We start from the raw sequence: 72,089 nt of genomic DNA, 5'->3' as shown, positions 1-72,089 counted from the left end.
AAGAATGGAGGAGAATGTGGATGAAAGTGTCGGAAAGAATTGGGGGGTTTTATAGATATTTAAAAAAAGATAATTAAAAGATGAGCCGTTGAGAATGCAACGGTCCTCCGTGGGAAAAAACAAATGACAGCAACGACTATAATCTTCAAAATTTTAGTTGATTTTTTTAACTAACGCGTGATATACACTGGCCACCTTCAATCTCCATTGTGCCCGGCATCAGCCATCATGCTGCCTCCCCGGTACGACAGCGTGACCCGTCTTCCTCGTGCCAGCTCGAGCTGACGCCAACAAAGTGGCGCCTGCGGATGCTCTAGGGAAGGAGTCGACGTTCTTACATTTCATTTTCCTCCACTTTCATTCCGTAAGTACAAGCAATTGCCCTATACTCACCATCACCATCACTCTCCTACACCTAGAGATGGCAACGGGCCGGATCTTGACCGGGTCTAGCCAATACCAGATCCAGATCTGTTTTCATATACTAGATCCAGATCCAGATCCAGATCCGTGGATCTGAAAATTTTAGATCCAGATCCAGATCCGTCAGATCCGCGGGTCCACGGATCCAGATCCATGGATCTACTATTTTAAAATTAAATTAAAAAAAATTCACAAAATCAACAACATCTAATTTCCATCATGAAAAATATAACACAAAATACTTTTATCTAATTACTTTTAGTTTTTATTCTTTTGAATATAATTTATTTATTATTTTTAATTTAGTTAATATTATTAGTAAACTAAATATAAAATATAAAAAATATATATAAAATAAAACGGATCCACGGGTCGGATCTGGGCCGGATCTGGATCTAAAATTTCAAGATCTATATCCAAATTCGTTTTCAAAACTGAGATCCAGATCCAGATCCGTCGGGTCCAAAAAATTGAGATCCAGATCCGTAAAAACGGATCTGGCCTGGATCCACGGATCTGGACCGGGTCCAAGATCCACTGCCATCCCTACCTACACCATTACATGGGAAAGGGCAAATATGCAAAGTATACTACATCAAAGTATATGTGGGCTGGATTGAGAAGTTACAACGTTTTTTCTCCACGCCTCTGGGGTTTGAGAGAACTGACTTCCGCCTTCGAGCGTTCTTTGTTCCCCTCACCAGAAGGGTTTGACTTGTTCTGTTAATTTTTTGGGGTTTCAATATGGATCCAAACGAAATTCAAAAACTGGTGGACCAATTAAAGCTTTCGGAGGAGGCGAATGATACTACGGTGTCTCTTTCACCGCAATTAACTGATACTCTCCGTGATGACTCAAAATTCCTTTTGGTTGGTAAAGTGTTTGCTGGTAGGCAGATCAATAGAGACTTGTTAATTGCTCATTTACCCATTATTCTGCAATCGCAACATCGTGTAGAGGCAGAGATTGTGGGACCAAATATCTTTATTGCCAAATTCCTATCTTTGGCGGATAAGAATTCAAGCACGCCATGGAGGTCCATGGCATCTATTTCAGGATTTAATTCTGTTCTCAGAGATTGAAGGGTTTCAAAATCCTAATGAAGTGAAATTTGATTTTTTCACGGGGTGGATCCAGTGCCATAATCTTCCGATGGCATGTATGCACCCGGATGTGATACGGAAGATCGGAGAAGGGATTGGCCATGTGGAGGAAGTCGATATGAATGCGGGCGGACATTGCATTGGTCGTTTTGCCAGGGTTAGGGTTCGATGGCCCCTATCTAAACCCCTTCAAAGATGTGTTCGTCTCCTTCCGGATGGGGAAATGTCTGGAGCGATTATTATCCTTTTATATGAGAAGCTCCCTAATTTTTGCTTTAAGTGTGGCAGAATTGAACATCTCTTTCGTTTCTGCGATAGTACTAGCTCGTCTCAAGAACCGATGAAATATGGTACATGGTTGATGGCACCCAAAGGAAATGAGTTTCGCAGACGACAACCTGTTTGGGAGAAATCCTTGCAGGGAAATGATGTTCCCACAGGTGCTACCCATTCTAAGGGTGGCCCTGAAAAAGTTATTGTTGCCTCGGTTATGACTTTGGTTGACTGAGAAGTGATAAAACCTCTAGATGGGGCTGTTGATGCTCCTGTGAATCTTATTACTTTTTTTTGATCGGGCAAAGTCATGTTAGATGTTAGTAATTAGTTCTCCATCCACTCCAAGAACCTTATCTCTCCATTCACCAAATCCACCTTATATCTCCAATCTCCAATTCGCTCCCAAGAGGGATCGAACCCGGGTCACTTCACTTAAGTGAGGACCCGGTGGCCAGTGGGCTAAGCCCCTGGTTCCTGTGAATCTTATTGCTGAGAAGAACATTTTGGAGATGGAGGTTTTCATTGATTCTGGAATGGAGTGACAAGGCGAGAAAATAGAGTCAGGGGAAGGGCGAGAGATAGATAGAGGATCTGTTGTTAAAGAGGTGAATGAGGGGTTGGGTCAGCATTTTTCGACCTGGAAACGAAGAGCTAGAGTTCCAAAAAAGGGAGGGGAAGCGAGAGGAGGGAGAGGTGGCAGGGGAGGGAGGGGCTGGAATGGCTCACCGATCATTAGGAAAGGGGGAAAAAAGGGGTTCTCGGGTCTTGAAGGTGATAGCAGGATTGGTGAGGATGGGGTTGGGCAGGAGAGTGTGAGGGAGACAGGAGATGAAAGGGGTTCAGGACCAAAGAAGAGAGTCGGGGGGCCTGTGCTTGAGACGGAATCGGGTACCCCCATGAATAAAATTCCGAGACTTTCAAACAATAACGACTTGGCAACATCGGCGGAGGCTGCGGTGTAGCCCTGCCGAGCCCAATGAATTGCGTAATTTGGAATGCGCGGGGGATGGGGAAACCACGCGCATTCCCGGAACTTCGTCGGATGGTGTCCGGTATTTCCCCGAAGTTACTTTTTGTGTGTGAAACGAAAACTAATGCGAGAAAGTGTGACAGATGGAGATCTATACTGGCTTTTGATGGGCTTTTCGTGGTGGACCCAGTGGGGGCTAGTGGAGGCCTTATGCTTTTCTGGAAGCATCCTTTAACGGTTGACATTAAAAGTTATTCTCAAGGACATATTGATTGCATGATTGCTTGGGGTACGAGGAGGTGGCGATTTACGGGTTTTTATGGAAATCCGGATGTCTCTAAAAGGCATCACTCATGGGAGCTCCTACGACGTTTGGGTGAAGGGATGAGTGATGATATCCCGTGGATCGTGGGTGGAGATTTTAACGAGATTCTTTGTCAGCATGAAAAAAGTGGTGGTTTGAAAAGAGCTTGGCCTCAGATGAAGAATTTTCGATGTGCTATTGATAGATGTGGTCTTAAACCTATTAAAAATGATGCTAATTTTACTTGGAGTAATAATAGAGATGGTGAGGAACGTATGTTTGTTCTTCTTGATAGATACCTTTTCAATCATCAAGGGGTGGCAGCTTTTGGGGATGCTAGAGCTAAGGTGTTGGATCATTATGGCTCAGATCATCGTGCTGTTTTGTTGAGATTGGAAAATAAGGAAGAGGGGTCTACTGTTGGGGGGTATAAAAGGTTCTTCTTTGAGCAGAAGTGGATGCTTGCAGAGTCTTTCTCTGCAGATCTCTTGATGAACTGGCGGATGTCTGGTGGAGCGCCTCTTCATGAAAGATTATTGTCTTGCCAAAGCTTTCTTAAGAAATGGGAGAGATCAGACTACAAGAATCCTACTAAGAGGATTGAAGAACTTAGAAAACAAAGAGTTAGGATTCTTAATAAAATTAATTCTAAGGAAACTCTTGCGGAGCTTAAGGACTTGGATTTGGAGCTAGAGCGGCTTCTTGAGGCAGAGAAAATTCACTGGAAACAACGCTCGAGGGCGAATTGGCTCGGGTTGGGAGACAGAAACACTAAATATTTCCATACTTTTGCTTCGGAAAGAAAAAGGAAAAACAGAATTTCGAATCTTGTGGATTCTTTCGGGGAATTAAAAAAAGATGACAAAGATAAAGCGAAGATTTTTCAAGTTTATTTTGAAGAGCTGTTCCGAAGTGAACAACCGAGGGATGCTGATTTTTCACAGGTTACTAGCTGTATTTCTAAAGCTTTTGATCATGATTCTCGTCAGTTGTTGGCTGCACCCTTTTCTGTGGAGGAGATTCGAAAGGCGGCCTTTCAGATGAACCCTCATAAAGCTCCCGGGCCTGACGGCTTCCTACCTTTGTTTTTTCAGAAATATTGGGGAGAGATTGGAGAGGCCGTTTCCGAAGCGGCCTTGAAAATTCTGAACGAGGGTAAAAGTATTGAGGAATGGAATAAGACTCTAATTGCCCTTATTCCTAAAGTGAAGAAGCCTACTCGGGTTTGTGAATTTCGCCCTATCAGTTTATGTAATACCATTTACAAAATGGTGACAAAGGCGGTGGCTAATAGATTGCGTGATGTTTTGGGGTCGATCATTGATGAGACTCAAAGTGCATTTGTTCCGGGAAGGCTTATTTCTGATAATATTTTGATTGGCTATGAGTGTATGCACTGGTTGAGGAACCAAAAGAACGGGAAAAACGGTTTTGCGGCGGCCAAACTTGACATGAGTAAGGCGTATGATAGGGTTGAATGGGGTTTTCTCAAAGCGATGATGATGAAGATGGGTTTTCCGATGTCCTTGATTAACACTATTATGAATTGCGTCTCTTCGGTGGAGTTTTCTGTTATTGTGAACAGTAAAGTGTTTGGATCTTTTAAGACGTCGAGGGGATTGCGGCAAGGGTGCCCCCTTTCCCCTTTTCTGTTTGTCTTGTGTGCTCAGGGTCTTTCTGCTTTTCTTCATGAGTTTGAAAGCCGAAGATTGTTTAAGGGACTAAAGGTGGCGCGACATTGCCCTACTATTTTTCATCTTTTCTTCGCTGACGATAGTTTGGTCTTTTTTAAAGCGAATGAAGACGGTGCTAATGCTATTAGATCTGCTTTGGACATTTATTCTCAAGCCTCCGGACAGATTGTTAATGTGGATAAATCAGCGGTGAGTTTTAGTCCGTGTACGACTGCAGAAAACAAGGAGGAGGTGGTGTGTTCTTTGGGGATTAAGGAGACTAATGGACATGCAGTTTATCTTGGTTTACCCACGGTTATTATGCGACAGAAACGTTTGCAATTTGACTTTCTTCGGGAACGGGTGTGTAAAAGATTGAGTTCGTGGAAAAATAAACAGTTCTCGGCAGGGGGAAAGGAAGTTTTAATCAAAGCTATTATTAAAGCTATTCCAACTTATACTATGAGTTGTTTCAAAGTTCCAGATGGAGTTAGGAAAGATATGGAGAAGGCGTGTGCGAATTTTTGGTGGGGAGAGTCGAATCAAGGGAAGAATATGCATTGGTCTTCTTGGAAAATCTTATGTACTCAAAAATCCAAAGGCGGCATGGGTTTTAAAAATCTTGAGGCTTTTAACCGTGCGTTGTTGGCTAAGCAGGCTTGGCGGATCATTAAATATCCTAACTCTCTTTTAGCTAGGATCATGAAAGGGAGATATTTTTTGGACCATGATATTATGGAGGTCTCGCCTACTTCTAATGCTTCTTACTCTTGGAGGTCTATTTGTTGGGGTAAAGATCTTCTTGCTGATGGGTTACGCTGGAAGATTGGAGACGAAACTCAAATTCGGGCTTTTGGAGATGCTTGGCTGCCGGGTGGAGTTTCTGGTGTTGCAGCGGGTTTTGGTGTGGTGGATTTAACTCTTCGTGTTGCTAATTTTATTACTGAGCAGAGAAGATGGGATGAGGGAATGGTGAAGGAGAAGTTTCTTCCTTTTGAGACCCAGGCTGTGCTCTCTTTGGATATTTCTCAGGAAGAGGCGATGGATACTAGATTCTGGAAATTCGATGAGAGGGGAAAATTTTCTGTGAAATCCGGGTACCTTGCTGCTGTTGGTTTCTATGAACCTCATCCTACGACTACCTCCATCTCGCAAAAAGATTGGTGGAGTGCTATCTGGTGTGGAATTCTTCCACCAAAGATTAAGATTTTCATCTGGCGAGCGGTTAACAACTGGATTGCGACTGATGAGAATTTGAGACGTCATCACGTACCGTCTCACGGTATTTGCTCTTGGTGCCATAAGGAGCAGGGTTCTTCTGTGCATTGCTTTTTCTTATGTCCCACTGTGAAGCCTTACTGGAAATCCTCTCCCTGGTGGAAGTTCCTCAAGTTTTGTGGTCCTTTCTCGATGGATGAGGTTTGTCGCCGTGTGTTGGAGGTTTGTGGGGATGAGGATTTCGCCCTGTTCTGTGTTTGTTTGTGGTGGGTGTAGAGAAGGTTGTGTGATATTAAGCATGGTAAGGCGGTGGAGATGGGTTGCGATATGATTGGTTTTTGCTCTCTGTTCTTGAATAATTTTTTTGAGGCTAGAGAGAAAGTGAATTCCCAGTTACAGCTCCTGCCAAGAGTGGGTGACTCTCGTTGGATCCCGCCGCGCGATGGCTTTCTTAGGCTGGATGTGGATGTCTCTGTTCAGGACGGTGGGCGCCTTACCGGTGCTGGTTTTCTCGTCCGGGACTGTCGTGGCAGACTGGTCGCTGCTGGAGCTCAACGGATTGGAGGTACACACACAACTCTTTTGGGTGAGCTTCATGCTCTTCTACTTGGGATCGACTTCTGTTTGCACCATGATTTTGGCCCTCTCGTTGTTTTCTCGGATTCCTTGTTGGCCATCCATGTTGTCCATGATGAGAAGATCAGTCAAGAGTCCTTATGTGAAGATTTGCTCTCTGCTTTTAATCATGCCAAAGATGTTATTGTTTCTGAATTTAGACATGTTAGACGTGAGGCTAATCAAGCCGCTCACTGTTTGGCAAATTTCGCCTGTTCGTGTAATGATGTTATGATCTGGAAGTCGACGTTCCCTCGTTGGCTTTTGGATATAACTCATCAAGACTTCTGTTAATATAAGCTACGTTTCAAAAAAAAAAAAAAAAGTATATGTGGGCTGTCATTTCCTATACCAATTCCTTCTCTTCCAAGCTCTCAGGTAGCCAACAATTCTCTTCATTTCTTGATGCAGAGACAGAGTTTAGTTAGCTCCTGCCTGCATTTATTAAATAGAACAACACGATTTTATTTCACTTCTTCCTCACTGATTTCAACCAAAAAGTAGGCGAAAAAAAAGAAATAGAGGGGAAAAAAAGGCAAAAATAGAGGGCAGTCGGATTTGAACCCCTGGCCTTTGAGCGAAACAAGCAAACAGAGGCACGTGTTATGCCATTGCACCACAGCACACATTTGTTCATTTACCAAACTTTATAATATAAAAATTTGATGCGAACGTGGGTTACGGCTAACCCGGCCGCATAGACCCACTCTTGTTTCATGTATATATATCGATATCGATTGTTGATGGGTGATCAAATTCGTTTTAACTAAAATCAATAAGAACATATAATGAGTACAAGCACATAGCTCATGCATTAAAATCAACGTGGCATGAACTGTTGATGCTATGTAAGCAAAGCTACTAAGCCTATTATATGACTCACTAAGCCTATTGGAAGCTAGCTATTATATAGTAGTTATGTTCAGGCATTTTCTTTCGGTCATTTTTAAGTGTTGTAATCAAAATCAAAGCCTAGCTATTAAAACATCAAGTAACCGTGTGACGTGTGGTGATTGAATCGAGTAGAGAGATTGTGAATAATCGTAAGAAAGCGTCATAAAGTTAAGACGGGTGGGTTATATTTTTCAAAATATGTTTTAAGTTATTAAAATCTTGTGATACTATATAAAATATAATATATCCGATTTTTAATGAATTTAACACACCTATTAAAAATTATGTGCACTTGTAAACACAAATTTTTGTATTTCAATTTGATAAAATACAAAACGCGTTACAAAGATAATTTGATAGAATTTGAAGATAGATTTATGCGGGTTGCAATATCTAGTTAATCCTCTGATTCTTCTCTTCCATTTGATTCTTGAACAAGCTCGAAGGTTATTGAAATACTTGATTTGATGACGCCAATCCAAGGGACTTAAGTCGTGATTTTGGATTGAACGTTGAACTTGATTTGATTTGAGAAGAACGTCCTTAGAATTTTGTAAGAACGCCTTGAAGCTTTCGAACTTGATTTGATTTGATTTGAAGAACGTCCTTAGAATTTGTAAGAACGCCTTGAAGCTTTGGGACTTGGTTGATTTGATTTGAGGAAGATCGTTCTTGGAATTTGTAAGAACGCCTTGATCACTTGAAGATTTGAAGGTTTGATCACTTGAAGATACTTGAAGAATACTTGAAGATTTGAATGCTCAAATACTTGAAGATTCGAAGGATACTTGAAGCTTTGAATACTCAAACGATTGAAGATTTGAAGGAGACTTGAACGTTAGATAGAATTCTTCAAGATACTTGAATGCTTGGAAGAATACTTGAACTCTCCAATTCTCCGCCTCTTCTACTTGTGATACTAGAGAGAATTCTTTGTGCTCCTCGATCTTCCACTCCTTCGAGTTGTGATAATGAGCACCCCAACACCTCTATTTATAGATTTTAGAGATGGGCTTCGTGGGCTTTATGGGCTTTGGGCCTTCATGCATGGGCCTTAGGGCCTTAAGTGGCCAATAAGCCCATTAATTCATTTTATTAAATATTAATCATATATATCTATTTAATTAGGAATAAAATCCCATTTAATAAAATAGAAAATATAATTGAATATTTAATTCATGAATTTACACGTGGCACGATTTAATTCGACGACAATTTAATTGTCTACAGCACTATCTTTAAAGTAGTGGATTGATTTCCACGAACTTTATGGACTAAAAGAGAATTCTGAATTCGCTCTTAATACGGCTACATGGTGTAACTGACGTGGATTCGTCTCGAAATTTCATCTAATTAATGAATGAATAAATGATTACTTCTCAGGGGTCGGCTAGGGACTACGAATGAAATGATAAGGGTAAATGGTGCTACAGTATGGCGCGCGCAAAGGAATGAAAATGATTTGTGATTATAAAAGTTAAATGTTTATATTTTAAACCTTCTATAATTCACGTATATGCATGGACTATCATATGGAAATGATGATTTCAAAAACGCATGACCCACTGAGTACACCCACAAATCTTTTCAATCTTTTCAGGTTAGTGATACAGTAGAGATGGGATACAGTGGAGGTGGAAGCAGCTGTGGCGGATTGACTGCAAATTTTGGAATAACAAATATATAAAAAGTCTATTATACAATTTGAGTATGTTAGTTTTTATGATAGCACATCAGTTAAGGATTATATGTGTAATATAATATTATTATAATTTATCTGTGCACATTTAATTTATTTATTTGTTGCTCGATGGAGAGTGCATATGTAGTCAATTCCTTTTGGACGCTTGACCAAAGCCCTCATGAACATGTTGGTATTATGACAACCTCATCAGTGAGTTGGACGGTCAACTCCTTTTGGTGAGCTAGACTCAGTTACCCCATTATTATTATTTAATTAAAATTGTTATTAAATGTCCGACTGTTTAGCTGCTCGCAATTGTAGACTGGTTCTAAATCACCAGTGTACTGACCCAAGGTTTTCAACTTTAATATTAAATATGTTACTACTTAGTTAAGCTATCTAATAGTGTTTATTATTATTATTATTATTGTCCCCCTTTCTTTCCCGCCTCTTAAATCTAACCCCTAGTCATGTCTCGACAGTCGTGCTTTCCTTCGGGAATCAGGGCATGCCAGGCATAAATGAAGCTGATCGATCGAAACACCCTTTGCAGGCCAAAATTCATCTTTATTTCATATAGGTGTAATTAATAAATTATTACGTGAATTTATTTTTAAATCTGACACTTAAAAGGGTGTCTTAATTGAAGCTCACCCTCTATATATATAATTCATTTTTATTTGATATAGGTGTAATTAATAAATAATTAATCAGAATTTATGTGAATAATCAGATTGGAAGCAATCAAAGGCGTAAATTTATTCTTAAATCTTACACTTAAGAGGGTTTCTCAAGTGAAGCTCACCCTATATATTTTTAATTTTCCTACTTCAATTTAGATATTTTTGAAAGAGTGGATTTTGAAAATATCCACTTTAGAATAGTAAATTTAAAAATTGGCTACTAAGATAAAGAATTTAAAAAATGGCCACACTTACCATTTTACCATTGCATATAAAAAATTTAAATATTATCTGCGCATTCACACCCAGTCAAATTCACAACCAACATTCATTTAATTTGTGAATTCAAGTAGTCGTGAATTTGAGTTTTAAAGTTTGAATTCACAACTAAAAATAGAGTTAGCCTTGAATTCAAGTTTTAAAACGTGAATTCACAACTATAAAATATTCTTAGTCGTGAATTCAAGTTTTAAAGCGTGAATTCACAACTAGAAATATTGTTAGTCGTGAATTCAAGCTTTAAAACTCAAATTCACGACTACTTGAATTCACAACTAGCAATAGAGTTGGTTGTGAATTCGAGATTTAAAACTCGAATTCACAACAAACACTAACAATTCAGTTGTGAAGAATTCACAACAAACTGGTTGTGAATTTTAGTTTTAAAACTTAAATTCACAATCGAAACGACTATTTGTGAATTCGAGCTTTTAAACTCGAATTCACAACTAACACTAATGACTCAATTGTGAATTCATCAAGTTAGTTGTGAATCCAAGAATATAATTTGTGAATTCAAAGATCTGAGTGTGAATTCAATAACATTAAAAAGAAATACAAGAAATCCAATCTGTTTCTCATAAAAAAATGAGTGATGCTAATCGGACAAATTTGTCCAGACAAAATGCTTATAGTGGTTGACCAATTTTTCAATTAAATTTGTAACTAAAAGTAATATATATATATATATATATATATATATATAAGAAAAAAAAAAGTTCATCAAGATTATATACAGATTGAGTGGGTAGAGTACACTTCTTTATATCTCAAGACATTCTCAAGCCAAAAAGAAAGAAATGAAAAACCAATATTCTTCCATGGCTATAAAAATTTATAATTGCTATAAAAATTTATAAAATTATATGCACACTTATCAAAAGTGATGCATGTTTATTGGACCGTGTAGAGAATGAATGATTCATTAATATTGTAATTTTTCATTGGACCGTTAAAATAATACTCCCTCCGTCCATGAAATGAGTACCCGTATTTCCTTTTTCGTCCGTCCACGAAATGAGTACCCATTTCCCTTTTTGGCAAGTGTACCCACAAAACTCTTTAATTAATACACTAAAAAATGTGGGACCCTTATTCTATTCACACTACACTCAATACATTTCTTAAAACCCGTGCCGTCCACAAATGAGTACTCATTTCGTGGACGGAGGGAGTATAACTGAAATGTAAAAGTGACGTGTGTGTATTGGACAATGTTAAAGAATGAATGATTCATTAATATTGTAATTTCTCATTGGACCGTTAGAATAATGACTATTTATCTCCAATAACATTCTTAATAATGTGTCTTTTAAGGCATTTACTCCACTAATTAAACACGATTACTTGAGGCATTTCTCATCTGGTAAGTTGAATTATATATTAAATGTAAATCATAATAAAATAAAATGATATATTCAATTTACTAACAAGTAGTAGAATAAAACACATTTCACTTTTTTCAAAAAATTTGACGCAAAACACCAGTTAGTCACTTGAACTCGAAATTATATACTACATAAAAATAAAAATAAAAAAACAAAAGTTGCAACTTAGAAGCCAATATTGTAAATATAATATGTCCAATCGAATTCAACAAATTAAATTCATCAAATTGATTATCAATTTTGAAATCCCCAATTCGAATTGGTCCAATCAAGCATCACAATTCACAAGTGAAGCTCTCAATTCGAATTGCTTAATTCGAGATTCAATTTCAACAAATTGAATCTAAATTATGAAAGCCCCAATTCAAATTCATCAAATTGATTATCAATTTTGAAATCCCCAATTTGAAATGGTCCAATCGAGCATCACAAGCGAAACCCCCAATTCGAATTGGTCCAGTCGAGCATCACAAGTGAAACCCCCAAATCGAATTGAGATTCAATTTCAACAAATTGAATCTCAATTATGAAAGCCCCAATTTGTATTTCTCAAATTGATTATCAATTTTGAAACTCGCAATTCGAATTGGTCCAATCGAGCATCACAAGTGAAACCCTCAATTCGAATTGGTCCAATCGAGCATCACAAGTGAAACCCCCAATTCGAATTGGTTAAATCGAGATTCAATTTCAACACGTTGAATCTCAATTATGAAAGCCCCAATTCAAATTCATCAAATTGATTATCAATTTTGAAATCTCCAATTCGAATTGGTCCAATCGAGCATTACAAGCGAAACCCCTAATTCGAATTGATTCAATCGAGCATTACAAGCGAAACCTCCAATTCGAATTGGTCCAATCGAGCATCATAAGTGAAATCCCCAATTCAAATTGATCAAATTGAGATTAATTCAAATTCATTAAATTGATTATCAATTGTGAACCCCAAATTCATTAACAAGCATAGTGTGGATCAAATTATATATAGTCATGTCTCTCTCATTTACGTATATCTAGTATATTATATAGAGATGCACACAAATTAATTGACTATAATACGATTTGATACTCACAAAATATTCGATAAATTGTCAAATACTTTTAGTGAAATTCATATTATTTTTATGAAATTGTACGAATCTTTTATTTTTATTTTCAATTTCATCAAAAACTATTTTTCTTAGTAATTTCTGAAATGTAAATAATTTTATAATTAATGAGCATACTACTAGTTCGAGTTAACTTATGCTAACATTCGTAAAATTCATTATATTGTTTTCATATATCTACTAGTTCAATGATTTAATGAAATTAATTTTATTGTTTCCATGATATTGAATTTTTTATTATTATTTAAATTTTTTCTCCCTATCTAATACCAACTGTATAAGTAATAAGTGATTAGGCGTGTATAAGTAATACCAACTCTATTTCCAAAGTCTATTTCAAAAAAAAAAAAACTTTATTTCCAAAGTCTGACTTTATTAAATACTCCCTCCGTCCCAGCTTTTAGTATCAAACTTTTCTTTTTTGGTCGTCCCACATTTTGGTATCCATTTCTATTTTTAGTCAAAGTTGGTGGGGCCCCTTACTCCACTTTAATTATTTTAACTCTCACATAAAATGTGGGACCCTTATTTCACTCTCAACACATCAATCACTTTATTAAAACCCGTGTCGTTCTCAACTGGATACCAAAAGCCGGGACGGAGGGAGTAGTATTGTATGTTTCTCTCTCCACAATAATAAATGTAAAGGTTATTTCTGTACATTTAACCAATGCTATAAATATTTAATTATTTTATTTTATTATACATGATATTGGGATGTACCAATTTACCCTTTTTTGTTGGACAAAATTTGTCCAATGTGCATAAAAGAGAGATCTAAGCTACGTAAATTCTACATATCTAAATTATTAGAACCATTCACCCAAAAGCGATTTCAAAATCAATTGCTTCTGGTATCATATTCGGGAGATGCAAGATCTTGTTTGTTTAATTAGAGGAATCGCTTTCTAGAAAGAAATCTTTGCTAATAAAGAAATAATTAATTGACAACACACAAATTTTGTTGTGAGGCTAATGTTGAGAACAACTGATTGTTTGCTTTAGATGTGATTAACTCTTGCAAAAATTAATTAACCAAAAATATTAAATAAGGGACCGATAATCGCATCTCTCAAAGCATTGATAAAGTGGCTCATGCCACTATCTCCAATCCAATATGGGACACTTCAATACACCCCCGCACGCGCAGCGTGGACTATCCCAAAACGCCACAGCGTGGACAATCCCAAAACGCCATCTGTTGACAACGATATTGAGGGCCCATCATTGGATTAGGTTGGCTCTGATACCATGTTAGAAATGGATATTGGGCCCATTTCTCCCTTAAAAGGCCTTATAAGGGAGAGAGTTGACTCACCATATAAAGTGGCTCATGCCACTATCTTCAATCCAATGTGAGACACTTCAATACAGTTGAAGGAGGCAGCCCGACGGCAATTCATAGCCGAAGGAGACGACGCGAGGGAGGAAGAAGAACAAGATGGTGGAGAGAGAGAGAGAATAATTTAATCAGATAATAAAACTTTTAACTAAAATATCGGGCAATGGAGGGCGAATAATTTAATTGCCGATCACGACCTAAGAGCAGCTAAGGCGATAATTTATTATACACAATATTTTTAATTAAATTCGGAAAATGGGGGTTTATAAATCTGCACACACTGCACAAAATGTGTAGTTGAAGATCAATACTATATAAACTGCAAAAAGAAAGAAAAAAGCAAATTAAAAGGAAAAAATAGTAAAAGCATGGAGAAAGCGAAGGCATACATTGCAGTGGTAGTGATACAATGCAGCTTCGCAGGCATGATGGTGTTGTCAAAGGCAGCTATGTCTGCGGGGATGAAGCCTTCCATCTTCGTCGCCTACCGACAGGGATTCGCCTTCTTCTCCTTGCTCCCCTTCGCCTTCTTCTTCACCAGGTTTCATTCTCATTCTCCCCCATTAATATTTTAATCTAAGCTTTTCTGTTATTTTCGCAATAATAATTGATTTGATCTGCAGCAAGGGGTCACCTCCTCTTACATGGAGTGGGTTATGCAAGATTTTCTTTGTTTCTTCATATGGGTAATATATTATGATTGTGATTTTAGTTCATGTCTTTTTTGGATAAAATATTACAAGTGTAGTGACTAGTGTGAGTTTTACGCAGATTGGCGTTGAGTTTCAATCTGAATTTAGCAGGATTGGAGTATATTTCGGCAACATTTGGTACAGCCATTCTCAGCTTTGTTCCTGCTTTGGTCTTTATCATGGCTGTTTGTTTAAGGTAAATCAGTAAACAAAAACGAAACTACATAGAATAAATAAGTGCTATCTCAACTAGTTTTGTTTGGTTTTTTTCTTTTTTGTTTCTTTCTCCGCCACTGTCATTTGATAAAGTTTAAATTCATTAAATTAATTGAAATGATACTTCACGGCTCATAGGCATTCACCCTTTTCTCCGGTCGGATCAAAAGAGGGTGTTTGACTGAGCTTATAAGCTCTTTAAAACAATTTATAAGATCTTTCAAAGTGTTTGGCAAAATAAGCTCCTAAAGAGCTTATAAGCTGTAAAAATAAGTTCTAAGAGCTTATAAACTTCCAAAAAATAAGTTCCTCTACCTCAACTTATTTTCTCATCATCTTATAAACAACTCTCATTTTACAAAAATAACTTAACTATAATTATTTATTTTCATTATATATCATTCCAATTTCATTTTACTTCGATTTTATCTCTTTAACAAAAAATTTCCATTACTAACAAAAAAATTATCTCTTTAGCTTATAAACTCAATTACCCAAACACTTTGACAACTTATAAAATCTTAAAAAATTACATCTTATAAGCTATTGAAACATCTTATAAGCTCCAAGAGCTTATAAGAGGGTGTTTGGCTAAGCTTATTTTAAAGAGCTTATAAATTCTTGAAGCTTATAAAATGTTTTAAGAATTTATAAAATGTAGTTTTTTAAGAGCTTATAAGTTGTCAAAGTGTTTGGATAATTGAGCTTATAAGCTAGAGAGAGAATTTTTTGTTAGAGAGAGAGAATTTTTTGTTAGAGAGAGAAAATCGAAGAAAAATGAACTTGAATGATATATAATGAAAATAATAAATTATAGTTAAAAAATATTTGTAAAATGATTGTTGCATATGAGATTATAAAAAAATAAGTTGGGGTAGATGAACTTATTTTTTGGGGAGCTTATAAGCTCTTGGAGCTTATAAGTTGTTTGAGAACTTATTTTGCCAAACACTTTGGAGGAGCTTATAAGCTCGGCCAAACACTCTCTTAGTCTCACTCTCATGTATTTTTTCTCTTTTTCTTTTATTGATTGAAAAAACGTTATAAAAAAAATAAAAAAATTGAGAAGATAAAGTAGAAAGTGGTGCGTTGTCGCTGACCGAACTAGAAAGTGTAGTCATTAATTCCTAGCCATTCCCTAACTTTCTTCCATACCTCTTGGTCGCACCGCATTATTTAAAGTATATATAGATATTGTCATTATTCACAAATTAATTTAATAATTTTTTTCTGATTTATTTAATTTATTTTTTAAATAAAAATAAAATTTATTATTTTATTGTGTCCTTTATATTGTATTTATTTTTTTATTTTTATTTAATTTTTTAATAAAAATAATAAAATTATAAAAAATAACTATAATATAGATAATACAATAAAATAAATTATTATTATTTTTATTTAAATAATTTATAGGTGATTACAATGTGTCTATTTAGCACCAATATTTTAATCTATCCACCCTCGTGAGTCGCCCTTGTAAGATGTGAATATCATTTCCAATTTGATTTGATTCCTTTCGTCACCCAACTAGCGATGGATGCGTGTTTCTTAATTAATAAATTAATTAAATCGCACCCAACTGTATTAACATAAGTTGATTTTGGTTTTATTTTAGTACTAATATAATTTGATTTGACTAACCAAATCAAACCATGTGATTTGATTTTGGTGACCGCACCAAATAAAATCGCCCACACCCCTATTTTTGGCTAAATATCACTTTAAACTCCAAACTATTTTCGCACTATTAATTATATTCTGAATTATTAAAAATAATTTTTAAAACTTTGAACTATTAATTTTGTATCAATTGTACCATTCATTCATTTTTTTAGCTTCAAAAATTTGACGTGGCTCACCGGATACCACAATGTATTTAGAATTATTCTTTTTTTGACCTATATTATATAAAACGAGTGATTATATGTATTACTCGTTAAAAATTCAAAGGATAAAAAATGGATAAAGGGTACAATTGATACAAAATTGATAGTTCAAAGTTTAAAATATTATTTTAAATAGTTCATGATATAATTGATAGTGCGAAAATAGTTTGGGATTTAAAGTGATATTTACCCCCTATTTTTTCCTAAACATTAAAGCATTAAGAAATTATAATCTACTTATGAGATATCAACCCTAATAATTAAATATAAAAAATAAATAATTACTCTTGTTTCAAGTTAAACGATCTCATCTTCAAATTTGAAATCTAAGATAACATGTTGATCAACAGAGAAACTAATTTTTATAAAATACAGGATTGAAAGTCTAGACATACGCAAATGGCATGGAGTAACAAAGGTATTAGGAAGCATAATTAGCTTGTCCGGAGCGATGGCCTTCACCTTCTACAAAGGCCACGCTCTCTACCACACTTCAACATCCCACCATCCCTTGGAAGATAAGCCTCACTCAAAACATCAGTGGATCATGGGCGCTTTCCTCGCCATCGTCGCCACACTCTTCTACGCTATGTGGATCACTATGCAGGCCCCACTCCTCAAACAATATCCAGGCAAATTTAGGCTCACTATTATGCAATGTGGCTTCAGCAGCCTCTCAGCAACGCTCTACGCTGCCGTGGTGGAGAGGCATTCATCTGCGTGGAAGCTTGGATGGGATATTCATCTCTTATCGGTTGCCTATTGTGTATGTCAACTTAATTTCGAAATCGATCTCTTAATTGTTTACCGCTTCATTAATTAATTGTGAAGAATGAGAATTTGCAGGGTGTGATAGTGGGAGGGATGGGTTATTGGTTGCAAGCTTGGGTTATAGAGAAGAAAGGTCCTGTTTTTACTGCCATTTTCAACCCGCTAGCGCTGGTTATTGCGGCCATCATATCAGCTTTTCTTCTCAACGAAACTCTTCACTGGGGGAGGTTAGTGCATTTCTCTCTTCAATTCTAGATCTTCGTTTTCTAAATACTACTTATTTCTCATTTCGCAAATTTAGGGGACGTTTACTTTGCATGATTGATAAAATATATGAGTATTTTTATAATGATCAAGATTAGAATTTGTCTAATTCCACCCTTTCAATGAAATAATCAAGGGCATTAGGATATTCCATAGTTCCAATTCATCAAAATAAACAAAGGATTAGCCATATTTTTATCTCTCAAGACTAATCCTCAAAAGTAAATGCCCCCTTAATTAATTCTATAAAGGAAAATTATCCTGTAAACTTGTTGTACCATACAACATGATGGTGCAAGGAAGACAAATTTTTCTGTACAACTTATTGTACCATACAATATGATGGTGCAAGTAAACACTCCCTTCAGTTGATTCGAACCTGCGACCTTGTATCTACAAAGTCGTGAGTTCGAATCCCACATGGAACACCTTGAAAATAAATAAGCTTAGATGGTTATCATACCCTGACTTTAATATATATGTCTCGGGTTCGAATTCCACATGCAACACCTTGAAAATAAATAAACTCAATTGGTTATTATACTCAGATATTAATATATGTCTTTCTTGCACGATCTAGTTGTATGGTGCAACTTGTTTTACAGAAGACCATCTCTCCTATAAATATATGTGACCAAAATATATACAATAAGTGTTGGAATATGAGATAGAATATGACTTTACTTAATAGAGGGTCTCCAAACTAGTTTCATTAGGTTATTACTAAGTCGGGTTGGGAAGTAGATCGAAATTTTATAATTAATATTCAAACTGAAAAAGCCTATAAATTTGAAACAAAATTATACTTTTGGTAAACATCAATTTTTGGTACATCGATTAAGCTTTTTTTTTTTGTTTTTTGAAAATGTCTCAACTTTAGCCCATCATTAAAACATTTTTGGCCCATCATTTCGGCAAAAGTCTACCATGTCAATTCAACGTGGACTACGTTCATGGGCTCTTTCCATCAACTCAATAGCGATTTAGGAATCCATCGTCTCTTTTCAGTTCAGTGTGCGTCGATACCGTCATGCCTTCGAGTGGTGTCGCAACACATCAACACTCAAAGATTGTGGTAGTGGCGGTAATGTTTGGGTTCAGCTCAAAACGACGTCGGTAATGACTATGTGAAATTCCTTTTCTTTTTGTTATTTCCAACAAAATTACCACATCATTTAAAATAGTTAACGTCCAATTAAAATGGTGGACGTCATCCGAAACACACCAACCTTCAGGCACCGATTTTTTTTTTGTGGAACATAAACAAGAAAAAAAATAATGATGAGTATTGTTTTGTAATTTCACTAAATTTGGAACATTTTAGAAAAAGCGCTCAAACGATAAACCAAAAAATGATATTATTATTTACCATTTTTAATCATTTTAAATGCCAAACTAAACTTATCCGAATATTGAAAAAAAAATGAATTGAACCAATTTGGAAAAACAATATAACCAAATTCAACATTTTGATTTGATTAGATTCGGTTATTCGAGTTTGAGAATCCTAAGTTGGATGTGTTGCAGTGTTTTGGGTTGTGGGCTGCTTGTGGCTGGGCTCTATTGTTTCTTATGGGGCAGAAATCGAGAAGCCCATCTTAAAGCCCAACAGATTTTGGAGGATGTCCATTCCGAGACGGCCGCACCAATATCACTCGATGGAAAGAGCCCATAAACATATTTATTTGTTTACATTTTCTCTAATATAATTTGTACTAGTACATCCTCTCGTTAGAGATGTAAACAAATCAAATCGAAATGAATATAATTGGATTCAATTCATATTCGTAAAAATAATTGTATATTCGAATTGGAATTCAAATATCTTTTGAATCTTATTTGCTATTTTTATTCGATTCGTAGTTCCGATATTTGTGAGATTGATATTCATCATCTCTTTCTGTCTTCCTCCCCAAGTCGTTGCCCTTACCCTATGGTTTAAGTCGTTGGGCCCGAAATTAATTAAATGGGCTATACGAAATTTGTCCACTACATACACTAGTTCGCGAATATTCGAATCGAATCGAATATTCGTTTCACTTTTTTACAAGTGTATTTTAAGCAATATAAACCGAATAATCGATTCAAATTTTCGTACTATTCGATTCAAATCAAATATATTCAATTCACAATTTTGAAGCACATATTCAATTTGCAAATATTTGCAGCTAGGGTTTGATGTTCGAATTTTATTTTTGAAATATGAATACTTTCGTTTGAACTGAATTTGAAATCAAAGTTTATTTTTAAAGCTTTGGTTAGCGAATCGAATATCACGATTTTTGAAATTTTTTATAACTAATTGAATAAAAAAATTATATGTTCAAATCATAAAATATGTATTCAAATATCAAAAATTTGAATCGAATCAAAATTATTTGATTCGTGTACATCCTTACCTCTTATGCGATGTATGTGCCACAATATATATTTTTTATTTTTAAAATTTTAAATTATGTAAAAATATCAAAATCACATTATTTATTAGTTAAAATAAGGGGTAATGGCCTGTAAATTCTCAAACTTTACCCACTTTCTCATTTTGCACCCATACTTTAATTTCAGCCTATAAATACATAAACTTTGTTAGTTTGCTGATTTTGCACCCGACAATGAATTACCCCAAATTACATTTGACGTGACAATATTATTTTTGGCATGGCACACACACGTGTCTCAAAAATAATTAAACGACCTCGTTTTGTACAGATAATGAGCCACATTAATTATTTAGTATTTTTTTTGTTTCCTCTCTCTCATAAATTAATGAAGTCTCTCTCTCATGCTTGCACAACTTAATATCATTTGTTCCCATGACCATATCGTTACCTAAATTCGTTGAAGAGTGCCATAAATTTGACGAAGAACTTTCCAGATCAGAATATCTCTTCTCCATGTCAAGAGTATTTTGAGAGAGAGAAAATTGAGGTATGGGTGCAAAATTAGAAAACTAACAAAGTTTAGGTATTTATAAGCCGAAATTAAAGTATGAATGCAAAATGAGAAAGTGGGTAAAGTTTGGGAATTTACAGGTCATTACCCCTTAAAATAATTGGTAACAAAAATATGTTAATGTAAATATTAATATTTGATTTAAAATAGTGTATAATAACAATATTATCAAGTAACAACAACTACAACAACAACTGCACATTGAAGAAATTATATTACTCATACTGGTGAGTTCGAGCCCAAAAACAAGAAGGAAATTAGAAAGCTTGAAGAGGAATAAAGAGTTTCTACTTTTGCACTCCCTCTGTCCGTCAAAAGTGGGCCACAATTACTATATCGGGTGTCCGCAAAGAGTGTACCACTTTCCTTTTAAAGAAATGATTACACCATCCACTGTAATCTTTTAACCTTACAAACACTTTTTATTTACAAAAAAAAACTCACCCCAAATTCAATCTCAGCCACACAACTCATAAAGTGGTGGGACCCTTTCTTCACTACATCAAAATCATCACTAATTTTATTAAATCTTGTGGCCAGCTAAAGTGTCCCATTTTTGGCGGACGGATAGAGTATATCTTTTGAATGAATGAATAGTTAGTTTTCATTTGAATATTCGCTCTCTATTTATAGGCTACCTCTTAAACCTAGCTAAACCCTAATATCAAAGGCACATTAACATAGATTACTCGGCCCGAGCCTCGTTAAAAAAGTCAAAATTACATATATTTTATGTCCATCCACTACAAAAAAAAAAGAGCTTTTAGTGGCATAATTACTAATTATTTACATAACTACTTAACCACAAATTTATAAACATACTTAAATAACTAAATAAAATATCCTTAAATCATGTGTCCAAAACGAACGCCTCAACTTCGATGGGATGAAGGGACAAGGGAGCATATTTTATGTAAATATTTGATTTAAAATGTAAAATTTATATTTATTTAAAGAAAATTCTCTCTCCTCTGTCATTTTTTTTAATAAATCTATTCTTTAATTCTTTTTTATTATTTATTTATTTATTTTGTTATTTTTATAATACTAATTTTTATTATTATAAATTCTTTTTTATTTTTTAATATTTAATTAAATTTAATTTTTATTATATTTATGATAATGATAATTGAGTTAGTATTAATTTTATATAAATATAAAAATATTGTTATGGTAAATTGAATCACTTTGTGGTAAATTGGTATTTTGGTAAAAAAGAAAAAAAAGAGGTTACATTCCCTTAAAAAAGATGTAACATGTGGAATTGATTGTACCAAAAAAGAAACATGTGGAAGTGATTAACTCCACTACGCGTCTCATTTATGTTCACAGGGACGATTTATAAATTTGACTTGTATTATCATCGATCACTGTGTAAACATACGAATATGACTTCGATTCAAAAGTTATAGCGTGTGTGCTTTTAATCCCCACGACAATACAATACATTTTATCTCCGCGATAATATAATAAGATATAAATTTATTATTTAAGATGAGATTATTTTTTTTATATCTTATTAAATTGAAATGATACTCTATCGTTCTTATAAAAAATATCTATTTTTAAACGATACGAATTTTAATAAAGTAGTTAAATGTGGTAAGAGTTTCATTTTATTGTGGATAATTTTTTTTATCAAATATAGATGGAATACATTTTATGAGAACGAACGAAAATGATAAATTTAATATATTTTATGAGGACAAAAAATAATATATTTATTTATTTTTTATGATATGGTAGAAATTATACCATTATTCCTTAAGTATAAAATTATTTATTTTTCAAAAAAAAATGTGATGTTCGAATATTTATATCTGCCCGAATTTTTTTATTACGTCAAAACAAATGAGATATAAGGTAATAAACGAAATTTATCCTTTACTTCTACAGTTATACCTCAAAACAAACACATTCCTTAAAGAAAAAGCATACTCTCTCCGTTCACGAAAGAACTTCCTATCTTTTCTTTTTGAAACGTCCACAAAAAAACTTCCTACTTATTTTTGGATTATACCCCACCATTTATAATTACTTACTTTTCACTTTTTTACAATTACCAATATTATAACACATTTTCACCACTTTCAATATATTCAACAACTTTTTCTCTATACTCAATAAATTTTTTTCTTAAAATTCGTGTTACTTCCTCCTAGAAAGTTATTTCATGGACGGAGGAAGTATTAAATTAAGTAGAATATGATTTTGCTTACACGATTAAAGAAAAAACAAACAAAAGAAAATTCAGATAAAACAAAGTAGAATATGATTTCGCCCAACAAATATATTAAGGAAAACCAAATAAAACAAAGTCAACGTCTTGTCGTCTCGTTTTGAAAGCGTCTTAACTACAGAGAGGAAAAAGATGCGCGTTAATAAATTGACTAAATACTGCCAAATTATTGTTTGTTCATGAAATTTTAATGAGGTTAGGCAAGAATACTTTTTTAATTTTCTCTTTTTGTTAGTAAAGCCGCAATTTAATAGTAAAACAGCTACGAGATTACCCTATTTTATCTTCCGAGCTCTTAATTTTATGTGAGCTTCATTGGCAGGGTCTTGGTTAGGGTAAAAAAAATTTAGCCCGAAAAATAAAAAATCGACTAGTCCGAACCGAAAATAACCCGAAACTGAAACTGAAAATAACTTGAAATCGAATGGACTGGCCCGAAACTAAGTGGGCTGGTCCGATTGACATCCCTACATTTAATAATCGGCACGTATTTCTAATTTTATTGTTTTTTTATATTTTATTTCAATAGACAACTATTAATATCACACTTAAGGTGAATGGGAGATGGAATTTTTTTTATGAATTGTATAATTAATTGTAAATTCGATTCCAGGTAATAAAATTTCAAATATATATGCCTTTTTTCTCTAACATCGGTCCCAATGCAGATTGGGTATATTCAATTAATTATTGTTTTGTTTAAATGCTTATCATGTTTTATTTATTAGTTTATTTTAATTAACTCTTTTATTTAATTATGTCTCTTGTTTTAGTTTAAATAACATGATTTCGCTAAGTCAGTTATAGCTTGAATTAATAATTATTGACCGATTCAATAATTCACGTCGCGGTTTTTTTCACGCGAAAATAAATGCATACTGATAAAATAATAACTCTGCCTCCAATAATATAAAATTCAGGATCATAAGTTGAAATTCATATCATACATAATAACTGGCTTTCATTAAATGAAAGGATGCAATAAATTATTATTACATTACTGGATTTAAATATAATAAAAAGAGCGGGTCATTACACTTTTTCTATTAGTATAGATTGATTCCAAAACGAATTAGGATTTTTATTGTGTGCCTCTTTATGCTTGTTTTGTAGGTGCAATACGTTGTTTCGAATGTAAGGGCAGGGCTGGGTCTTGAGAAAAATGAGACCCTGAGCGAAATTATAAAAATATTAACTCATCAATATATTGAAAAATAGTAAAATTTTCCCATTACTTATAAAAAATTACTTCATCTAGCATTTTTACTTTCAAAATCATCTATGACATCGTTCAAATCTATGTTATCTAAAATCTCTTAATCTCTTTTTCTATACATAACTAGTATTACTCTCGTGCGATGCACGGTAAAAAAAATTATATTTTTTAAAATATTATATTTAGAAAATAAAATTCCATAAGTTACTTATATTATTATATAAAATAGCTCTAATAAAGATAATAGCATTAAAATGAAGATAAAACCATCTTATAATTGGAGGCATATAAAATGAATGAACAAGATCTTGACAAAACCTTTTTAACTAACGATTATTATTATCTATTTAAAAAATTTTCACCAAAATATCTAGATATTTTTCTTTCAAATTTTCTATTTGTTTTGAAAGGATTTTTGGAACTTTTAATTACTTTTTACTTAGTTGCATTTCATAATATATTTTTTTGAGGCATTAATTGACTGTAAATCCACAAACTATTAGTGATTTTTTTTCCAACTATATAAAGTTGCAAATTGGGAAGATAGACATCTTCCCATATACAGAGATGGTGGCAGCCAAGAGATCAAGTAAAAATAGGGCAGCAGGTACTCTAGAGCAGAAGTCAATAGAAAGCATCACAAAGGATGTTGTTAGAGAGGGGTTCATCAAGTAGGTAATTGTTTTAGTTTAGTCCAGTTCAGTTTTTTTGCTTTAAAGAGGTTTTGATGCATGTATGACCAATTGTGGCAGCTTGTACCTGCCATGCCATCAAGGCCAAGTGGCCCTCTTTTTACAGCAAGGATGTCTATATACAATAAGATAATGCACGACCACACATCAGAAATGATGACTTAGAGTTTAGAGAGGTTGCATCAAGTGATGGTTTCAATATCAACATTGTTCATCAACGTCCAAACTCACCCGACACCAATATCAATGACCTTGGTTGGTTTAGGGCAATTCAAAGCCTACAACAGGAGACTGCATGCTTCAATGTGGATGATTTAGTAAAAGCAGTGCTATCATCTTCTTTTGAAGACCTATCCCCTATGACTTTGAATTGTGTGTTTTTTAAGCTTACAAGGTTGTATGCTTAACGTATTTAGTTAGTTGAATTTTGATAAGTTAAATAATTAAGGTTTGTGTATTCTTTCGACATTCAATAAAAAATCAACAAAATTACACTATTATTTGCATATGTTCTGGTATTTTGTGAATTTTAATTAATAGACTAAGTTTCTTTCCCTACTTCAGTTGATGACGTTTTCCTATATCAGTTGGTATTCAAAGTCTTGCTACGATCCTCCTACGTGATGTATGTATACTCATGATGATATTCGCGAAAAATCCTTGGCCTTGGTCAATATAACTTGCAATGTTGTCATCTGCCTGATTCTCTTAATGGGATGATTTAGACGAAGATAGATAATTCTTTTGTGATTCGGACAACGATAATGCTCAATTTGATCTGCTTGATAGTTACATGGGTCTTTCAATTAATGATTACAATCCATCTTCTATTTCGCAAGAGAATAACGTTGAAGATTATACGAATCTTTCAATTTAAGATGATTACCCATCTATTATGCTACATTGAGAAATTTTACCAGATCGATGATGTTGAACAAGTTGTAAAGGTGTAATGCGAGTCTGCATACAATAAAAAAAATATTTTAATGTGCAATCAAGTTATTGTGCACTCGTTATTATTGTTGATATTATGGATCAGTTGTCTCTAGTGGCAGAACATCGTCCCCCTTTTACCTAGACTAGTGTGGCTTCCAGTAAGTCCTAATGTGATTGTAGATCTACATTTATAGTTTTTCGTGTTCAAACGAGACGATTTTATTTGTTAAATGGACAATGTTAAAGACAAAGTCACTACCAATGTTGGTCGTCCAGAGGTGCACTTTGAGTTTTTTATGCCTTCTGCGAGTGATAATTCTTTTAGAGATGAAGCTTCATCTGATTCGAAATGACAAATCGGTTCGATGCAGAGTAGAATGATAGAGAATGGTAAGTACATGTTTTATTGATTAGTTTATTTTAATTATTAGATTTTTATTTAGTTATGTCTCATGCTTTAGTTTACGAGCTTGACTTATTTAGTTAGTTCATATATATAGGATTTTTTTTAGCAAAAAACATAATTGAATAAATAAAAGAGATGGAAATAAATCACACATTAAGCCCTAGTGTGTGTCTGCACACACTTTCAATTTGGTTCGGTTTGGCGGTTCTGGTTCATTTTTGCTCAACCCTAGAATCAACGAAATGACAATTTTATATGCGTTCTTTTTCGGTATTTTGTTGATCTTAATCAACGGCCTAGACGTTTTCCCTGCATCAGTTGATGAGAATGACGCTTCCATGCATAATAGATTCTTTATCCAGTGTTTGGAAATGCCAATTTTTTTTTATTAAAATTATGAATTTATACTGATTAATTAAATATTTAACCAACAAATGTAATAACTAAATTGTAATTAACATGCCTAACTTTTTTTTATATATAATAAAAACAATGTACATTATTAAGGTATATTCCACGTGAATTGTAATGCAAAATTTAATTAATTATTATTAGTAGTAGTAGTTATAATAGTAGTAGTAGTAGTAATGGTTTGGTAATAATAATAATCATGATAAATAATACTCCATCCGTTCACAAAAAATAGTTCTTTTTTGTCATTTTGGGATGCCCACAAAATATTAGCTCATTTCTACTTTTGAAAACTATCTATCACATGGTGGACTCTATTTTCCACTCACAATACAATTAATTATCATTATTATCACTACTTTTTGAGTGAGACCCTTTCTCTACTCACAATAAATTAAACTATTTTCATTAATGCCACTTTGGAATAGTAAAAAGAAAAATTGTCCACTAAGATAAAAAATTTAAAAATTTGCTACACTTACCATTTTACCCTTCACATAAAAAACCTAAAAATTATCCACGAATTCACAATCAAGTCGAATTCACAACTAGCACTAATTTCAGTTATGAATTCAAACTTTAAAACTCGATTTCACAACTGAATAGCTAGTGTTGATAGTGAATATGAGTTTTAAAATTTGAATTCACAACTAGAAATAGTGTTGATAGTAAATTCATCGAGTTGGTTGTGAATTCTAGTTCCAATTGTGAATTCATAGATGTGGTTGTGAATTCAAGAAAATTAAGTTGTGAATTCATAGATCTCACTGTGACTTCAAGAACATTAAGTTTTCATAGATCTGGCTGTGAATTCAAAGATTTGGTTATGAATTAAAAAACTAGTCAATTTTTAAAGTTTTTATTTGATAGGCTAATTTTTAAATTTACTATAGGAAAGTGGCCAATTCCATATATTACATCATCACAAAATTACCACTTAATTTCGAAATTGACTTGAATTTGAGTTCAAATTGAAAATTACTTTTTTAATAGTATACTAATATTTGCATCTTATGCAAGGCATGAGAAATATGTTTATATTTCTATATTTATATAAAATTAATACTAACTTGATTATCATATTTATAAATATAATAAAAAATTAATTTTGACATAATATATTTGAGCTAAATATTTAAAAAAATTAAGAAGAATTCACAATAATAAAAATTGAGATTATTAAAAGGCAAAAAAATTAAGTTAAACAAATAAAAATAAAAATAATTAAAAATTTATTTATTCAAAAAAAGATGAGAGATGAGAGAGAATTTTTAAGAATTCAATCTTTAAATAAATATAACTTTTACATTCTAAATCAAATATTTACATAAAATATATCAAATTAAAGTTTTTATCATGATCTTTAATTTGATATGCATATTAAATATTTTAAAATTAGTTGACTTTCACAATTTTAAAAAGAAATAAAAATAAATAAAAAAATATATAATTTATAAATAAACCTTCAATTTTTTTATAACCACAAAATCACCACTTAATTTTGAAATTGTTTTCAAATTGAAAATTATTCTTTAATATACTATGGATATAGAGTATGGATTATTGATATAGATTATAGATATAAGAAAATGACGGGTCAATAATTTCATTGGTGATCATGACCAAGGCCATATATTATCTTTTATATAGGGCTGGGAATCGGGTCGGGTTCGGGTACCTTATCCGAAAAAATCGGGTACCCGAACCCGAAAATCCCCTAAACCCTATACCCGACCCCGACCCCGAAATTGAAATCGGGTACCCTAATAGCCGACTCGGATACCCGAGTCGGGTATTCGGGTACCCTAAATTACCCGATCTGTAGCAACTTTCAGATCTGTACAGAATTTCATTTTTTTTGCTCAATTCTCAAACTCTAAGTCGTAGCAACTTTCAGATCTGTAGCAATTCTTCATTTTGTACAAGAAAGCATATCTGTTTATTTAAAAAAAAAAAGAGGAAGAAGAAGAAGCAGTAGCGCCTGTTGGAGCTCGGAGGCGGTGCGGCTGCTGCGGGGCGAAGTCGTAGGCGGCGGCGGAACTGACGGGAACGACTGGCGAGGGTCGAGGGTATCGGAAACAGCTGGGCGACTGAGCAAGGGTCTCGGATCTGGGGGCGATTGGCGAGGGTCGCGACGTCACGGAGACGGGAACGACGGGCGAGCGAGGGTCGCGGACTGGGGAGGCTGGGAACGACGGCGACGCGCCGACGCTGGGCTGGCGAGGGACGACGACGAGTGGGGCGGCCGGCCGGGGCTGGACTCTGGAGTGAGAGCCGAGAGGAGGGCCGGCGGGCTGGGAGTTCAGTTTGAGAATTGGGAGGGATGAATTGATTTGGGAAAGTGATACACAGTACAGGGGGGAGGGTTAGGGGCTGGGAGTTTTAGATTTCATATTTATTATTTAATTTAATTAAATAGTTTAAAATTTATTAATTAAAAATATCGGGTAATTCGGGTATACCCGATCGGGTATACCCGATACCCGAATATTTCAACCCCTAAATACCCGATCCCGAAAAAATCGGGTATCGGGTACCCTATACCCGATTTTTTCGGGTCGGGTATCGGGTACCCGATTACCCGATCCCGAAATTCCCAGCCCTACTTTTATACATAGAATATTTAAATTAAATTGAGAAAGTGGGTTATTAATCGACACACATTACACAAAAGGTATAGTTGATGATCAATACTATATAAACTGCAAAAAGAAAGAAAAAAGAGAGAAGCAAAAATAGTAAAGGCATGGAGGAAGGGAAGGCATACATTGCAGTGGTAGTGATACAGTGCAGCTACGCAGGCATGATTGTGTTGTCAAAGGCAGCTATGTCTGCAGGGATGAAGCCTTCCATCTTCGTCGCCTATCGACAGGCATTCGCCTTCTTCACCTTGCTCCCCTTCGCCTTCTTCTTCTTCACCAGGTTTCATTTCGATTTCAATATCCACCATTAATTAACATTTTCCATCCTTTTTTCTTTTTCCCGCAATAATAATGGATTTGATCTGCAGCAAAGGGTCTCCTCCTCTTACACGGACTGGGTTATGCAAGATTTTCTTTGCTTCTACATTTGGGTACTATATATTATGATTGTAATTTTGCTTCATTTTTTTTTTGGATCGAATATTATGAGTGACTGAGTGAGTGATAGTTGCGCAGATTGGCTCTGTGTTTCGATCTGGAATTTACAGGATTCGAATATATTTCGGCAACATTTAGTACAGCTACTTTCAGCATTGTTCCTGCTTTCGTCTTTGTCATGGCCGTTTGTTTAAGGTAAATCATTAAACAAAAACGATAAAGTTTTGTTTGGCTGTGTGAAATTAATAATTAGTGAGAAGAAACATTTCCACTACAACAACTTTTGTTTGGTTTTCTTCTTTTTTGTTTCTTTTAATGCCATTTTCTTTTGATAAAGTTTAAATTCATTAAATTAATTGAAATGCCACTTCACGAGTCATACGAACCGTGTTTTTTTAATTTAATTTAATTTTAGTGCCAACCCGCATCAAATAAAATCGCCAACACCCCCTATTTTTTTTTTACTACGTACAAATCAAAGCTTTCAAAAATTATACCCTAATTATGAGATATCAACCCTAATAATTAACAATTAATGATATAAATAATTATTTATTTTGCAAGTTAAACGATCTCATCTTCAAATTTAAAATCTATGGTAATATGTTGATGAATAGAGAAACTATTTTTTTTTTTTAAATATAGGATTGAAAGCTTAGACATACACAAGTGGCATGGAGTAGCTAAGGTATTAGGAAGCATAGTAATCTTGTCCGGAGCGATGGCCTTCACCTTTTACAAAGGCCACGCTCTCTACCACACTTCAACATCACACCACCCCTTGGAAGATAAGCCTCACTCAAAACACCAGTGGATCACGGGCGCTTTCCTCGCCATCGCTGGCCAACTCGTCTACGCTATGTGGCTGACTATGCAGGCTCCACTCCTCAAACAATATCCAGGAAAATTCAGGCTCACCATTCTGCAGTGTGGCTTCAGCTGCCTCTCAGCAACACTCTACGCTGCTGCGGTAGAAAGGCATCCATCCGCGTGGAAGCTTCGATGGGATATTCATCTCTTATCGGTCGCCTATTGTGTATGCCAACTTAACTATGAAATTGATCTCTTAATTGTTTATAGCTTCATTAATTAATTATGGAGAATGAGAATTTGCAGGGGGTAATAGTGTCAGGGATGAGTTATTGGTTGCAAGCTTGGGTTATAGAGAAAAAAGGTCCTGTTTTTACCGCCATTTTCAACCCGTTGGCGCTCATTATTTCGGCCATCTTATCAGCTTTTTTCCTCAACGAAGCTCTTCATTGGGGGAGGTTAGTGAATTTCTCTTTTCAACTTCATATCTTCTTTTTCAAAATACTATTATTTCTCATGTAGCACATTAATTTAAGGAATTCAATAAATACATGTGACCGCAATATATCACATGGGATTCTCTGTCCCACTATTTTGTGTGTACCACCGTGTACCACTCTTAATTTATTATAATTTTTAATTATATTTTCTTCTATTCTAATTTATTATACTTTAATATTATAAAAAGATAATTAACAAGGGTTCACTCATTCAATTAGGGTTCACTTATTTTTATATTTATTTGAATTAATAATTGATTATTTGGGTTCATTAATTCAAAGTTAGGGTATATAATTTTTTAAAATTTCAATTTTTTGTGATAAATATTAATTAGAGTTCATAATATAATAATATTTTTTATTTTTATAAAAAATAATTATAAAATAGATAAATTAAAAATGGTACACATAAAATAGTGGGACAGAGGATCCCATCTGGCAATATATATGATCAGTGTTGGAATATGAGATAGAATACGACTTTACTTAATAGTGGGTCTCCAAACTAGTTTCATTAGGTTATTCCTAAGCCGGAGTTTGGAAGTAGATAGAAATTTTATAGTAATTAATATTTGAAGCAAATATATAAGCCCAAAAATTCCGAAACAAAATTATTTTTTCAGTAAACATCACTTTCTAACCCATCGATCAGGAGCAGAACATGGAATCTAGGGTGGTCTGAAGCCAACCTCCAATTTTTCATTTTTTTTAAATAAACTTATAATTGAATTAATAAAGAGGAGGAACATAAGAGGACCCGTCACTCACCAAATTCTAAAACACTTGGAGCATCGCCGTAATTAACAATTTGGAAAGCTTAATTGCTCATGAAATGATTAAAAGTGATAATTATTTATTTTTCCCAATTAGTTTGTTGAATGATTGAGTTGTCATTTATTTTACTCGCAGTCATTATTTCTATTAAAAGAGTATTTTCTATAGAATGTCAAGAGTGATTTGCGAAATCATATGCAAAATGAGTGAATGAATGACAATTTAGTTGTGTACATTAAGAATGATCTCAATAATTGATGACGAGAAAATCTTGCCACATTTTCAATTGATGAATATACATCGAAACTAGTTATCATTGCTTTCTCAACCATAAAAAATTATCTCTCCAAGTATCTATCCTCAGGTTATTTGTAGTGTATTGATCTATTTAATGTATGAAAACAGTGTTAGTTTTTTAAATTAAAAAGAAGTGAACTGTATGGATTGTCCAAAAAAGTTTGGCTTGGGGGCTATCTTGTACAAATTCAGTGCCTCTAGTGAGAAACTACGAGCGTTTTTAGAAAATGTCCCTACTTTAGCCCATCGTTAAATACAACTCTTCAGTCCATCATTCCAGGGAAAGTCCACCATGTGAATTCGATGTGAACTATTTTAAATGATGTTGGCTGTTAGTGTCTCTGAGGAATTTGCCCTTCTTGTTCACTTTGTTTCCGATCACGTAGCCCATCAAATCGATAGTGATTCTGGAATTCATCAGCTCTTTTTAATTAATTCAACATGCGTCGATACCGCCACATCCATATGCCGACATAGTTGCCGAAGAGAATATTTGAAATTTGGTACAATTGCTTCGAAAAAATGAGTTTTGGAACATGGGAATTTGTAGAAGAGAATGTAGTAGATTGGATAGAAGTGCAACCATGTCATATCAAAAACCGTGAGAGAAAGTGTTTGTTCCGCCGCCGCAACACGGTAGCGCTCGAGGATTGTGGCGGCGGCGATAATATTTGATTTAAGCTCAAAACGATGTTGTTAATGACTATATGGAATTTCTTTTCTTTTTGTATTCTAACAAAATTGCCACATCATTTAAAATAGTCAACGTCGCATTAACATGTTGGACGCCCATCAGAACATGTCAACATTCAGGCACCGAATTTTTTGCAAAACATAAACAATTTTTTTTTTTTTGCAACGATGAGTTGTCTTGTAATTTCGCTAAAGTTGGAACATTTTCAAAAAATCGCTCAATTAAGGGTCAAAAAGTGATATTTATCTATTCTTTCAATCATTTTTATTGATTTTATTTAAATAATAGAATTAAATTAATTTGTATAAAATTATTATATATATATATATATTTCTAATTTCGATTTTGTTCAATTCTGAATTGCCAAATTGAATTTATCCAAATATTGAAAAAAAAAAAATCAAATTGAACCAAAAAAATTGGAAAAAAAATCTAACCAAATTCAATATTTCGATTTGATTACATTTGGTCATTCAGATTCAAGATATTTTACCCACTCCTAATCCTAAGTTTGGATGTGTTGCAGTATTTTGGGTTGTGGGCTGCTTGTGGCTGGGCTATATTGTTTCTTGTGGGGCAAAAATCAAGAAGCTCGTATTAAAGCTCAACATATTTTAGATGATGACCATTCTCAGACTAGTGCGCCAATTTCATTCAATGGAAAGAGCCCATGAACATTTTTTTTCATTTTCTCTTATTTAATTTGTACTAGTATAACACTACCACCTCGTGTGATGCACGTGTGTCGTTATAGTTACATAAAATAATAAGTAATATTAAATTGTACTCCCTCCGTCCCATTATCTTAGAAATAATTTCCTTTTTAGATTGTTCCAAGTAACATGGACACATTTCTATTTTAGCCCTGCAAATCTAAAATGACTCCATTAATATTATAATCCATTTACATTGCAAGATAGCCCTGCTAAATCACGAATGTATCTGAAGCAAGAACCACGTTTATTGTTGCCGATTGAATTACACAAGTTAAACTAAATTAATTTCTGATCGTTTACTAAAATTTTTGAGAGTTTCTTCTCATTTTCCATTGGAACAATGAAATTGTTTCTAACTTCCATCGCTGGAGTGGTTCGCCTTGGAGAGATATATATATCTGCATCATAGTATGCAAAGTGTTGAGCATATATTAATTTAATGACCTCATATTGTATTTTTCAGGTATGCTTACAGTTGAATCATATGTTTCAAACTCGTTTTATTTTGATAGGAATTTATGTCCAAATTTGCAAACAATTACACATGATTCACAAATTTTTTTTTATCAATTTTTCTGGCTTCTTACACTTGAGATATTTTCATTTAATAAATTTCTATGCAACTATGACATTATTCTAGATTCTTAAATCTACACCATGAATATGTGATTTATTTGTTTTTTTTGGTAAAGATCAATTATGCTCATAATGATACTACTGGAAAAGATAAATTTGTATGTTTTATGCTGGACAAGAGAGACGTACATAACGTAAAACCTTTATTTCAAGCTAATTGGACATCCTTTGGTGGAAGTGGTAGTTTGCAACGTTGCTAAACAATGACTAATATTGAAAATATTTTTTATTAAATTTGAATTTTTTTTAGAGTAGCTTAATAGTGTTGAAATATATCTAAATTGGATTGTTTTATTTTCTTATTCATGTTTGTAATTTGAAAAAATCTTGATGATGTCCTTTTCGTAAGAATAAATAGATTTGTGATTTTTACATTTTCAGAAAGATTATAGTAATCTAATTGACTTGAGAAATGAAAATTTTCTTACTTCATTAATATTTGCATGAAAATATTTAATGTGAAAATTGACTTAAGAAATGATAGGTACATGAAAACGTATGAAATAACTAATAATTTTTCAAAAAAGTATACATTATTTGTGTAAATAATGATATTATGGCAGTTTTACATAATATAAAAATAAAAACAAATATAAAACAAATCATGGCCCATGCATCGCACAGGAAGGGGTACCAGTTTATAAATAAACCTTCCGTTTTTTTATAACCACAAAATAACCACTTAATTTTGAGATTGATTTCAAATTTAAAATTATCTTTTTAATATATTATGGAAGTAGACTATGGATTATTGGAGTATATAGATTTAAGAAAATGGCGGGTCAATAATTTCATTGATGATCACGTACGACCCAAGGCGATTATTTATTATACATAGAATATTTGAATTAAATTGAGAAAGTGGGTTATTAATCGACACACATTACACAAAAGGTACATAGTTGATGATCAATACTATATAAACTGCAAAAAGAAAGAAAAAAGACAGAAAGCAAAAATAGTAAAGGCATGGAGGAAGAGAAGGCATACATTGCAGTGGTAGTGATACAATGCAGCTTCGCAGGCATGCTTGTGTTGTCAAAGGCAGCTATGTCTGCAGGGATGAAGCCTTCCATCTTCGTCGCCTACCGACAGGCATTCGCCTTCTTCACTTTGCTCCCCTTCGCCTTCTTCTTCTTCACCAGGTTTCATTTCGATTTCAATTCCACCATTAACATTTTTAATCTCTTTTTTTTTCCCGCAATAATAATGGATTTGATCTGCAGCAAGGGGTCTCCTCCTCTTACATGGAGTGGGTTATGCAAGATTTTCTTTGTTTCTTCATTTGGGTACTATATTATGATTGTAATTTTCGTCTTCATTATTATTTTTTGGATGAAATTAATTGTATACATAATTAGTGTATGTGAGACTGAGTGATTGTTGGGCAGATTGGCGTTGAGTTTCAATCTGAGTTTAGCAGGATTGGAGTATATTTCGGCAACATTCGGTACAGCTACTTTCAGCATTGTTCCTGCTTTCGTCTTTATCATGGCCGTTTGTTTAAGGTAAATCATTAAATTAAAACGAAACTATATAGAATAGATAAGTATTATCCCAACTCTAAAGCTATCGTGTGGCTGTGTGAAATTAATAATTAGTGAGAAGAAACACTTCCACTACAACAACTTTTGTTTGGTTTTCTTCTTTTCTGTTTCTTTCAATGCCATTTTCTTTTGATTAAGTTTAAATTCATTAAATTAATTGAAATGCCACTTCACGGGTCATAGAAACCTTTATTCGGGTCGGATCACTTGTCTCACCATTCATTGTGTTGCATATATAATTAATTAATTAAATCGTACCAAACTCTATTAGGACATGTTTATTTTGGTTTCATTTTTGTACTAATACAATTGGCCGGATTAGATTAATCAAAATCAATCGCATGCATTTGTAGTTTAATTTTAGTGCCACACCGAATAAAATCGCGCCAACACCCCCTGTTCTTTTTACCAAAAATTAAAGCTTTCAAAAATTATACCAAAATTATGAGATTCCAACCCTAATAATTAAAAATTAATGATATAAATAATTATTTATGTTGCAAGTTAAACGATCTCATCTTCAAATTTGAAATCTATGATAACATGTTGATGAATAGAGAAACTAATTTTTATAAAAATGTAGGATTGAAAGCTTGGACATACGCACATGGCATGGAGTAACTAAGGTATTAGGAAGCATAGTTAGCCTGTCCGGAGCGATGGCCTTCACCTTTTACAAAGGCCACGCGCTCTACCACACTTCAACGGCCCACCACCCCTTGGACGATAAGCCTCACTCAAAACACCAGTGGATTGTGGGCGCTTTCCTCGCCATCACTGGCCAACTCGTCTACGCTATGTGGTTGACTATGCAAGCTCCACTCCTCAAACAATATCCAGGCAAATTCAGGCTCACCATTCTGCAGTGTGGCTTCAGCTGCCTATCGGCAACACTCTACGTTGTCGCGGTGGAAAGGCATCCATCTGCGTGGAAGCTTCGATGGGATATTCATCTCTTATCCGTCGCCTATTCTGTATGTCAACTTAACTTCCAAATCTATCTCTTAATTGTTTATATATAGCTTCATTAATTAGTTCTGCAAAATGAGAATTTGCAGGGCGTGATAGTGTCAGGGATGAGTTATGGGTTGCAAGCTTGGGTTATTGAGAAAAAAGGTCCTGTTTTTACCGCCATTTTCAACCCGTTGGCGCTCGTTATTTCGGCCTTCTTATCAGCTTTTTTCCTCAACGAAGCTCTTCATTGGGGGAGGTTAGTGAATTTCTCTTTTCAACTTCATATCTTCATTTCCAAAAATACTATTATTTCTCATGTAGCACATTTAAGAAATTCAATAAATACATGCATGCAACCACAATATATATGATGACAATTTGTAATATGCGATAGAATACGACTTCACTTTATAGTGGGTCTCCAAACTAGCTTCATTAGGTTATTGCTAAGCCGGGTTTGGAAGTAGATAGAAATTTTATAATCAAAATTTGAAGCAAATAAGCCCAAAAATTCTGAAACAAAATTAGTAAACATCACTTTTTGACCAATCGATCAGAGGCAGAGCCACATGGAGGCTAGGGTGGTCTAAAGCCAACCTCTAATTTTTCAATTTTTTTAATAATATGTAATTGAACTAAAAAAAAGAGGTGGAACATAAGAGGACCCGTCACTCACCAGCTTCTAAAACATTTAGGAGGTGATTGGTATGGTGGAATGGAGGTGGGAATGGAATGGTGATTCCTACCTCCATTCCATTCCTATGCTTGGTATAGTTTTATTTTAGGAATCACCATTCTTAAGGGAATCATCATTCCTTTACATATAGGAATCATCATTCCTTCCCTCCAACATGGTATTACCCATTCCATTCCATTTCTAATTCCACCTAAATTTAGGTTTTGACAAAATTACTCTTATATATTTTGCACCCTCATCCCCAACCCCACCCCAGCCCCCTCTCCCCCCCCCCCCCAAAAAAAATATTTTTTTATTTTTTTTATTTTTCTCACCACCCCACCCCCCCACCCTCCACCCCCAATTTTTTATTTATTTATTTTACTCGCCACCCCCACCCCACCCCACCCATCCTTCATGATGCAGAAATGCGACAAAGATACATGCCCCATTGGTATTGCAACTCAAGAAGATCCAATTCTTAGGAAATTTGGTATAAAATCATAATAAATTTTTAAATTTTAGTTTTTCCCACAATCTTTCATTCTTGTTTCAAAATTCATGATAAATCATTTTTTTTTGGAATTTCCCACGATGACATATTTTGATAAAAAATTTAAATAACGTGGCAATACAATGTAATTACATGAAAATTATGTGACATGACAATCGAATTGCCCCCTGCGTTTTAACGGTGATTGATCCCATTAGAGCAGCGCTTGGGGCGGCCTTTAAAACGTGGAGGCATTTTGCTTTAGTTTTGAAACGTTGAGGTAGGTAAACAACGTCAACCCTGACGTTAGGGTGTTAAATGTGACAGGGGTGTCAACGTCGAGGGGGAAAGTGGTACTTAACCCTTAAATATGCCACATCATTCAAGTTCGGCGCCACGTCATTTAAAAAATTCGCCGAAAAATCACACTATGGAAAATTTCAAAAAAAGTTATTTATTATGTATTTTGAAACAAGAATGAAAGTTTGTGGGAAAAACCAAAATTTGAAAATTTATTAATGTTCTAAACCAAATTTACCCTAAAAAAATTGGGAGGTACGGGGGGAGGGGGAGGGGGAGGGGGGTTAGTGGGAGGTGGGTGGGGGTGGCGAGATTTTTTTTAGAAAATAAAAAAATAAATTGAGGGGGGGGGGGGGAGGGGAGGGGAGGTGTGGGGGTGGTGAGTAAAATAAACAAAAATTTGGGGGACGGGGGTTGGGGGTGGGTGGGGGTGACGAGAAAAATTAAAAAAAAAAAAAAAAAGATAGGGGGTAGGGTGGGGGGTGGGGTGGTGGGTGGCAAGAAAAATTTAATTTTTTTTTCGGGTGCATGTTTCTGTGTAGTAGTAATATGCATGGAAAATAAGTCAGTTTTTTTTTAAAAAAAAATTGATTAATATTCTTTTTTTTTCTTTTCGATTTTACCCCAGTGCATATTTTGGATTGTCCCTACAAATATAACACAAAATAGAGGTGGAAGAGAGATGCAAAATAATGCCAATTTGATAAATTATGATGTAAATGTTAATTTAGCAAAACAAAATAATTTCATTCCATTCCTAAAATTTATTTTTAGATACCAATCATAGGAATGGAATCAAACAAGGAATTACAATTCCATTCCTTTTGTATTCCTTGTGCATACCAAGCAAAGGAATCACCAAGGTTTGTCATTCCTTTCCTCCCTTCATTCCATTCCTACCTCCATTCCATTCCACCCTCATTCCATTCCATCATACCAATCACCTCCTTAGAGCATTACCACAATTAACAATTTGGAAAGATTTGCTCATGAAATGGTTAAAAGTGACAATTATTTAATTTTTCAATTAATTTATCGAATGATTGTGTTGACATTTATTTTACCCACAATTACTGTTTCTGCTGAGAGAGTATTTTCTACAATATAGATTCTCAAGAGTGATTTGCAAAATTGTATGCGAAATGAGTGAATGAATGACAATTTAGTTGTATAGATTTTCTCAATAATTGTTAATGAGAAGATCTTGCAATATTTTCAAAAAAAATTATCTCACCAAGTATCAATTCTCAGGTTATTTGTAGTGTATTTGATCTATTTAATGTATGAAAATAGTGTTTATTTTAATTACATTATGTTTGTTTTTTAAATTTAAAAAATAAACGGTATAGATTGCCCAAAAAGTTTGGCTCGAGGGCTATCTCATACAAATTCAGTCCCCTAGTAAGAATTTATGGCTCTGCCAATTGGGAGTTTTTTGAAATTGTCCCAACTTAAGCCCATCGTTTCAGAAAAAGTCCACCATGTCAATTCGATTTGAACTATTTTTAATGATGTTGGATGTCAGCGTCTCTGCGGAATTCGCCCTTCTTGTTCACTTTGTTTCTGATCACGTCGCCCATCAACTAGATAGTGATTCTGGAATTCGTCGCCTCTTTTTAATTCAACATGCGTCTATACCGCCACAGCCATGCCGACGTAGTTGTCGAATTAGGTGGCGAGGACTAGTAGATCAATGTGATGCGCTGAGTTTACAACGATGTACTCCGGCTCGACGGCGGTGACTTTCTCGCAGATTTCTCAGCATATCAGATTAAGAGGGTTTTTGGCTGAGCTTATAAGTAGGGATGTCAATCGGGCCAGCCCACCGGATTTTGGGTCAACTCTATCGGGTTTCGAGTTAATCGGGTGCGGGCTAATCGGGTTGAAAATTTTATCGGGTTATAAATTTTCAACCCTAACCCTAAACGTTCGGATTTTGGGCTAGCCCATCGGGCTAATCAGGTTATAGGCGTAAAAATAAAATAATTATTTGTATTTTGTTATTTTTTATGATCTAATGTATAATGTATAAAAGATACATAGAAATCAAAGATATAAATTATATAGCAAGCATGAAAAGCAAAAATATAAGATATTGAAGAACAAAAATCAATACTAACATATAAAATAAGTTGGTAACAATAAAATGTTCAACATTGTTAAAGAAAAAATAATAAAATATCCAACAATAATTTGAACTCATAGAATCAAAGTATCTTAAAAATACATAAAAGTGAAATTATGAGACTTTATAATATTTTGACATTTTTTAAATTTTATATCTAAAAATTTTATGTCAAGTTTTTGGGTTTTGGGCTAGCCCATCGGGTTAGTCGGGCCGACCCTATCGGGTGCCGGGTTAATAGGTTACGGGTTAGTCGGGTTGTATTTTTTATCGAATTGAAAATTTTCAACCTTAACCCTCTTGGATTGACGGGTTAATCGGGCCAGCCCATGGGTTTCAGACTGGATTGACATCCCTACTTATAAGCTCTTTAAAATAGCCTATAAGCAGTTTATAAGCTCCTTCAAAGTGTTTGCCAAAATAAGTTCTCAAAGAGCTTAATTATAAGTTGTAAAAATAAGCTCCAAGAGCTTATAAGAGCACCTCCAACCATAGCTGTAGGTGTCGACTCAAGCTGGCACCTATCAGAGGGCGGGCTGCCATAGTGGCGAGGCACGAAGGCGAGAGAAGGGAGTTTGAGTGCATTTCATGACCGTTGGCGGGAGCCTGGAGGTTTGCGCCCGAAATTAAAAAATAAAAAATAAAATCTGATTAATTAAAGGAAAAAGAGTTGTTGGCTGGAGTGAGAATGACCGTTGGAAATCAACAGCTCCTTTAATTTTTCATTTTAAAAAAAAATTAATATCTATATATCCTTATTCTTCACATTTTTATTCACATTTGGTCTCATTTTGGCTCGATTGAGTCCTAGAAAATTAGTGTAATTTTTATTTTTATTATTATATTTTAATTAAGTATTTTATTTTATTTTAATTAATGTAATGTTGAATTTTTTACTTTAATGAAATGTTGATTTTTAAATTAAAAGAGTAAAAATGAGATTAATTTAAATGAAGATTAATTATTATATATATTTCTAATTTCGATTTTGTTCAGTTCTGAATTACCAAATTGAATTTCTCCAAATATTGAAAAAAAAAATCAAATTGAACCAAAAAAATTGGAAAAAAAATCTAACCAAATTCAATATTTGGATTTGATTAGATTTGGTCATTCAGATTCAAGATATTTTGCGCCCAACCCTAATCCTAAGTTTGGATGTGTTGCAGTATTTTGGGATGTGGGCTGCTTGTGGCTGGGCTCTATTGTTTCTTGTGGGGCAAAAATCAAGAAACTCAAATTAAAGCTCAACAAGTTTTGGAGGATGACCATTCTCAAACTGCTGCGCCAATCTCATTCAATGGAAAGAGCCCATGAGCCTTTTTATTTTATTTTTCATTTTCTCCTATTTAATTTGTACTAGTAACACTACCACGTGCATGTGAGTCGTTATAGTTACATAAAATAACGAGTAATATTAAATTATACTCCCGCCATCCCATTATTTTAGAAATAATTTCTTTTTTAGGTTGTTCCAAGTAACATGACACATTTTTGTTATAGATTAAAATTAACATTAGATTAATTATCTAATGAAAGTCCATATAAATATAACCCTAATCTATTTTACACCAATTGTTGGGTCCCTTATTGATACTGAACTGGTGTATAGGGGGAGGGGGGGGTAATACACGAGTAGGCTATTTTTAAAAAATTAGAACTTTGAAACGTCTTTTTCAAACTGATGTAAGTATCGAAACTGATACTAAAGTGTGTTGACTGAAAAGTACAGTGTAAAGCGAGATCAGTTGAAAGAGGTGTAAACTGATACTGATGTTATTTCAGTAGGTTAAATTCAGTGTGAGGAACTAGTCGACTCACTGATAGTTCAAGTATGGCTTCAGTCAAATCAGTTTTATAAATTCAGATGAGTGTTAGAAATTTTACTAAGTATCCGAAAATTTATTAGTTAGATTGAAACACTTTCAGCGGAAACGATTTTACGAAATAGCCTTTAAGTGAAATACTTTGCAAGTTCTTAGGGTTTCTCTTTTCACATTAACAGTTTTTGTATGGATAAAGGTTTGTTCACAGTTAAGAGCAAGTAGAAACTGAAAGAAATAAGAACGCAAAGAGTTTTACGTGGTTCGGAAAAGAATTTCCTACATCCTCGGTCAGTCGATCACATTGACAAATCACAGGGCTTGTGCTTACGGGTGCACGGCAAACCTTACTTCTGAAACACAAGTTTCAGAGCCAACACACTGGGTTGGACTTCTCGCTCTTTCTTAACTCGAGTGCTGAGACAACATGCGTCTAGCTTACGGTGGTTAAGAATCTCTGAGTTCATAATGACGTTTCGAACTCTCTCTATCTCAATCAATCTTCTAACTTTGGTAGAAAAAGGGTGGTTGAACACTCCAACTATGGATTACTGAGAACAGGCTCTCGAGTAATCACTATCTAGGCTTAGGATAATGAAAATGTGCCTAGAAGGTTCGAAGAGAATTTTTGTATATCAGGTGGTCTGATATTTGACAATAGGTATTCTTTTCTTCGATTCAAAGATTTTGTTTAAGTGTAAGCTGAGTCTTGAGTTCGGCAGAGCTTCATCGTAAGTTCTTGAATCGGTGGTCGAAGATTGAGTCTTGAGCTCTATTTATAGGCAAATAGAAGGAATAGATCCGTTGGATGAGATCCTTCGATCTTTTCTGTCGTTTGACTTGTTAATTCAAATTCTGCTAAAGTCTTCGTCCTCTATTTCCTTTACGCCGAAAGAGGCATGGCTTTTCTGAGCTTAGGATATGGTGTTACAGTGCAAGGTAACATGGAAAGGAAAACTCTGCAGGTTGAAGGACGATTCACCATATCCTTGCATTAAATGCAGCGTGTACTGGAAGCATTGAAGTTGTCCTTTGATAACACTGATTGTGTTGTGCTTAACTCAAACTTCAGTCTGCATCATGCATTAGCAGTTCGAGGTTTCTAATCTGAACATTCTCTTCAGTTGTATTGAATGCTCCTCGACTAATCAGGTGTACTGAAGTGTTTCCCTTACACTTGTACTTCAGCATTTAATTCAGGTGCACTTCAATCCTTCATACTTTAGTCTTCAAGACTTCAGTTCTTCGGCTTTCAGTTGTTTCTCTTCAGTCCTTCAAACATTGGTGCTTTGATCTTCAGTATCCAAAGCACCGTCTTCAGTACTTGTGTTTTCAGTTCTTGCGACTTCAGCGCTTTGGTCTTCAGTCTATACTAGATAAATGAACTCCAACAGTTGAGTTCAAAAAGATTCTAGTCTATTACAATAGTATCTAGGGATTTTAGAATCATCAAAATAAATGGTAGATATTTCTTCTAATTTCCTAACACAAGCTTTGCAGGACAATTCAAATTGAAAATGTATATTGCTCAAGTTTTGCGGAACGGAGGGAATACATGACAATTTAACACGTGGAATTGACCAACTCCGATGCACACGTCTCATTTATGTTCACACAGACGATATATAAATTTGACATTTATTATCTTCTATCAATGCGTTAACTTAAGAATATGAGTTGACTATGATTTAAAAAATAATATAAGTTGACTAAATACTGCCTAATTATTCTTTGGATATATATATTGACACGTAGTACTAATCTTATTGTTTTCATATTTCAATGGACAACTATTAATACCACAATTAAGGTGATGGGGTTATTTTACGGAATGGCGTTCAGTAATAAAATCACACATCTTCCACCTCAAAAAAAAAAAAAAAAAAAAAAAAGTGAAGGAGAAATTTGATGTTGTTTTACGCATTATATAATTAATTGACGTTGAGTAATAAAATCACACGTCTTCCGCCTTTAAAAAAAAAAAAAAAAAAAAAAAAGAAGGTGAAGGGAAAATTTGATGTTGTTTTGCGCATTAACTATATAATTAATTGTAAATTCGATTGCAGATAATAAAATTTTAAATTTAATTATGACTTTTTCTCTAACATCGATCGTACCAATGGAGATTGGGGTAAATTCAATTAATTATTGTTTTGTTTAAATATGTACCTTTTATTTTATTTGTTTGGCAGGAAATTAATATTAAATTAAAATGTTATTTGTAAAAAAATAATCATGTGAAAGTTGAATTCTAATAGATTAATGGAAAAAGGTATAAACACGAATTAGTTTATTTTAGTTATTTAATTATATCTCTTGTTTTAGTTTACGGGCCTAGCTTATTTAGTTAGTCTATATATAGAAGATTTTTTTTATGTGTGTACAGTTGGATATGGATAAATAAAAGAATTAGTGTTTGTTGTATTATTTGGATATTCAATAGAGAATCAACGAAATTACACATGACGCAGAGTCTTGCTACGTCTGTATGATGATCTCTGACAACAAATCCTTGGCTTTGGTCAATGTTGTTCAGTGCTTCACATGAAGATACAATAGAATCCTTTCGCAATTCATCTATTTTGCTAACATAAAACTTTACCAGATGATGTAAAACATCGTCCTTGTTTCTCTAGGCATCCACAAAGTCCTAATGTGTATTTATTGATTTTAGTTGTGAAAGGAATAATGTGAAATACAAAGTCACAGCCGATGTTTTTCGTTTGCGACTCATAATTCTTTTGGAGATGATGCTTCATTTGAATAATTTGGATGCCGACGAGAATAAGCACATCTTTTATTTGTTATGCCTAACTCTTGCTTTACAGGGTGTTTGACTAAGCTTAAGCTTATTTTAATGAGCTTATAAGATGTACAGTTTCTTAAGAGCTTATAAGATAGAAAGAGAAATTTTAGTTAGTGTGAGAAAAATTTTGATAGAGAGAGAAAATTGAAAAAACATAAAACTAGAATGATATATGATGAAAATAAAAAATCATAGTTGAGTTTGAGTTATTTTTATTAAATGAGTGTTATAATTAAGATAATGATAAAATAAATTGGGGTAGAGGAACTTATTTTTTGGGGAGTTTATAAGCTCTTGGAGCTTATTTTTACAGCTTATAAGCTGTTTAAAAGCTTATTTTGCCACACACTTTGAAAGAACTTATAACAGTATGGGCTTGGTCTATTTAGTTAGTCCACATAGAAGATTTCTTTATGTATCTCTAGTTGGATTTTGATTATAAACAGAGTTTGTATCCTTTCTCTTGCGTTATTTCAGTATTCAATAGAGAATCAATCCAATTAAACACTTATAATTATCTCAATTTTTTTCGTGCATCAGTTGATGGAGAATGATGCTTGCATGCGTCCTAGATTCTTTATCCTATGTTTGAAAACACCAAAAAATGATGATTAGAATTTTGAATTTGTATTTATCAATTAACTATAATTAGCCAATAGATGTAATATAGTAATTAAATTGTAATTAACATGCATAACTTTTTTCTTTTATACTGGGCGTGTTTGATATTGACTAATACACTGTATTAGCTAATTTAGTACAGATCAGTCTAGTGTTTGGTATTATTTAGTAATAATGCGTGTTGTGGAATTTCTTGAAAGATGATCAACGCAGCAAGAACAGAAAAGAAATGAACACAAACAAGATTTACGTGGTTCGGATTTTTCAATCCTACATCCACGGAGAATAAACGAACCACTCTATTTCACTATGAACACTCAAGAACTTTACAATTATAATTGAGAACTCTCAACACTAGAAGAAGTGTATAGCCTACAAATCTATCAAGATTGCTATGTATCCTCACTCTCAACTAGTTTACAGTAATGGAAATTCTTAAGCAACAACTCAACAACTAATCTAGGTATTTAAACAAGAGAAATAGCAGTTGAGAAGATTTGAGCTGCGCGCTGACTTCTGGAATGAAGGAACAGATCCGTTGTATCTGTTTTAACTAATTTTATCAACCTAAAACTGAACTCCCTTAACTCTTGCATATTTGCTAACTGATCCCTCAGCTATAGACTAAACACCCTTGCATATTCTACCAGTCAGAGGGGAGAAAAGCCAGAGCAGAGAAATCAAGACGCCAGAGGAATCGAATGCCAGAGCAGCGAAATGCATCGCCAGATAAATCAGAGTCAGAGCAGCGAAATGCATCGCCAGAGAAATCAGAGTCAGAGCAGAGAAATCGTATAGACTAATTGTATGTAGATACTTTACTCACAATTCTCCACCTTATCTAATACAATTAGAATACACCGAGCTACCTGCATGGATTAGACAAACAACTTGCTCTTCTCAAGAGAGCTCATACCAATCAAAGAACAACACTTTTGGAACTTAACAGTTGGTAAAGATTTGGTAAGCATATCTGAAGCATTATCATCAGTTGACACTTTCTCTATCACAACTTCACATTTTTCAACTAAATCCCTAACAAAATGAAATCTAACATCTATATGTTTAGACCTCTCATGAAAAGATTGATGTTTAACAAGATGAATGGCACTTTGATTATCACAAAGAATAGAGACTACCTGTTGATTAATGCCTAACTCAGATAGCATACCTCTCAGCCATATACCTTCTTTCACTGCTTCAGTAACAGCCATGAATTCAGCTTCTGTAGTGGAAAGAGCTACCATAGATTGTAAAGTAGATTTCCAGCTCACTGCTGTTCCATAAAGTGTAAATACATATCCAGATTGGGACTTCCTTGTATCTATACTTCCTGCATAATCAGAATCAGTAAAGCCAACTAGAGCTTGTTCTAAATTAGTAGCTCCACCTTGAAACATAATTCATTTATTAACAATTGCTTTCAAGTATCTTAATACTCCTTTTAATGCAAGCCAATGTGGTTTTCCTGGATTTGCCATAAATCTACTTACAAGACTAACAGCATGAGCCAAATCAGGCCGAGTACAAAGCATAGAATACATGATGCTTCCTACCACATTTGCATAAGGAATAACACTCATGTCTTTAAGCTCTTCACTAGTAACAGGACATTGACTACTAGACAGCTTAACATGTTGAGCTATAGGAACCTGAGCAGCTTTTGCTTCATTCATATTGAATTTTAACAATACTTTCTTCAAGCAATCAGATTGAACAAGCATAAGTTTCATATTTTTCCTATCTCTCTTGATATCCATACCAAGAATTCTTCTAGCAGTCCCTAGATCTTTCATATCAAATTCAGCACTCAGTGATTGCTTTACTTTATCAATTTCAGTACTAGAACTACTAGCAATAAGCAGGGGCGTAGCCAAGGGGGGGCTAGGGGGGGCTGAAGCCCCCTCCCAAATTTTGAATTTTTTTTAGTATATATATATAGAGATATATGTTTATATTATAAAAGAAATTTGTTTTACAAAAGTTGATTAGCTTGTTATATTCTTCCATTTATAATTAATTTAAGGATAATTGTGTTATTTAAAACTATATAATTTATAAAAATATTATACATTATTATCACTATTATGCTTGTCTTTTAATAGAAAATGCCTAAAATGGATGGAATGCCCAAAAAAAATTTGTTTGCTTTTATTACTATGCTTGTCTTTTATTATTATTGATTCTAGCTTGTAATTTATTGAAAATATATAATTTATGAAAATATTGTTCGTTATTATTGTTATTATGCTTGTCTATTAATAAAAAAATGCCTAAAATGTACAAAATGACAAAAAAAAAAGTTTGTAATGTATTGAAATTAATTTGTAATATATTAAAACTATATAGTATATGAAAATGTTGTTCTTTATAATTACTATTATGCTCGTCTTTTAATAAAAAATGCTTTAAAAATACAGAATGTCTCAAAAAAATTTGTAATGTACTGAAACTAATTTGTTATATATATAAATTATATAATCTATGAAAATGTTGTTCTTTATTATTACTATTATACTTGTCTTTTAATAAAATAATGCCTTAAATATACAGAATGTCCAAAAAAAAAATCTCGGGGGCTACCGCCCCCGAACCCCCATGTAAGTTCAGCCCCCTCCCAAATTAATTCCTGGCTCCGCCACTGGCAATAAGCATATCATCAACATACAAGAGTAAGTAAACAACCACAGACTCAGCAACTTCTTTCAAGTATACACATCTATCATGCAATGTTCTCTTGAAACCTATACTTATCATGAATTCATCAAACCTTTTATTCCACTGTCTTGGACTTTGCTTCAGTCCATACAAAGACTTTTTCAAGAGACATACCTGGCCTTCACAGCCAGCTACTTCAAATCCCTCTGGTTGATTCATGTATATAGTTTCCTCTAACTCACCATTTAGAAAAGCTGTTTTAACATCCATCTGTTGCAATTCTAAATCTAGGTGTGCAGTTAGAGCAAGTATAAGTCTAATAGAACAGTGTTTAACAACAGGAGAAAAGATTTCATTAAAATCTATACCTTCTTGCTGAGAGAAACCTCTAGCAACTAACCTTGCTTTATACCTGATTACCTCAATGCCTTTGTGAAACTCCACCTTTTTCTTGTATAACCATCTGCATGTTACACATTTCTGGTTCTTAGGTCTGTCCACCAGGATCCAAGTCTTATTTTTCAGCAATGATTCTATTTCTTTCTCCATAGCTTTGATCCAGTGTTTGCTTTCTGGACTCTGAACAGCTTCTTTATAATTCCTTGGTTCTTTATAGCTTATTTCTTCAGCTACTGTGAATGCAAAGCTCACTTGATCTGCCTCAGAATATCTGGCTGGGGGCTTGATTACTCTTCTAACTCTATCTCGAGCTAAATGGTACTCACTAATGTCATCAGATTCTGCTACATGTTGATCACCATCTTCCTGCTTTACATCTGCTTCTGGTGCTCTTGGTATCTCAGTATCAGTAGCTGTACTGGTCTTATTTCTTTCCATATTTACTACAACTTCTGTACTCTTAATGCTGGTGGTGGATGAAGCTTTTAATGGCATGACATTCTCCTTGAACACCACATCTCTGCTGACTATAGTTTTCCCTTTACCAGACTCTATACACCAGAGTCTATATCCTTTTACACCTGTTGGATAACCCAACATGACACATCTTAAAGCCCGGGGCTCCAGCTTATCTTGCCTAATATGCACATAAGCTAAGCATCCAAACTTTCTTATATGTGAATAGTCAGCAACCCTGCCACTCCACCTTTCTTCAGGAGTTTTGAACTCTATAGCTGCAGATGGACATCTGTTGATAAGGTAAGCAGCAATAGTTACTGCTTCTCCCCAGAATTTAGGTGGCATCCCTGAATTGTTCAGCATACATCTGACTCTCTCCAGGAGTGTTCGGTTCATTCTCTCTACTACCCCATTCTGTTGGGGATTACCAGGTACAGACTTGTGTCTTTTTATACCTTTTTCTTTACAGAACTCTTGGAACTTCTCAGAGGTAAACTCTAAGCCATTATCAGTCCTTAGACATTTCAGTTTACACCCCTTTTCATTTTCAACAGCACTACACCACTCAACAAACTTGTTAAAAGCATCAGATTTTTGTTTTAGAATATAAACCCAGACTTTCCTAGAGAAATCATCTATTAAAGACATGAAATAAGAACCTCCACCTATTGTGGTGGTCTTAGATGGCCCCCACAAATCACAGTGTACATATTGAAGTGGCATAGAAGAGACATGTTTACCTTCAGGATATGGAAGTTTCTTACTCTTACTTAGTGCACATGCTTCACAGTTACTTAAGGTAGCATCATTAGAAACACTTAATATGCCCTGTTTTCTGAGTTCAACTAATCCTTTTTCACTAACATGACCTAATCTATCATGCCAAAGTTCAATATCAGAAGTGGAAGCAATTTCAGATTCACCAATAATAGTATCAGCTAATAGATGATATAAAGTCTGTCTCCTAATGCCTTTCATAACAATTTTTTCTCCGTTTAAAACATGTAAATACTCTTCACATGATTTAAACTCATAACCTTTCAACTGTAATGATCCAAGAGAGATTAAGTTTCTTTTTAGACTAGGAATATATCTCACTTCAGTTAGAAGCCTTACAGAATTGTCATGGAGCTTTAACTTGATTGATCCAATGTCTTTTACTGAGCATACTTGATCATTTCCCAGGACTACTGATCCCATCTCCTTCATCTGTAATTCAGAAAACCAAGATTGGTTAGGGCACATATGAAAAGAACAACCTGAGTCTAAAATCCACTTATTTTCAGTTTTAGAGGATATAATGTTTAAAGCTTCAGCTTCTTGAAATTCTTCAGCAATGTCTGCTGCATCTGAGGAGCCCTTTTGAGCTTGTTTCCTTTTCCAGCTGTAGCAATCTTTCTTGATATGCCCTGGCTACTTGCAGTAGTGACATTTCTTGTTTTCCTTATCATCATCCTCCTTCTTGCCAGATCCAGCCTTCTTATCCTTGAATGGCTTCTTGGATTTTCCTTTGTTGTACTTAGCTTTGACATTGAGGCTTTCACTTGCGGTTTCTTGCCTGCCATCAGATGCCTTTTGCAGCTCCCTAGATTTCAAGGCATTCATGACTTCATCCAGGGAGATAGCAGTCTCTCCTCCCATACAGCATGGCATCCCTCATGTTGTCATAGGATTTGGGCAGGGCACTAAGGAGCTGGATTGCCTTGTCTTCATCTTCTAGCTTTACATCAATATCAGCCAAATCATCAACGGCTTTATTGAATTCATCCAGTTGATCAGATAGATTCTTCTCCTCTGAAACTCTAAAGGAATACAGCCTCTTCTTCAAGAAGAGCCGATTTGCCAGAGACTTAGTCATGTAGAGGCTCTTCAGTTTAGCCCATACTGCAGCTGCAGTGTCATCTTTTGACACCTCTCTCAGCACTTTATCTCCCAGATGCAGGATGATAGTGCTATGAGCCTTCTTTTGCATTTCAGCGAACTTCACCCTTCCATCTCCTTCTTTAGGTGCCTTCTTTGTGGTAAGAACATCATCAAGGCCCTGTTGTATGAGAACGGCCCTCATTTTCATTCTCCACGGGGAGAAATCATTCTTCCCTGTGAATTACTCGGTGTCGAGCAATCGACATTTGGTAGATCTCCAGTCTTGAGATTCAGCACGTCGTAGTAGTGAAAAGAATGGCGATTCCTCCACCGATCAAGAACTCCTCCGAGTCAGATTTCCTCCGATTCAAATCTAAAACAATTGGTGTGCGTCGATCTTCCTCTTCCCACAGACGGCGCCACTTGTTGTGGAATTTCTTGAAAGATGATCAACGCAACAAGAACAGAAAAGAAATGAACACAAACAAGATTTACGTGGTTCGGATTTTTCAATCCTACATCCACGGAGAATAAACGAACCACTTTATTTCACTATGAACACTCAAGAACTTTACAATTACAATTGAGAACTCTCAACACTAGAAGAAGTGTATAGCCTACAAATCTATCAAGATTGCTATGTATCCTCACTCTCAACTAGTTTACAGTAATGGAAATTCTTAAGCAACAACTCAACAACTAATCTAGGTATTTAAACAAGAGAAATAGCAGTTGAGAAGATTTGAGCTGCGCGTTGACTTCTGGAATGAAGGAACAGATCCGTTGGATCTGTTTTAACTAATTTTATCAACCTAAAACTGAACTCCCTTAACTCTTGCATATTTGCTAACTGATCCCTCAGCTATAGACTAAACACCCTTGCATATTCTACCAGTCAGAGGGGAGAAAAGCCAGAGCAGAGAAATCAAGACGCCAGAGGAATCGAATGCCAGAGCAGCGAAATGCATCGCCAGAGAAATCAGAGTCAGAGCAGCGAAATGCATCGCCAGAGAAATCAGAGTCAGAGCAGCGAAATGCATCGCCAGAGAAATCAGAGTCAGAGCAGAGAAATCGTATAGACTAATTGTATGTAGATACTTTACTCACAATGCGGATGACCCGATTTAATCCCACGACCCAGTATTATTAATCCAGATTTCTTAGGATTCATAATACCACCCCCCTAGGATTAACTTAAACCAAGATATTCTGTATTTAGCCATGATAGCAAACACCAACTTAGTATTAATAATCTGTCATTATCCACGCTAAATATCCTGGTTACAAATTATCCTACATAATCCTTTAATGAAAATCAAACGAGCTCTAAAGTTGTATTAATACGCATGTACTATTCCATGTCAAAAAAAATAATACGTATCTACTATTAGAGTCCCCTAGTCTTTTTGATAGAATTGGAGTCCCCTAGTTAAAACTTAAAATGTTCATAAAATATTCATGAAATAAAATGTTTGATTTTGAAAAACTGACCGATTGTGTGCATGTTCAATGAATTCATTTAAGTGCATAAATTAAATTAAGTTCATGGATCTAATTAATGGCATAGAAAAATGAAAACACATCAAATTTATATTGATAATATATTAAAGGATGAATTTTTAAAATTGTAAATAGTTATTAGGGACATTTAAGGTAAAATATACTTTTAATAATAAAATTATGACTAATTTATCCACGTTGATCCGGATCAAATTGATCCAAATTAAAAGGATTTATCCTAAATAAAATCACTTTATATAAAACTTTTAACTAAAATATGGTGGGCGAATAATTTCATTAGTGATCATGATGATCTAAGGCGATCATTTATTACACATAGAAGTTTTAAATTAAATAGAAAAAGTGGGTTCTGAATCAGCACACATTGCACAAAATGAATACTATATAAACTGCAAACAGAAAGAAAAAAAAAAAAAAGGAGAATAGTAAAAGCATGGAGAAAGAGAAGGCGTATATTGCAGTGATAGTATTGGAGTGCGGCTATGCAGGCATGATGGTGTTATCTAAGGCAGCTATGTCTGCAGGGATGAAGCCTTCTGTCTTCGTCGCCTATCGACAGGCATTCGCCTTCTTCTCTTTGCTCCCCTTCGCATTCTTCTTCTTCACCAGGTTTCATTTCAATTTCTATATTCACCATTAACATTTTTAATCTTTCTTTCTTTCTTTTTTCCCCGCAATAATAATGGATTTGATCTGCAGCAAGGGGTCTCCTCCTCTTACATGGAGTGGGTTATGCAAGATTTTCTTTGTTTCTTCATTTGGGTACTATATTATGATTGTAATTTTTGTTCATTATTATTTTTTTTTGGATTAAATATTATATATAATTATTAGTGTCTGACTGAGTGATAGTTGCGCAGATTGGCGTTAAGTTTCAATCTGTGTATCGCAGGATTGGAGTATATTTCGGCAACATTTAGTACAGCTACTTTTTGCATTGTTCCTGCTTTGGTCTTTATCATGGCTGTCTGTTTAAGGTAAATCATTAAACAAAAACGAAATTATATATATATATATATAGGGTGTGGTTCTAGAGAGAACTACCAGGATTCGAACCCAGGATCTGCATTCATCCAACAAGATAATGCATCCACCGTAAATCTTGATGTTCGAATGAATGAAAATGGTTATCTCTTCTTCTTTTATTTAGTGGCTCTTTCTTGAACCTCTCCTTATATATATATATAAGAGTGGGCTCCGATGAGACCTTTATTTTTCGTGAGACCCTTATTTTTCAATGAATAAGACATATATATTTATGAACAATGATATACTGATGAATAACAAAATTTAAGAGATTGGTAATAAATAAGACATATATACTGATGAACAATATCGTCTATACCAATGAATAATGAAATTTAAAATATTTCGCTCACTCTAGGATTCGAACCCAGAGAAAAAAATTCGTCATCTAGATATAATATTAGCCATAGAATTGATAAAATAAACGTAAAAGATTGTGTCTAAGATCTCACTAAAAATAGGGGGTCTTATTGGAGCTAGGGCTGTAAACGAGCCGAGCCGAGCCGAATACAAGCAGGCTCGAGCTCGGCTCGTTTAAATATTCGGGTGTTTGAGCTCGGCTCGAGCTCGATTCGAGCTTTTATCTTGATGATCGAGCTCGGCTCGTCACCCACATACCAAGCTCGACCTCGGTTCGAGTTCGGCTCGGGTGATGCTCGATAATGTCGAATTCGAGTTTGAGCTCGAGCTCGGCTCGTTAGATGTTCGTATATATGATGTTCAAGCTCGAATTTGTTATAAATTTAAGAAAATCTTCTTAATTAATACTCCATCCGTCCCCAAAATAAGTTCCTCTTTGGGGACGGCACGGGTTTTAAGGAAAAGTGGTAAAGTGTATTAATAGTGAAGAAAAATATGTTATAATTAGTATTGGAAGTTGTGAAAATGTGAAAAAGTGTTATAAGTAGTATTGGGAGTGGTGAAAAAGTGAAAAGTAAGAATAAATAAAGTATTATTAGTGATGGGGTAGTTGTCCAAAAATGGAAAAAAAGAAAGAGGAACTTATTTGGGGGACGTCCCAAAATGGAAAAAGAGGAACTTATTTCAGGGACGGAGGGAGTATGTTATTCGAGTTCGTGTTCGACTCGTTTAAGGCTCGTGTACTAACTCGATTGAAGGCTCGACTGAAGGTTCGTGAACAGGCTCGCGAACATGTTCGCGAACAATCGAATTCGAACATGTTCGCGAGCTCAACGAGCCGAGCACTGTCAGCTCGAGCTCGGCTCGATAAAAATTTCGAGCTCGAAATCAGGCTCGAGCTCGGCTCGTTTATTATCGAATCGAGCTCCGAACGAGCTTTTTTCGAGCCGAATCTCGAATAGCTCGCGAGTAGCTCTGTTCATTTATAGCCCTAATTGGAGCGCTCCCCTATATATATATATATATATATATATGGGCGCGCTCCAGTGAGATCCCATATTTTTCGTGAAACACTAGGACAATGTCGTATATAAATATATATATACTGAGACCCCTATATATATATATATATATATATATATATATATATATATATATATATATATATATATGGGCGCGCTCCAGTGAGACCCCATATTTTTCGTGAAACACTTGGACAATGAATAAGACATATAATACTAATGAGCAAAACGTATATCTAATGAATAAAATGTATATACTGATGAAAAATCAAATTTAAAAAATTCGTAATGAATAAAACATATATACTGATGAACATGGCCGTATATACTGATGAACAATGCAGTATATACTGATGAATAACAAAATTTAAAATATTATGCTCCCTACAAGATTCGAACCCTGCGAAAAAAATCACCCTCCAGATACAATATCAGCCATAGGATTGATAAAATAAACGCACCAGATCGTACCCTAGATCTCACTAAAATTAGGGGGTCTCATCGGAGCGGCCCCCTATATATATATATATATAGGAATGGGATCATGTAGATCCTCTATGCTTATAATAGATCCATAGATCCAAATCTAGACCACACATTTATGACATGTGGCGCATCAAGATGGTGACACGTGGCAAGGAGTTTCCAAGCTTTATGTGAAACTTTATGCATTTTTATATGAAAGTTCATGCATTCTCGTATGAAACTTTATGCATCTAAAATATACCTATTTTGAGAAAATCTATTTTTTTTTAATTTCGAAAATTACATTCCAATTTTACCCCTCTCCAGATTTTGCCTTGAAATGCCTTGCCACGTGTCACCATCTTGATGCGCCACATGTCATAAATGTGTGGTCTAGATTTGAATCTACGGATCTATTATAAGCATATGGATCCACATAAACCCAACCCTATATATATATATATATATATATATATATGGAGTGGAGGCATTGCAGATATCAATCCCAATAATTAATTATTAATAATATAAATTAATTAAATACAAAAAATAAATAAATATTTTTGTTGTAAGTTAAACGATCTGATCTTCAAATTTAAAATTTATGATAATATGTTGATGAACAGAGAAAGTATTTTCTATGAAAAATCTAGGATTGAAAGCCTAGAGATAAGGAAGTGGCATGGAGTAGCTAAGGTATTGGGAAGCATAATTAGCGTGTCCGGAACCATGGCATTGACCTTCTACAAAGGCCACGCTCTCTACCACACTTCAACTTCAACAACCCACCACCCTTTTGACGATCAGCCTCACTCAAAACACCAGTGGATCAAGGGTGCTCTCCTCTCCATCGCCGCCCAATTCTTGTACGCGATGTGGCTCATTATGCAGGCTCCACTCCTCAAACAATATCCGGGCAAATTCAGGCTCACTATTATACAGTGTGGCTTCAGCTGCCTCTCGACAACGATCTACGCTGTGGCGATGGAGAGGCATCCATCCGCGTGGAGGCTACGATGGGATATTAATCTCTTATCGGTCGCTTATTCTGTATGTCAATTTTCGAAACCCATCTCTCAATTGTTTAGTTTCTTGATTAACTGTAAAGAATGGGAATTTGTAGGGTGTGATAGTAACAGGAATGAGTATTTGGTTGCAAGCTTGGGTTATAGAGAAGAAAGGTCCTGTTTTTGCTGCCATTTTCGACCCGTTGGGGCTCCTTATTGCGGCCATCTTATCAGCTATTTTCCTCAACGAAACTCTTCACTGGGGGAGGTTAGCGCATTTCTCTCTTCCATTGTTTAGTGCTAATAATGATAGTTAATTGTATTTTGAATGGAGAAATGGACTATCATGTAATAAAAAGTTTTTTTAAAAAAAAAAAAAAGATTAATTTTTGTGAACATTTCAAAATGATAAAAAATGACTACTTTTTTGTCAACAGATAAAGTATTATTTTTCAGTTAGCAACTTTAAGGAATCCTATATATAGAATACGACTTTACATAATAGGAGTAAGTTATTGCTAAGCCCGGTGGGGAAGTTCATTGAATAGACTCTTCAAAAAAGTAAAATAATATATAGATTGAATAGAAGTATTTCATAAGTTATCAACTTATATGAAAATCGATTTGGCATGTCATGCAATTACTTTGGATAGGGATCGATATACAGATTTCCGTATGAAATGTTGCTAATATGGAACCAAAATTCGAATTTAAGTCTATTTTGTTTATAAATCTTTCGAATTGTTAGTAATTTTATAATCAAAATTGGAACCGAACAAGCTTAAAAAATTCGAAACAAAATTATTCTTTATTGATTTTATTTTAATATTAGAATTCAATTAAGTATATAAACTCAATATTATATATATAATTCAAATTTCGATTTTATTCAAGTTTAAAATGCCAAACTGAATCTATCTGAATTTAAAAGAAAAATATAGATAAAAATTTGAATTGAATCTAATAATTAAAAAGATCTAACCGAATTCAATATTTTGATTTAATTATTAGATTCATAACATTTTATTGGTCCTAATCCTAAATTTGGATGTGTTACAGTGTTTTGGGCTGTGGGTTGATTGTGGCTGGACTCTATTATTTCTTGTGGGGCAGAAATCAAGAAGCTCATATTAAAGCCCAACAAAATTTGGAGAATATCCACATTGAGACTACCGCGCCAATATCACTTGATGGAAAAAGCCCATGACCATATTTATTTGATTTCATTTTCTTTCTTGTAATAGTTCGTCTGTCAGTGCCATGTACGAAGAACCATCGCAATTGAATGATATGTTAATCAAATAAATATAAAAGTTTCAGAAAATCAAAAAATAAATATCAAATTATGTATTTAGAAAATAAAATATCCACATCAATTAATAAAGAACCTAAATCTAAAAGCACATAAAATTTTGAATTTGAATAAAGTATAATGATAAATATAATTAATATTAATAAATAATTTAAATGTATTATGTATAATATTAAGATAAATACGAAGTAAAATTATATTTAATTATGAAAAAGTAATATCAGGTATTGTATTTATATGTTCTATATTTATTTGATTTCAAATATTTAAACTTTTACAGATTTCAACATAGCTTTGTAAGCTATTCGACTTCAATTTGCTCATCATAAGTGGTTCGAGAATTGTGCCTCTTTCCCTTTAGGGCCTTTCGATCAATGTGTGAACATAATAAAATATTTTCGCTTCAAAAATAAAAACCAAATAAAACAGAGTCAACGTTTCATCGTCTTTATTAGAAAGCATCGTAATAACTTCAGAGAGCAAAAAGAAGCGCCCTAATAAGTTGACTAAATAATGCAAAATTTTCTTTGTATATATTGACACGTAGTCCTAATTTTATTGTTTTTATATTTTTAATCAACAAATATTAATGACACTTTTTCTTGAGGAAATTAATGACACACTTAACGCGGGAAATGGAATTTTTGATGTATTACATAATTAATACTAGTAAATTCGGTTGCAGATAATAAAATCCAAATTTATATACCTTGTTAATTCTCCAACATATGTATCCCAGGAGATTAGGGAAAATTCAATTAATTATTGTTTTGTTTAAATGTTTATCATTTGGCCCATGCTAATTTGAAATGTTATTCCTAGAAAAATAATTTTGTCAAAAATAAATCATAACATATTCCTTATCATGTACTATTTGAAAATACCACATTAAAAAAATGTATTTGAAAATACCAAAAAAAAATATTAGATTTTTAATTTTATATATAATTAACCAATAGATGTAATAAATAAATTATAATTTACATGCATAATGTTTTTCCTAATAACTTTTCTAGTAGCAACAATATACATTATTAAGATATATACCACATGAATCCTAATTCAAAAATTTAATTAAAATTTTCTTAAATTAAATTATTAGGGTAGGGTTAGGGTGAGGGTGAGGGTTTAGCGTGTAGGGTAATACTAATAATAAAAAAATAATAGTAATATAAATAATAAAAAATAGTAGTAGTAGTAGTAAAAGTTGTTATTATGGCCGTGGTGGTGGTCTAATAATAATAATAATAATAATAATAATGGTTTTCATTTCATCTAATAATAAATAATACAAAAAAATACTAAATAAAATAATAAAAATAACATATTAAATACGCAAAAAATCCTGAAACTGGAGAAAAAGAATACTTCAGAAAAGTTGAGGAACAATAATCTTCTACAGTTACACTATTTTTATTATTTTGATGAAAAATCAACCAAACACGAGAAGTTAAAATTCTGGAATCAGATTATTATTTCAAAACAGAATTTGTTCCAAACAACCTGGTCATTTATGCTTTATGCCTAAATTTAAATAAAAACTAGCATTTGTATCCATACATTGCACGGAAAAATGCTTTTATATTTTTTTATATATAACGAAGTTATCGAATATAATCAATATTTATGCAATCCGTACACAGGCGAGACCTTAACAACACACAATTGTGGGAAAATTATACACATGTAAACGAGAATACAACACCATATATCTAAAAAAGAATTTTTTGGTGCCTCAACTATACCACTAACTAGAGCAAAGCCTCATTGACGAGCACTTATTATTTGTTTGTTAAGATTTGTTGTGTGCGTGGCATCCTACTAGTTAGATTTATAGGTTTGATAAGATATATAGGGTTGATTACTTGTTAATTAGTTCCTATTATGTTTTCACGTAATGATATTTATTATTAGCCTAACTTAAGAGAACTATCCATACATATACATTATATATATATAGGGTACGGTTCTATTGAGAATCACAATTTTCGTGAGAACATAAGAACCATTCAAAATATTACATTTGTTATACAAATTAATATATTCGCTATTAAATTTATTGTATTCCAAAAAAAAAAATTTGCTCCTTCAGTATTCGAATTTGGGTTCTGCATTCATCCATCAAGATGATGCATCAACCGTAGATCTTGATGATCGAATGACTTAAAATAGTTATCCGTTCTTATTTTACTTAGTGATTCTTATTTGAACATCTCCATATATATATATATATATATATATATATATATATATATATATATATATATGGTGTGGTTATAATGAGAACCACACTTATCGTGAGAACATAATAACCATTAAAATCAATGCATCTGCTATATAAATTAATGCATTCGCTATTAAATTTAATGCATCCGAAAATAATAAAAATTTTGCTCCCTTCAGGATTCGAACCCAGGATCTGCATTCATCCACCAAGATGATGCATCCACCGTAGATCTTGATGATCGAATGGCTTAAAATGGTTCTCCGTTCTAATTTTATTTAGTGGTTCTTATTTGAACCTCTCCATATATATATATATATATATATATATATATAATTTTATTTTTTAAAATTATTCGTTTAAAACTTTTTTAAAAATTCAAGAAACGAACTAGTTCGCATTTCAAAAAAAATGTAATAACTATAAAGATGGAAAAGTTTGAAATCATGATAAATAAAATTCTATTTATTACCTAAATTAAAATAATGCATTTTTTCGACTGTCAATCCAATTTATTTTAAGTTTAAATGAATCCCAAATTCCTTCAAAATTCACTCAATATTTTTAAAAATAATCTAATATTATTCTAAAGAAAAATCGAGGTGGGTCATGTTTTAAAAAAAGTGTAATATACTATTTATGGACGTTAAATAAGAAAAAAAATTGTATACTCTTCGTGGATGGAGGGAATATGTGATATGCATTTTTTTTTTTTTGGGAAATAGAATTTTTTATTTACCTCTTTTCAAGACAAGCCACCTCCTTACACCACAGAATCGCAAAAACCTATTAGTTCAAAAACAACTTTTGAACTTTAGCATTCTTGCTACCTCTCACTACCATCATCAACTGACATTGCCTCACTATCCTATCTACATCACTTTCCTTACTATTGAATCTTCTATCATTTCTCTCTCGCATGAGTTGCTTCCCTGTATTGGATGTTCCTTGGCTTTCCAAATAATCCACCTCAACTTCCCAAGCTAAAGCATGTTGCCTAGCTCCACACCTGGTAGTTAACTTCCTCCACACTTGAGCTGAGAAGTGACAAGTAAAGAACAGGTGGTTGAGGGTTTCATTTTCCTGCTTACACAAACAACACAGTTGTTCACATTGTATGCCAAACCTTAACAATCTATCACATGTTGCCATTCTTTTCAGTATAGCAAGCCATATGATAAAAATGCATTTAGGTGCCGCTAAGCTTTTACTGATCATAGGATACCACTTCACCTTCTCTTGTGTTCCTCTCATAGCTACATAGATTTTCCTGATGGAGAAAGTCTCTTGCTGCAACAGATCCATGCCATTAGGGATTGAAGCCATGTAAGCTCGAGCTCCAAGAATCTTTTGTACCACCCAAGCAGCCTGATTTGGGATTGGCATGGTCTTCCAGTCTCTCTGTTTGATACAGTAACCATGTATCCATCTCACCCACAACTTTTCCTTAGAATTTAACACATTCCATAACTGCTTGCATATAGTAGCCTTATTCCATAACTCCAGATTAGTAATGTTCCGACCTCCAGATTCTTTTAGATTGCACATTTGCTCCCAAGAAATCAGGTTTCTCTTGGTAACTTCAGCTTTTCCAGACCATAGAAACGACCTACAAGCAGCTTGTATAGTTTTCATTACCTTTTGAGGAAGAAAGAAGACCAAGCTCCAATAGGTTTGAATACTAAGCAGTACCGCTTTGATCAATTGAAGCCTTCCTGCATAAGACAATAATCTTGCTGACCAACACTCAATCCTTGCAAGTATTTTCTGTATGAGAGGTTGGCATTGCGCTATTGCCAGTTTCTTTGAAGATAGAAGAACTCCCAAATATTTAAATGGCAGCTCATCTTGAACCAAGCCAAATTCTTGCAAGATTTCCACTTGAGTGTCACGTGGGACACCTCTAAAATAAATAGAGCTCTTAGCATTGTTGGCTTTCAAACCTGAAACTTGAGAGAATTTGTCAAAAGCCATTAATAACTTCCTGACATATTGCACATCACCTCTAGAGAAGAGTAGCAGGTCATCTGCAAAACAAACATGAAGCAGCTGGAACCTCTTACACCTTGGATGAAATTGAAAACATTTATCCTGCTTCAATTCACTGAGACATCTATTCAGATATTCCATGAAAATCACAAACAAATAGGGAGAGATTGGGTCTCCTTGCCTCAGTCCCTTTTTTGCTAGAAATGCCTCAGTCACATTGCTATTTACATTAACTGAATAGACCACAGAAGTCAAGCATGCCATAATCCTTTGAACAAATACAAATGGAAATCTCGGTTCTAATAAAAGAAACTTGATAAATGGTCATTCCACATAATCATATGCTTTCTGTATATCAATCTTTACAATGCAGCGAGGTGATACATGTTTCCTACTATAGCCCTTAATTATTTCATGGCTAAGTAAGATATTGTCAGCTATACCCCCTCCCTTGATGAATGCTGATTGATTTTCACTTATTATGTTTCCTAGCACATGTTGCATCCTGTTAATTAGTTATTTCATGGCTAAGTAAGATATGCATTTTGAATTAAAGATTATGATAAGAACTTTAATTTGATATGCAATATGAATTTTTTTAATTCAAATACCATGTTATGATTATTCAAAGTTTCTAAAAATGAATTATATTATTAAGACATTTTTTAAGCCAATTAGGCCTAGCCAAGTGGCAAAGCTGAGACATCTAAAGACTTTCATTTGTGAGAGGTCTTGAGTTCAATCACGCTTGAGTGCAAGTAGTTTTTTCATTTTTGTGTGGGTAGTGGTTCCTCCTATGTGCAGGTAATTTTCCCACCTTTATGTGGTGTAGATGTTTCATCTGCGTGTGGATTGCTTATTTGACTATATAATAGAAACCTCCTGTAATTCTAGAAAAACAGAGTTTTTGGCTAAAAGAGTTTATAAGCTTCTGTAATTTATAAGGATGTGTTTTCTTTGATCGTAAATTATCATGAAAAAAGAAATAACACATTTTTTAATATGTAGATTATTTAATTTCTTATTTGACCTTACATTAAGCATAATTTCAAAATGGTCATTAATTTCAAATTGAAATTGTCTTTTTAATAGTATATTCAAAATGTAAAATACAACAATAATTACTCTTAATATATCATGTCTCGATCTTCGAAATTACCCAACTTTCTAACCTAGCTTGTTTTAAATTAGATCAAACTTTCTGATTTCGTTGTAAATTAAAAAACTTTTCGAATGTTTCAAAAATGTCTATTTTTTTTTTGAAATTATAAGAGGTATCTGAATACAATCAATTATGCAATTCGCAAGCAGGCGGAACCTTATCACCATCCAAACGGTGAGAAATCATCACCGCACGCAGACGAGACGCCATGCGCGTGAGACCTCAACAACAAACAATACAACACTACACGCAGGCGAAAATACAACACCACCTAAAGTGGAAAACATCACCTCACGTAAGTGGAATTGAACCCAAGACCTCTTACAAAGGAGAATATTTGAGTGCCTCAATTTTGTCACTAGAGCTAGGCCTTATTGGCAAAATGTCTAAAATTTTGAGTCCTTTATTTTTATATGGGAGTTTGGAGTTGATTTTTGAATGTCTATTTAATATTGAAATTAAAAATTGATTGAATTAAAGGCTTTCGGATCCCAATGTAGTAGCCCGCTCTTTTAATTATGATTAAAACTAGTAAATGCAAAAATTTTTATAAATGAATCCAGTTTATGGTCCTGATTTTTTTTTTATCAGAAACGGAGTTATTATTTTAGCTTTATACTTTATAACGTATGAGAAAAACGCGACGAGGATTATTCAGTCATTCAATAATTTATTATCCAGTTTAATAACTGACTTAGCAAAGTCAAGTTATTAATTTATATGTGATAGAAATATTATTTCTATTATTTACTAGAAGTCGAGGAATTATTCCGACTGCAACGCAGATTAAATCTACGGATTTAATTTAAGTTATATTACAGTTTATCAGCAGGCAAGGAAAAAGATATCAAGCAGATACAGAAATGCGATGATTTAAAATCGAAGCCAGTATTTATTTACAGTTCACAGATTACAGTCTAGTTCTCAGCTTGGGGAAAATCGTCTAGTATATTACAAAAGCAAAAGCTCTTCAATCAATTAAAGTTTAGATAAAATTTTATTTCCATCTTTTGCTAATGATGTACACGTTTTTACTCCACCAACACCATACCAACCTTTGCACTCTACCAACTCCACCACCCTTTTTCTCCACCAAACTTTCCACTTATTTCCTTCCCCACCACACGCAATAATGCAATACTCACTCTCAGCTCATTCACAGAGTACCAAAGAACAAGATTCCTGCCAAATTCTCAAGGTAATGCTTGGCTTCAATGCTTTCTTCTCCTTTGATTAAGTTCATCCTGCAATTGTTAAGCAAATAAGCAATTTATTTCAGTTTCTATCCACTGATTCAATCACACAGCAGCCACCCAAACACAAGGATCCACAGGTAAATACTAAGCACTATTATTTCGAATCCAGTACGCATATCATCCAACAAGCATGAAGTGAATGGCATAACACTAGAATTTTTTTTTATGTGAGACAAGCACCTTAAGTTCAGTTTAGCAGATTGACTCTTGAACACAAACACCCAATACAGCAATATCATTTATGAGATTCATAGAATACTAGTTTCCAAGAGATTGACTTTCGCACCGAACTAGAAATCATAGCTTGCTTCTTCACGATTATATACTAAGAGTTAGGGCCGAACCTCAACTGCTGGAACTAAGAAGGAAAACGGCGAACTCTCGTCGTCTTGCCTGCATCGAAAAGAAGGGCTGACAGCCCGACGAGGACGACGACGACGGTGGGGACTGAGTGACGATAACGGTGACAGGGGCGAACTCTCTCGGCCTCACCGAGACTTGAAGGCGACAGATACGGCGTTACCGATCTAAGGGGAGAAGAAGAAGACCGGATTCCAGGCCGGAGCAGCACTAGAACGGCGACCAGCCGTCAGATTCCGATAGAGACGCGGCGCAGCGGCGACCTGGTAATCGGAGGTTAGGGCTCGATTTGGGCTCTGTAAAGGATGAGAGAGCGCCGGCTGAATCGCCGGATTCCGGGCGAAGGAGTAGCAGCGACAGCGGCGATGACTTCTTGAGTTAGGGCTCGACTGGATTCTACCTGAGGAGAGAGAGAGACAGACGGATTGAAAGGAGGGGGATGTACCGGCGGCGGTCAGCGAAGCTGCCGGCAGCGACTCGCCTGGTATCCAACGGTGGCGGCGGATTTCACAAGGGAGAAAGCTGAATCTGGCGAAATTTCAAAGCAGAGAGAAAAAGGAAATGTTTCAGCCGTGGTTTGAGTAGAGAGAGATGGGTTCTTTATTTGGGCTATTCTTCTAATTGAATTGGGCCAAAATTTTGTTGGACTTATTTATTTGATGGGCTGACTTTATGTCATTGAAGTGGCCGACTCATTGCTTTAAATGGGCTCGGGATTTTGAGTCAAATGTTGTTATTTAAGCATCGACTGTATCATTTTCCTTAAAAGCGGGCTGATATTGGGCTTCCTATTTTAATTGTTGGGCTCATCTTTTATTTATTTTGGACTTCACAATTTTAAATGAGTTTGGGCTTGTCCACTTTTAATTTGTGTGGGCCGAATTATTTAAGAAAAGTTTGGGCTTGATTTTTATAATTTCTTGGGCTTTCAGATTTAAATTCGAATTGGGCCAGCCTTTTATTTAATTGGCCCTTCTCATTATTTCTATTGGGCTTTAATTCTTTTAAAGCTTGAGCTGAAGTTACTCCTTTGAGCTAAGCCTAGCAGTATCAATTTTTGATGGAGCCCAATTATTTATCAGTAATGAGCCGCCCAGTTTATTAATTAATGTTTTTGGATTTCCGACTTTAAAGCAAGCCATTATTGTTTATTTCATTTAAGCCACTGGTTTATTTAATTAATTGGCTACTCTCTTTTGAGCCTATTAATTATTTGAGGTTACGCTAGTAATGATGCTTCTATCGAAAAGCCCGATAATTTCTACAAGGTCACACCTCGTTTAAAGCCGAGTTAGTCCTTTTTCAATCAAGTACAAATGCGAGGTTTATTTCACGACTAGAATATTCCGATGAGGAAGGACGAATCACAGTTTTATTCGACCACGCTAGACGAGAATTAGCTAAATCTATTAACGAGGATTAATAGTAGAATTCCCGATTATCGCTCAGAGTATTAGATCATGCATACCAGATTCATGCATAGTTAAATTTCGCATTCTCATTTAATTGAGAATTTTCCCTCGATTTAAAGTCTTACGTTATTTTCTCGGATTAAAGGTCGAGCGCAAGAATAAGAGCTCGTCAAGGAGTCATTAATCTGTAGCAAAGCTTTGCTATCAGGTGGGTTACTTTCATATATATCAAATGAGTTTAATGTTATGTTTGAACAGTTATTTCATTGCAAAATCTTTGAACTGAAAATTATTTCAACTGTTGTCTTGCCATAAATGTTTCAATGTTTGGTATGATATCTATCTGATGTGGCTTTGCCAGTTATTATGAAATCGAATTCGGGTCGTGACAGAGTGGTATCAGAGCAGTTTGTTTGCTCTGAGCCTAAGAGTTTATTTAAGCCAAACTTAGAATGGATCACTAAAGTGTCTAGAGTTCAATCGACAAAGCTCAGCACTTCATCGCATCACACTCAACGAAGCAGAATGGTAAGCTATTTCAAGTTTTGAGATAATGTTTACAAAAAGTGACAAAGTGTGTAACTGTTAATAGCTATGTTATGTTGTTGAATGAAATGATTTATGCAAACACGATTAAGTATGCCTATGGAATGAATTCCTACGAACATAGAGCTATTAAGATATGAGATCACCACTACGACAGAACATAGAAGCAAACATAGAAGAAATTAGATTGTATCTTTTGGTGGCTATAGTGAAGGTAGCAAGATAAGTGATACGTATAGAATAATTCTTAAGCTCATGATTTTATAGCCGCTATGAATCTCCATGACTTATGCTTAAGTATCCAATTTAGATGATGAGATATTATATGCTTAAGAATTGATATAACTCATGGATATGAGATGCTAAGGACCCTTAAAGCTTACTACATCAATGTTGTCATTGGAGTTATGACTTGTTTACAAGTTATAATAAGTTGACCTTTACAAGAATTCTTTTGAGGTTTGTATTAGATTATGCTAGAGTGTACTAATTGGCACATCTTTGCTACTAGAATGCCGCCTAAGAGAGGACGCCCTGCGAGAAACAATAACAATCGCAGAAACCATAACGCTGTACCAGAAGAACCACAAAATGATCGAGAACATAACCCACCCCCTCCGCCCCCAACTAGGAGAGTCGGAGAACTCTTTTTAAAGCAAAACCCACCTACGTTTGACGGAACGAGTGAACCGGCTGAAGCTGAGATTTGGGTGCGTGCAATGGAACGCATTTTCAACTTTCTACGTTGTACTGATGAGGAGCGTCTATCTTGCGTCTCATTCCAGCTAACAGGATCAGCGGATTTCTGGTGGGAAGCACGACGAAAAATTCTGACACCTGAACAATGGGCAAGTTATACTTGGGAAGATTTTAAGACAGGATTATATGATAAATATATTCCGAAAAGCTATAGGAAGAAGAAAGAAGCTGAGTTCTACGAGTTGAAGCAAGGAAAGAAATCTGTGGTTGAATACGACAAGGAATTCTGCAACCTGTCGAGGTTTGCTCCACAACAAGTGGACACAGAGGAGAAGATGGCAGAGAAATTTTGTGCCGGACTGCGGTACGAAATTAAGATGGCTCTAGCAAGCCACGGAGGACTCTCATACACGGAATCTCTGAACAGGGCACTTGACATTGAAGCTGCAATGTCGTCGGACAAGTCAGCCCCATTGTTGATCTCAACGCCAAATGATCCACCAGTAGCCTCACATACTCTCAAAGGGAAGCGCAAGTGGGACAACAATGAAGACAATATCAATCCGATTAATAAGCGAGTATGGCAAGAATATGAACGGGCCGAATAGTTTATTCAACCAAGGCACGAGGCACATACTAACCTCGAGTCAACTGGGGGTAGCCAAGGTCAGAGAGGAATTTCACCTTGCCCAAATTGCGGTAAGATGCATAGGGGTATCTGTCGGGCTGGGACTAACGGTTGTTACAATTGTGGCCAAAAGGGTCACTACTCCACGCAATGCCCCAACAGATAACGAGGTTCAGCAATTGAGAACACCCGCACCCCTTGCCAGCAATACGTGGACACTTGCGAAATCAGTCTCAATCACATCAGTGAAAATCTTATGGAGACACCGCAGACAAGAGAAGCTACGTGGAAATTTGAAGACAAGATGAAGGAAAAATACCCGAACTGTTTTAGCAGAGATATGCAAATTTCGGGACGAAATTTTTGTTAAGAGGGGTAGTATGTAGTAGCCCGCTCTTTTAATTATGATTAAAACTAGTAAATGCAAAAATTTTTATAAATGAATCCAGTTTATGGTCCTGATTTTTTTTTTTTATCAGAAACGGAGTTATTATTTTAGCTTTATACTTTATAACGTATGAGAAAAACGCGACGAGGATTATTCAGTCATTCAATAATTTATTACCCAGTTTAATAACTGACTTAGCAAAGTCAAGTTATTAATTTATATGTGATAGAAATATTATTTCTATTATTTACTAGAAGTCGAGGAATTATTCCGACTGCAACGCAGATTAAATCTACGGATTTAATTTAAGTTATATTACAGTTTATCAGCAGGCAAGGAAAAAGATATCAAGCAGATACAGAAATGCGATGATTTAAAATCGAAGCCAGTATTTATTTACAGTTCACAGATTACAGTCTAGTTCTCAGCTTGGGGAAAATCGTCTAGTATATTACAAAAGCAAAAGCTCTTCAATCAATTAAAGTTTAGATAAAATTTTATTTCCATCTTTTGCTAATGATGTACACGTTTTTACTCCACCAACACCATACCAACCTTTGCACTCTACCAACTCCACCACCCCTTTTCTCCACCAAACTTTCCACTTATTTCCTTCCCCACCACACGCAATAATGCAATACTCACTCTCAGCTCATTCACAGAGTACCAAAGAACAAGATTCCTGCCAAGTTCTCAAGGTAATGCTTGGCTTCAATGCTTTCTTCTCCTTTGATTAAGTTCATCCTGCAATTGTTAAGCAAATAAGCAATTTATTTCAGTTTCTATCCACTGATTCAATCACACAGCAGCCACCCAAACACAAGGATCCACAGGTAAATACTAAGCACTATTATTTCGAATCCAGTACGCATATCATCCAACAAGCATGAAGTGAATGGCATAACACTAGAATTTTTTTTTATGTGAGACAAGCACCTTAAGTTCAGTTTAGCAGATTGACTCTTGAACACAAACACCCAATACAGCAATATCATTTATGAGATTCATAGAATACTAGTTTCCAAGAGATTGACTTTCGCACCGAACTAGAAATCATAGCTTGCTTCTTCACGATTATATACTAAGAGTTAGGGCCGAACCTCAACTGCTGGAACTAAGAAGGAAAACGGCGAACTCTCGTCGTCTTGCCTGCATCGGAAAGAAGGGCTGACAGCCCGACGAGGACGACGACGACGGTGGGGACTGAGTGACGATAACGGTGACAGGGGCGAACTCTCTCGGCCTCACCGAGACTTGAAGGCGACAGATACGGCGTTACCGATCTAAGGGGAGAAGAAGAAGACCGGATTCCAGGCCGGAGCAGCACTAGAACGGCGACCAGCCGTCAGATTCCGATAGAGACGCGGCGCAGCGGCGACCTGGTAATCGGAGGTTAGGGCTCGATTTGGGCTCTGTAAAGGATGAGAGAGCGCCGGCTGAATCGCCGGATTCCGGGCGAAGGAGTAGCAGCGACAGCGGCGATGACTTCTTGAGTTAGGGCTCGACTGGATTCTACCTGAGGAGAGAGAGAGACAGACGGATTGAAAGGAGGGGGATGTACCGGCGGCGGTCAGCGAAGCTGCCGGCAGCGACTCGCCTGGTATCCAACGGTGGCGGCGGATTTCACAAGGGAGAAAGCTGAATCTGGCGAAATTTCAAAGCAGAGAGAAAAAGGAAATGTTTCAGCCGTGGTTTGAGTAGAGAGAGATGGGTTCTTTATTTGGGCTATTCTTCTAATTGAATTGGGCCAAAATTTTGTTGGACTTATTTATTTGATGGGCTGACTTTATGTCATTGAAGTGGCCGACTCATTGCTTTAAATGGGCTCGGGATTTTGAGTCAGATGTTGTTATTTAAGCATCGACTGTATCATTTTCCTTAAAAGCGGGCTGATATTGGGCTTCCTATTTTAATTGTTGGGCTCATCTTTTATTTATTTTGGACTTCACAATTTTAAATGAGTTTGGGCTTGTCCACTTTTAATTTGTGTGGGCCGAATTATTTAAGAAAAGTTTGGGCTTGATTTTTATAATTTCTTGGGCTTTCAGATTTAAATTCGAATTGGGCCAGCCTTTTATTTAATTGGCCCTTCTCATTATTTCTATTGGGCTTTAATTCTTTTAAAGCTTGAGCTGAAGTTACTCCTTTGAGCTAAGCCTAGCAGTATCAATTTTTGATGGAGCCCAATTATTTATCAGTAATGAGCCGCCCAGTTTATTAATTAATGTTTTTGGATTTTCGACTTTAAAGCAAGCCATTATTGTTTATTTCATTTAAGCCACTGGTTTATTTAATTAATTGGCTACTCTCTTTTGAGTCTATTAATTATTTGAGGTTACGCTAGTAATGATGCTTCTATCGAAAAGCCCGATAATTTCTACAAGGTCACACCTCGTTTAAAGCCGAGTTAGTCCTTTTTCAATCAAGTACAAATGCGAGGTTTATTTCACGACTAGAATATTCCGATGAGGAAGGAAGAATCACAGTTTTATTCGACCGCGCTAGACGAGAATTAGCTAAATCTATTAACGAGGATTAATAGTAGAATTCCCGATTATCGCTCAGAGTATTAGATCATGCATACCAGATTCATGCATAGTTAAATTACGCTTTCTCATTAATTAAGAATTTTCCTCGAGGCAATGTCTTATTTTATATTCTCGTGATTAAGGTCAAGCGCGAGAGTAAGAACTACACAAGGAGTTAGAGTACCTTAGCAGAACTTTGCTATCAGGTGGGCAATTTCTTACGCGTAAATAAAATGCTATGCATGTGTTATGCTTTAAAATGCAAATTGGATCTTCAAGTGTGGTATGCTTTATTATGCTTTACGCTAAATGATTTACGCTTGATTACGCTTGAATGCTTTACGCTGATAAGTTTATGCCTGTGATTGATGCTTGCGTCTGTTGGGGGAGGCCTCCCTCAACAGTACGATGCCGTGTCCGTTGAGGAGGGCCTTCCTCACGGCGCGATGCCCGTGTCCGCTGAGAGAGGCCTCTCTCGCGGCGCGATGCCAGTATGCCAGTATGTCAGTGTTACAGCGTCTATTGGGGGAGGCCTCCCTCAATAGTACGATGCCGTGACCGCTGAGGGAGGCTCCCCCTCACGGTGCGATGCCCGTGTTCGTTGGGGAAGGCCTTCTCCACGACACGATGCGTGTTGATGATTGTTAATGATGAAGAATGCGCTCATGCTGTTTATGAATTTGGAAATGTTTAATGAGCAAAGGATATGAAAGAAACTTATGCCTCTTATGCGATGTTGTGTTTTGTTATGTTATATGCTTGGCAACTGCCCACTAAGTACTTTTGTACTTAGCCCTTCGATGTTTATGATTGTGCAGGTTGAGCTGTGATGGGCGATGAAGTATTGCTGAGTGGAGTTTTTGTTGAACTTAAAGAAGGCTCAGAAAGGATACATGTCTTCATACATGTATCTCAGTTATGCATTCCGCTGTAAACACTGATTATTTCAGTTACACCTTCCGTTGCAAACTCTGATAATGTTTTAGCCAAGCCCCTAACGATGCCTTTTTCCTTTTAAGGAATATAACGCGTATACAAGTTCTTTGAGTACCCTTTTTATGCGAACTATGCCTTTTTCCTTTTTAAGGAATATTTCACGCGTATTCAAGTTCTTTGAGTACCCTTTTTATGCGAACTATGCCTTTTTCCTTTTTAAGGAATATTTCACGCATATTCGAACTCTTTGAGTATAATTTTATGCACCCCTTTCTAAACCCGCTTCTTAATTTCCCTTCCCCAGTCATGGTTTTCCCGGATTAATTATCCTTAATTAAGGCCGGTCGTGACACCCAATGTTTAACTAT

At 34.7% G+C, this 72,089-nt stretch overlaps 4 protein-coding genes across 11 annotated transcripts; all 4 read left to right on the top strand.

Moving 5' to 3' along the window:
- The first annotated feature begins 14,134 nt into the window (after nucleotides 1-14,134).
- On the top strand, nucleotides 14,135-19,651 carry LOC131011743 (WAT1-related protein At1g43650-like). 3 transcript variants are annotated; one of them, XM_057939569.1, is made up of 7 exons: nucleotides 14,140-14,506; nucleotides 14,589-14,651; nucleotides 14,737-14,853; nucleotides 17,138-17,528; nucleotides 17,609-17,760; nucleotides 18,806-18,913; nucleotides 19,325-19,651. In XM_057939569.1, the coding sequence occupies exons 1-7, from the start codon at nucleotides 14,334-14,336 to the stop codon at nucleotides 19,470-19,472; spliced, it is 1,152 nt and encodes a 383-aa protein (XP_057795552.1). In that variant the 5' UTR covers nucleotides 14,140-14,333; the 3' UTR covers nucleotides 19,473-19,651. The 3 variants fall into 3 exon arrangements, with proteins under 3 accessions (XP_057795553.1, XP_057795552.1, XP_057795554.1); XM_057939570.1 differs by lacking the exon at nucleotides 14,589-14,651 and having other exon boundaries at nucleotides 14,135-14,506; XM_057939571.1 differs by lacking the exon at nucleotides 18,806-18,913 and having other exon boundaries at nucleotides 14,164-14,506.
- A 9,646-nt stretch (nucleotides 19,652-29,297) lies between these two features.
- On the top strand, nucleotides 29,298-33,641 carry LOC131011742 (WAT1-related protein At1g43650-like). The gene is made up of 6 exons (XM_057939568.1): nucleotides 29,298-29,571; nucleotides 29,660-29,722; nucleotides 29,808-29,924; nucleotides 30,375-30,765; nucleotides 30,846-30,997; nucleotides 33,331-33,641. The coding sequence occupies exons 1-6, from the start codon at nucleotides 29,396-29,398 to the stop codon at nucleotides 33,476-33,478; spliced, it is 1,047 nt and encodes a 348-aa protein (XP_057795551.1). The 5' UTR covers nucleotides 29,298-29,395; the 3' UTR covers nucleotides 33,479-33,641.
- Nucleotides 33,642-34,962: 1,321 nt separating this feature from the next.
- On the top strand, nucleotides 34,963-41,692 carry LOC131011741 (WAT1-related protein At1g43650-like). 3 transcript variants are annotated; one of them, XM_057939565.1, is made up of 6 exons: nucleotides 34,963-35,301; nucleotides 35,383-35,445; nucleotides 35,548-35,664; nucleotides 36,287-36,677; nucleotides 36,762-36,913; nucleotides 39,652-40,162. In XM_057939565.1, the coding sequence occupies exons 1-6, from the start codon at nucleotides 35,126-35,128 to the stop codon at nucleotides 39,866-39,868; spliced, it is 1,116 nt and encodes a 371-aa protein (XP_057795548.1). In that variant the 5' UTR covers nucleotides 34,963-35,125; the 3' UTR covers nucleotides 39,869-40,162. The 3 variants fall into 3 exon arrangements, with proteins under 3 accessions (XP_057795548.1, XP_057795550.1, XP_057795549.1); XM_057939567.1 differs by having other exon boundaries at nucleotides 34,971-35,301; nucleotides 39,773-40,162; XM_057939566.1 differs by lacking the exon at nucleotides 39,652-40,162 and adding an exon at nucleotides 41,421-41,692 and having other exon boundaries at nucleotides 34,976-35,301.
- An 11,068-nt stretch (nucleotides 41,693-52,760) lies between these two features.
- On the top strand, nucleotides 52,761-57,617 carry LOC131011740 (WAT1-related protein At1g43650-like). Of its 4 annotated transcripts, none has more exons than XM_057939562.1 (6): nucleotides 52,761-53,010; nucleotides 53,101-53,163; nucleotides 53,262-53,378; nucleotides 55,928-56,324; nucleotides 56,398-56,549; nucleotides 57,341-57,617. In XM_057939562.1, the coding sequence occupies exons 1-6, from the start codon at nucleotides 52,835-52,837 to the stop codon at nucleotides 57,486-57,488; spliced, it is 1,053 nt and encodes a 350-aa protein (XP_057795545.1). In that variant the 5' UTR covers nucleotides 52,761-52,834; the 3' UTR covers nucleotides 57,489-57,617. The 4 variants fall into 4 exon arrangements, with proteins under 4 accessions (XP_057795545.1, XP_057795544.1, XP_057795546.1 ...); XM_057939561.1 differs by having other exon boundaries at nucleotides 52,783-53,010; nucleotides 55,901-56,324; XM_057939563.1 differs by lacking the exon at nucleotides 53,262-53,378 and having other exon boundaries at nucleotides 52,785-53,010.
- Nucleotides 57,618-72,089: the final 14,472 nt, after the last annotated feature.

Source organism: Salvia miltiorrhiza, chromosome 2 (genome assembly GCF_028751815.1).
Source record: "Salvia miltiorrhiza cultivar Shanhuang (shh) chromosome 2, IMPLAD_Smil_shh, whole genome shotgun sequence".
NCBI classification, from domain to species: Eukaryota; Viridiplantae; Streptophyta; class Magnoliopsida; order Lamiales; family Lamiaceae; genus Salvia; species Salvia miltiorrhiza.
The sequence above is the reverse complement of the archived record's forward strand: the minus strand, read 5'-3'. Positions and strand labels throughout refer to the sequence as shown.

Bases quoted from the DNA above. Each gene is read 5' to 3' on its own strand.
- LOC131011742 (XM_057939568.1), top strand. From the start codon at position 29,396: ATGGAGGAAGGGAAGGCATACATTGCAGTGGTAGTGATACAGTGCAGC. The intron at 29,925-30,374 runs GTAAATCATTAA...TTTTAAATATAG, and splicing joins GTCATGGCCGTTTGTTTAAG to GATTGAAAGCTTAGACATAC. The intron at 30,998-33,330 runs GTTAGTGAATTT...GATGTGTTGCAG, and splicing joins GAAGCTCTTCATTGGGGGAG to TATTTTGGGTTGTGGGCTGC.
- LOC131011741 (XM_057939565.1), top strand. From the start codon at position 35,126: ATGGAGGAAGAGAAGGCATACATTGCAGTGGTAGTGATACAATGCAGC. The intron at 35,302-35,382 runs GTTTCATTTCGA...TTTGATCTGCAG, and splicing joins GCCTTCTTCTTCTTCACCAG to CAAGGGGTCTCCTCCTCTTA. The intron at 35,446-35,547 runs GTACTATATTAT...ATTGTTGGGCAG, and splicing joins TTCTTTGTTTCTTCATTTGG to ATTGGCGTTGAGTTTCAATC.
- LOC131011740 (XM_057939561.1), top strand. From the start codon at position 52,835: ATGGAGAAAGAGAAGGCGTATATTGCAGTGATAGTATTGGAGTGCGGC. The intron at 53,379-55,900 runs GTAAATCATTAA...GTTGATGAACAG, and splicing joins ATCATGGCTGTCTGTTTAAG to AGAAAGTATTTTCTATGAAA. The intron at 56,550-57,340 runs GTTAGCGCATTT...GATGTGTTACAG, and splicing joins GAAACTCTTCACTGGGGGAG to TGTTTTGGGCTGTGGGTTGA.
- LOC131011743 (XM_057939569.1), top strand. From the start codon at position 14,334: ATGGAGAAAGCGAAGGCATACATTGCAGTGGTAGTGATACAATGCAGC. The intron at 14,507-14,588 runs GTTTCATTCTCA...TTTGATCTGCAG, and splicing joins TTCGCCTTCTTCTTCACCAG to CAAGGGGTCACCTCCTCTTA. The intron at 18,914-19,324 runs GTAATGACTATG...GATGTGTTGCAG, and splicing joins TTCAGCTCAAAACGACGTCG to TGTTTTGGGTTGTGGGCTGC.